This window comes from Tetrahymena thermophila (genome assembly GCF_000189635.1).
Source record: "Tetrahymena thermophila SB210 genomic scaffold scf_8254736, whole genome shotgun sequence".
Classification (NCBI taxonomy): domain Eukaryota; phylum Ciliophora; class Oligohymenophorea; order Hymenostomatida; family Tetrahymenidae; genus Tetrahymena; species Tetrahymena thermophila.
This window is the reverse complement of record NW_002476500.1, coordinates 1-72089: the sequence shown is the minus strand read 5'-3', so window position 1 is coordinate 72089 and position 72089 is coordinate 1. Positions and strand designations below refer to the sequence as shown.

General features: G+C 20.8%; 13 protein-coding genes across 13 annotated transcripts in view; 4 read left to right on the top strand and 9 right to left on the bottom strand. All coding sequences in view use genetic code 6, as the record gives it.

The window, feature by feature from the left end:
- The window catches only part of TTHERM_00734060 (transmembrane protein, putative), a gene marked incomplete at both ends in the record, with an annotated part of 5531 nt that extends 2595 nt beyond the window's left edge, over nucleotides 1-2936 (top strand). Inside the window, 4 exons of the mRNA XM_001011554.2 lie at nucleotides 1-795; nucleotides 1033-2108; nucleotides 2182-2748; nucleotides 2860-2936. The exon at nucleotides 1-795 is cut by the window's left edge and continues 1694 nt beyond it. Coding sequence (XP_001011554.2) covers nucleotides 1-795; nucleotides 1033-2108; nucleotides 2182-2748; nucleotides 2860-2936 — 2515 coding nt within the window. The remainder of the gene's footprint in view (nucleotides 796-1032; nucleotides 2109-2181; nucleotides 2749-2859) is intronic.
- A 1144-nt stretch (nucleotides 2937-4080) lies between these two features.
- On the top strand, nucleotides 4081-6780 carry TTHERM_00734050 (MHCK/EF2 kinase domain protein; the record flags this gene model as incomplete). Its single annotated transcript, XM_001011553.1, has 1 exon — nucleotides 4081-6780. One exon carries the CDS (start codon nucleotides 4081-4083, stop codon nucleotides 6778-6780), a length of 2700 nt encoding a protein of 899 aa, XP_001011553.1.
- A 6171-nt stretch (nucleotides 6781-12951) lies between these two features.
- On the bottom strand, nucleotides 12952-13597 carry TTHERM_00734040 (hypothetical protein; the record flags this gene model as incomplete). The annotated part of the gene is made up of 2 exons (XM_001011552.3): nucleotides 13325-13597; nucleotides 12952-13260 (listed from the first exon to the last, which is right to left on the bottom strand). The coding sequence occupies exons 1-2, from the start codon at nucleotides 13379-13381 to the stop codon at nucleotides 12952-12954; spliced, it is 366 nt and encodes a 121-aa protein (XP_001011552.2). The 5' UTR covers nucleotides 13382-13597.
- A 966-nt stretch (nucleotides 13598-14563) lies between these two features.
- Nucleotides 14564-14917, top strand: TTHERM_00734030 (hypothetical protein; the record flags this gene model as incomplete). The annotated part of the gene is made up of 1 exon (XM_001011551.2): nucleotides 14564-14917. The coding sequence occupies one exon, from the start codon at nucleotides 14564-14566 to the stop codon at nucleotides 14915-14917; it is 354 nt and encodes a 117-aa protein (XP_001011551.2).
- Nucleotides 14918-18545: 3628 nt separating this feature from the next.
- TTHERM_00734010 (immobilization antigen) lies at nucleotides 18546-19259 on the bottom strand (the record flags this gene model as incomplete). The annotated part of the gene is made up of 1 exon (XM_001011549.1): nucleotides 18546-19259. One exon carries the CDS (start codon nucleotides 19257-19259, stop codon nucleotides 18546-18548), a length of 714 nt encoding a protein of 237 aa, XP_001011549.1.
- A 7170-nt stretch (nucleotides 19260-26429) lies between these two features.
- TTHERM_00734000 (immobilization antigen) lies at nucleotides 26430-27245 on the bottom strand (the record flags this gene model as incomplete). Its single annotated transcript, XM_001011548.1, has 1 exon — nucleotides 26430-27245. One exon carries the CDS (start codon nucleotides 27243-27245, stop codon nucleotides 26430-26432), a length of 816 nt encoding a protein of 271 aa, XP_001011548.1.
- Nucleotides 27246-30906: 3661 nt separating this feature from the next.
- Nucleotides 30907-31140, top strand: TTHERM_00733990 (hypothetical protein; the record flags this gene model as incomplete). The annotated part of the gene is made up of 1 exon (XM_001011547.1): nucleotides 30907-31140. The coding sequence occupies one exon, from the start codon at nucleotides 30907-30909 to the stop codon at nucleotides 31138-31140; it is 234 nt and encodes a 77-aa protein (XP_001011547.1).
- A 1321-nt stretch (nucleotides 31141-32461) lies between these two features.
- On the bottom strand, nucleotides 32462-32995 carry TTHERM_00733980 (transmembrane protein, putative; the record flags this gene model as incomplete). The annotated part of the gene is made up of 1 exon (XM_001011546.1): nucleotides 32462-32995. The coding sequence occupies one exon, from the start codon at nucleotides 32993-32995 to the stop codon at nucleotides 32462-32464; it is 534 nt and encodes a 177-aa protein (XP_001011546.1).
- Nucleotides 32996-36808: 3813 nt separating this feature from the next.
- On the bottom strand, nucleotides 36809-37339 carry TTHERM_00733970 (transmembrane protein, putative; the record flags this gene model as incomplete). The annotated part of the gene is made up of 1 exon (XM_001011545.1): nucleotides 36809-37339. The coding sequence occupies one exon, from the start codon at nucleotides 37337-37339 to the stop codon at nucleotides 36809-36811; it is 531 nt and encodes a 176-aa protein (XP_001011545.1).
- A 4687-nt stretch (nucleotides 37340-42026) lies between these two features.
- TTHERM_00733950 (cell surface immobilization antigen) lies at nucleotides 42027-42515 on the bottom strand (the record flags this gene model as incomplete). Its single annotated transcript, XM_001011543.3, has 1 exon — nucleotides 42027-42515. The coding sequence occupies one exon, from the start codon at nucleotides 42513-42515 to the stop codon at nucleotides 42027-42029; it is 489 nt and encodes a 162-aa protein (XP_001011543.1).
- Nucleotides 42516-60260: 17745 nt separating this feature from the next.
- Nucleotides 60261-61879, bottom strand: TTHERM_00733930 (hypothetical protein; the record flags this gene model as incomplete). Its single annotated transcript, XM_001011541.1, has 2 exons — nucleotides 60261-60363; nucleotides 61500-61879. The coding sequence occupies 2 exons, from the start codon at nucleotides 61877-61879 to the stop codon at nucleotides 60261-60263; spliced, it is 483 nt and encodes a 160-aa protein (XP_001011541.1).
- Nucleotides 61880-62221: 342 nt separating this feature from the next.
- On the bottom strand, nucleotides 62222-63487 carry TTHERM_00733920 (hypothetical protein; the record flags this gene model as incomplete). The annotated part of the gene is made up of 1 exon (XM_001011540.1): nucleotides 62222-63487. The coding sequence occupies one exon, from the start codon at nucleotides 63485-63487 to the stop codon at nucleotides 62222-62224; it is 1266 nt and encodes a 421-aa protein (XP_001011540.1).
- A 4780-nt stretch (nucleotides 63488-68267) lies between these two features.
- TTHERM_000733919 (hypothetical protein) lies at nucleotides 68268-69893 on the bottom strand (the record flags this gene model as incomplete). The annotated part of the gene is made up of 6 exons (XM_012796380.1): nucleotides 68268-68361; nucleotides 68574-68663; nucleotides 69087-69176; nucleotides 69359-69448; nucleotides 69644-69733; nucleotides 69886-69893. The coding sequence occupies 6 exons, from the start codon at nucleotides 69891-69893 to the stop codon at nucleotides 68268-68270; spliced, it is 462 nt and encodes a 153-aa protein (XP_012651834.1).
- Nucleotides 69894-72089: the final 2196 nt, after the last annotated feature.

Here is a 72089-nt window from a genome sequence, read left to right as displayed (position 1 = left end):
AAAGTAGAGTAGCTAAATAGCCAAAAATATATCTGATTAATTTTAGCAGTAAAATTAAATCTAAGTCAAAGATAGCAATTAGAATTCTACAAATATACTTATCTCAAATTAAGATTAATTAAATTTGCTACATTCTCTAAAATAAAATGTAATTGAAGTAGAGCAAAATAAATAATAAGACTATCAAAATTTGAAATAAAATTTAAGTAAATAAGTTAACGATTCTCCTGAAAGTAAAAATAACGAAGAAGTAATTTATTAAGAGATGAGTATAACATAAAAAAAAATAGAAGTTTCTACACCAGATTTTTTTGAATAAAATCTAAAAGTTGATAAATTGCACCAAGAAGAAATATCAAATAATTATAATCAATAACATTTATTCGATGATAGCAAGCTACCTGAATAAATTTTTAACATCTCTGCAGCTCAAGACACTAACAAAAATGGATAACAATATGAAAATTTAAATAGCTAGGATATTCTTTTCAATTCTAATTTAAAGTCAACACTATTTAAAGATAACTTAGATTCAAGGGAAAAGGATTTTTAGATTTAGAACTCAAAAGAGCAATCTCATAACTAATTACTATCTACAAAGAGCGCATTTTAACTTACAGCATTTAAAAGAAAATAAAAAACTTTAGCTTAAAATCAAACTATGTAAGGGGAAAAGGAGAAAGATAAGTCAACGATAAAAGAAAGCAAGGTTCCAATAACCCAAGAAGAGAGTCAGAAAAGATAAAACAAAGATTTGCAGTCGGTTTCATCTTCAACAAAATCTGTGCAAACACAGTAAATAATACAAATGATAGATTTAAATACTATTTAATTTATTTTTTTTCAGCTTTTTACAAAATCAAATTATTTAAATTGTATTACTATTCCTGAAATTAAAATATCATCAACTGTATAGGTACAGAAAATTCAAGTTTTAACAAATTTTTGAAAACTTTTAATTAAAAATAATTGAAATTTTAACTTTTTAATATTATAATTTCAAAAAAATTGATAAATAAAATATAAAAAAAGGTATTTATTTGAGATGATTCATGCTAAAAAATAAATGAGTTATCTAAAAATAATAAATGCTATTGGGATAATTTCAGTTTTAGTAACACTTTCTTTGACCTTTTCTGGTTTCTTTACTTTTCTCACAAGCTTGATTTCTTAAAGGGAGAATTTTAAATACATAAACTGGATTTATTTGATCAATATTTAGATGAGCTATGCATTATCAGAGCACTACATTTATGAGCTAAACTAAAATGGACTACTAAAAACTCCTTCATCTTCCTTTTAAGCATTTAATTAGCTTCTTAAGACTTAATATTAATCAAGAATTAATTTAACAAAAGATTTTATAGCTGTATAGTATAACACTACTTCTACTGATATTTAGGTATTTAAAATCATTTAAAGTAAATTAATTTCTTAAAATATTTATTACAACAAATAACGTTACGATCAATATAACCTATCTTTTACGTATTCATTACTTTTACAGAGTGCTGGAATTTACTATTTAGCTTCTAATTAAGATCCAACTAGACTATTTGAGTAATAAAATGAGCAAAATTATCCTAATTTGAATAATTAAGTTCAGTCTGTCATATAATCGCTAAATAGTTAATATTAAAATTAATTTGATTCTATCTAAAATCAAAGTCTTATCCAATTATACGTTGTCCTATTGGTTACTTTTATATTTTTATGTAGCATAATTCCAAGCTACATATTTGCCAAGCTTCGATAACAAAAAATATTGGAGTTATTCGCAACCTTTGATCCATAATCTCTCAAAGAAATCTTAGGGCAATTAACTTATCAACTATCATTTTATCAAGGATTTGATAAAAACTAGACTATTGGATCAAGATCAAACTATTCAAATATGAATCAAACTCATATATCCAGATAAGCATAAGCTTAAGTGATTATAGAAAAAAAACTAAATATTAGTAGAACTTCTTCTTTATAATACTCAATTAAATTCCTTGCAATAGGATTAATTACTATCTTCTGTCTTATTATGATCTATCCTGTTGTTAACTACATAATCATAAAAATCTTCATCGATAACTCAACAACTATCTACGATTTCAACAGTAATTTATAAATTAATTTATATGTTTAATTTTAATTTATATTTAATTTTAATTTTATAAAATAAATTTTAAGACACTGTCTGCTTGTCGTACTTTACAATTGTTAATTCGCTTAGAGCCAGGTAAGGTCTGGCTACTGCTTTCTTATTACCTCAGAGTTAATCTATTGCAATATCAAGCTTTTAAGGACTGTTTGAAGATGTTACTACGTATATAGATTCATTACCTAATTTAATTAATTAGAATATTGGAAAAGTAGAATCAACTTCAATTTACAACAAATAAATTTTTATAGATTATTTAATTGGTGTTTATTCTGGAAATGCGTGTGATACTATGTAAAATTATACTCAATACTAAAACGGAGATTTTCTTTATGATCAGTGCAATAGCGTGGCTAAAGGTTCTCTCAAATAAGGATTGCTTAATGGGATCATTTTCTATATAAATCTCTACAAAGATTTTACTTCCTTTATATATAGTTATAATGCAGCTGCCTTTTAACAAAATTTTAATAATTTTAATTCTAATACTCCTGCTATGAAATAATTTCAGTTTAAAATAGAATTATCTAAGGCCCATGAGTATCTCTTAAATTTTTTTTAAGACCAAAATTTATAGCTATATAACTACTATTAAAGTATTTCTATAATCCTTTTCATCTTTTAGGTGACTTTTGTGGCATTGATCTTCTCTGTTAGCTGGTTTTATTACATAAGAGTAATTAATAATTTAATTTTTTCAACAAAAGAACTTCTTGACATTTTTCCTTAGTAAGTTTTGATTTAAAACACCTACATAATGTCATATCTTAGATAGAATGAGTGAAATAAAATGCTTTGGAAAAGAAATTACATGAATATAAAATTTTAGTATAATTAATTAATTGTTTATTCGTTTTTATTATTTGTCATTTACAAATGCTTCAACTTAAAAAACAAATAAGTAATATTTAGGAATTTACAATTAAGTTATACCTTTTAATTAGCATCCTTCTATATTCAAGCCATAAATATGTCTTGATTTTACAACAGAACCAAATTTAATTCATGTAAATTTTGAAAGTTGCCATACAAACATTTTTAAAAGCTAAAAATTTTTGGAAAAATATTACAACTTGAATTAATAACAATAATTAAAGCAAAATACACTTTTATTTTAGGGTATAGTAAGTTTGATTGATTGATGGGTGGATAAATGGAAGGATAGATAGGCAGGCGATAGATAGATAGGATTTAAAATATTTTAAAAAAATTCAGATTTTAAATTTTTTTAAATGATTACTTTAATCGAAAAAATATTTTATTTTTGTAAATTAATTTTTTATAATTTTAAAGTATGTTTAAATTTACTATTTTTTAGTATGATTTATAACATTTTATAATTATTTAATAATTTTTTAAATTATTTATTATTATTTTAAATGAATGAAATAATTTAATTAAACTTAAAATATTTTTATTTGAACATATTTAAAAAAAATATAAAATTAAAATGATCCTATTTTATTGTTATCTGAAAGCTAAAATCAAAAAGTATTTATATAATAAAAAAATTAAATTTGAATATATAAGTTAGTAGAACTAACTTTTTTTAGACATTTAATTAGTTTTGAATAAAATTTAATAGTTTAAAATTATTATTATTTCAAAAATAAAGATATTCATTTCGATCCACTTTATTTATTGAATTATCTTTATGATGGTAAATATTAAGATTAACAAAAGTAGGTAGTTAATAAAGAGACATTTAAAAAAAAATAAATCAATATGTGGATTTATTTAAATTTATAATTTTATTTAATCTTTATAGACACAATAAATTTGAGTAGAAACAACAAAATATAGATATATAGACACATTAGATATCGTATTGTTTGCTTTATATTCTAAGAAACAGAACCAAATATTTTTTGATAAATAATTAAAAAACATTATAAAAATTCTATCTTTACTTTAATCTTGAAAATAAAATGAGCGGTAGATCTAAATCTTCAAGGCTGTATTGCCATTATTTTTAAACTACTAAATCATGCAAGAAAGAAGAAAGATGTGAATTTTTACATGACTAAACCATCGATTTTTGCCCTAACGAATCAAGATGTCCCATTAAGGTTGTCCACTAAGAAGTGCCTAAAAGACCTTAAACTGAACAAAAGAAGGAGAGAAAGTCTAGAAAATAAAACAAAGAAGAATCTAAAGACGACTCTGTCGTTGATGGAAGTTAAAAAGTTGAGGTTCCTAAAATAAGCAAGCCTATTGCTTTTTCTACTTCTATGGTTGGCTGGGGTGAAGCTGAAATTTTTAGAGAGGTTAAACCAATCACTGTAGTTGAAAAGAAAGTAGAATCTTAACCAAAAAAAACTTTTAGAGACAAGGCTGAAAGAAATACAAATAATAAAAGCAATAACAAGGACAAGAATTTTGATGAAACAAAAGGAAAGAGAAGAGAAGAAGAGAAATCAGAAATCAATAATAATTCAGATATATCACAAAATAATTAAAAAAGTAGATCAACAAATCCTAAAAAGAGAGAAATTAAGAACGAATAGTAAGAAGAGATTGAAGAAACTAAATAAGATTATGTCAAATAAACACCAAAAACTGTAGTTATTAAGAAGGAATTACCTGCCCAAGTCAAGTAATTTATAGATTAATACTACTCAAAGAATGAAGAAGCTAGAAATTTCATTACTAACTTCCATTTCTTGAAAGATGACATGACTTATTTCCTTCCAATCTTTTAAAGTTTGTTCCCAAAAATGGAACTCGATTTAATGTTTATTGTTGATTGTACTGGTTCTATGAGTTCTTGGATTGACGCAGTCAAGCTTGAAATTACAGGCATTGTTGCAGCTATTAAGAACTAACACCATGGCAGTTAAATCAGGGTTAGCTTTGTTGGTTATCGTGATTATGGAGATTCTGAGCGTTACAGCATCTTTAACTTTTCTGAAGATTTGGAGAAGTTCTAAGATTTTATTTCAAAAGTCCAAGCTTGTGGAGGTAATGACGCAGCTGAAGATGTAGCAGGTGGATTCAAACAAGCTAATTCCCAAAATTGGAAATCATAAGCTAAATACGCTGTCCTTCTTGCTGATGCTCCTGCTCATGGTATCTAATATCATGGAGATAAAGCTGATTTCTATGATAGATATCCCAAAGGAGATCCAGATGGCATCGACTTGAAAAAAGAGTTCTAAAATTTAATTAAAAAAGGAGTCAAATTGTATGCTGTCGAGATTATGAATTCTACTAAAATGATGTACGACATTTTCTAACAATATAACAAAGAAGTTAATGGATAATAATTAGACATTACTAAATTAGGAAATAGCACATAAGGATTTGGTCAATTCATTTCTTAGACCGCTTCTTAAACATTATCTTAATCCTACACAAAGGAAAGCAAAGATGACCCTGAAGGAGCTTTCTTCAAAGCTATGAAAATATGCGAAGGAATGTAAACAGCTTAGAGCGTGAATTTCTTTGAAAGGTATAACTTCAGGACTAACACTAACGAAGAAGTAGGACAAGACTAAGCAAGACATAACAAAAATATAAAAGAAGTTACTTTTACTGTCTCTCCTTCCAAGATTTTTAATATTCCAAATAGCGTTCAATCTATGAAAGCTATTTGTCACACCTATTTCATTGTTCAAGATAAAGGTGTCCCAATTAACTGGAGAAAACCTCTTGTCTAGAACTCCTCAATCAAGACCAGTATCAGAATCAACACAACTCCTTTTGCTGAAGGTGCTATGAGATACGCCTTCTTCGCTGAAGACACTCTTTTGAAGTAGAACTTGGTTGCTAAGTTAAACAAAAAGTAGAACTTAAACAACCCAGAATAGGACAAGGAAGACATGATCAAGGATTTAGAAAGCTAGTTCCTTTGTTAGCACATTGTTAACTGCTTTAACGATCGCGTTTCTGAGCATGTTCAAACAACTGCTAACCTAAAGAACTTTGTCCACTGTTTCATTTACGAATTACAAAACCCAGGAAGTAACTACAAATATTATTCTGCTGAAAACTATATTTAAGGAGAATATGTAAAGTTCAATAACAACGCTGGCTGGACAAACCTCAGATTCGATGAACCAGGTCTTCTTTCTCAAGCTTTATCACATTTCTCTTATCAATTAACAGAAGGCTATCTCATGATTGTAGACTTACAAGGAGTAGGTGGTCTTTTGACTGACCCTTAAATTCATTGTCTTGACCAACACCGTTTTGGTGCTGGAAATCTTGGATATTAGGGTATGTTTAAATTCTTCTTATCTCACTAGTGCAACAAATATTGTCAAAACTTGAACTTAGTACATCCCAACATTAGTTAAATTCCTAAGAACTTAAAATTCTTTGATAATGTTTTGACTAAACCCTCAGACCCTAAAAAGTAGGTCTATTGCATGTGTGATCTGTGCAAAGTTCCATTCTAAACAACAGCAGGATTTTTGTACAACAAGAGAGAGCAGTGTTTTGAAAAGTACTGTCCTTCATGCGATTAAAAGAGACAAGCTACTTTAAAATCAGCACAATGCACTTCTTGCAATACAGTTTTCAAATCTTCAACATACTGGTTCTTAATGAAAAGAACAGATTTCCCTGAATTATGTGGACCATGTAGAAAACTAAGAAGAGAGAGAATGAGGGCTGAATTAAAATGATCAATTTCAGCCAAATGAACAACCTGGTATCAAAATAAACAATCAAACAAATAATAAAATAAAATAATTTAAAAAACAAACATACTCAATCCATAAATAAATAAATATTTAATAAAACTAACTTTAAATAAAAAATGTTTCGCACATTTATAAATGAAAATAAATTAATAATTTAATCTTAAATTTTTCATATTATTAATTGTTTGCTTAATTCCATTCTATTCTCAAAAAATAATTAATTTGATTTTTTTAATTCATATATGATTACGTTTTTAGTAATATTAAATAAAACAATTTTAGATTTTAAATATTTTTATAAATTATGATGATCTCAAAAATATAAATAATTCAAATTCATATTTCAAAAGCAAAGTTAAAGAAAATCATATTTCAAAAACGTTTCCCCCTCCTTGAAAATCGATAAATAAGCATATAAGTTAGGTTTCTTTTAATATATATATGGATTTCAATCCTATAATTCTGCCTTTTTATTGGATATGCTAATTCAATTATAGTCAGGATCAATTTTGTCAATTAAAAAATTTGGACTATAAAAAATTTGGACTATAAAACATTGGGAGATATTGTATATTTTTGCATTTTTGTATTTTGGACAATTAAAAAATTAGGACTATTGAAATTTTAGGTATTTTAGATTTTACAAATAAAAACGTGTAAAAGTGAAAAAATGGTGGACTTTATTTCTGACGTCGTGTTGCCAATATCCTTTATATCATACATTAATATGCTAATTTTATTGATTTTTCTTAAATTGACTTCTACTTTATTTTACTCTCTTATGATTATTTTATTTCATTATGAAGGATTTTATACATATTATCTTAGGTGGATTCAAGGAAGGATACTATACCAGGGTATTTTTTATCTGGATTTGGGTTAATTTGTATTTTTTTCTTTTATATTTTGTTTTTATAGGCTTATTTTTTATTATTACTATCATTGTAGTAATATTTAATTTTAAAGATTTGATTGTGCTTCTACTGCCATTTCTAGTGAACTTTAAGCTGTAGGTTATGTGAATGATTGTCAGGAATTTTATTTTGATCTCATAATTCTTTGAATCCTTGGAATTTATTTTACGTATTTTGAGGTCTATCGACTATTGTGATAGGATTTATAGGATAACTCTCCCTAATCATACACATATACTCATGAACTCAAAAATGTTATGTTTACATCTATCACTAAAATTTAAATATCAACTCCGGTGTATTTTTAGTATTTAGAAATATAAGTTTATGTTCAAAAAGTTAGGGTATCAATGTTGTAATTAATTATTAAATTATTTACAATTCTGAGCATTTCTTATATCATAGATTTTTGAATAAAATTAAGTTTATCTTCATATTAAATTAAACTCTATATTTTTTTGATAAAAAATTATAATTTAAAAACATTAAAAATCATAATTTTAAGAAATGGACGAATTTAGGCAGTTATTTTCCTTAAAAATGAAAAATAAAGATTGCTAGTAAAAAATTAGATTTAATAAAAAAGATTAGATCTATTGAGTTTAGCCTTTGGGCATTAAAGAGAAAGTATAATTATGAAAGCTTAATTAGAAGAATCTAGTGGATCTTTCGGATAAGTGAGCGAGGGAAGTCTTTCTAAAGAGCAAAGGATATAGGCGCTTTAAGATCAATCAAAGCAAAAAATGAAAAAAACCCTAAAAAAAAAAATTAAAACTATTTTAGAGTGAATCCATTCATACTTAATCCATTGAAAATAAATGGAAACATTTGAAAGATAAATTAAAACTAGCAATAGGAAAAAAGATAAAACTGCTTGTCTGAAATATAATATAAGAATGTCTTTTTTACTTATCTTTTAAAACTGATTTACAAAACAATTCATTAAAATGATTTTAAATTTATACGAATAAGTTCTGCAAATAGTAAATTTGATGTATTTACTTTTAAATTTTATATAAGCATGATATTTATTAAATATCTCTCTTTAAAATGTTTAATGTGTGATTAATATGAAAAGCATTGTTTTTTTTAAAAAAAGTTTTATTTTTCAAAATTAAAAAAAATATTTAATTATTTACTAAATATACAAAGAGTACATATATAATGAATTAAGTCCACAAGTGTATATTTAACTACTTTGGAGCAAGATTAGATATTTGTATTTTAGCTATGGATGTAAAAAGAAAGTTTTTGAGTCCATGTGTTTGATTAGGGAGAGTTATCCGATTTATATAATATATTTAGTAGAATTAACTTATTATTTTCACTAAAAAGTTATTGTAATTTGTTTGATTTTTTATCATTATGTTTCCTTATATATTTTTGTTTTTATGTTTAAGATCTAAGTATTGGCTTGGTTATACATTAAATGGAGGTAAGTAACTATTTATTTATTCAAATATTTCTTGAAGACCTACTTGGTCTATGTTTTATATTATTTAGGTCAACATGCAATTACATGATATATATAATCTATTAAAATTATGTACCACTAACACACCCACTAAACATTTTTAATGACACTACCTCCCTAACAAATAAATCACTGAGCAAATCTAATCTTTAATTAAAAAAATATGTAATAGAAGGAATCCTATTATTTATTATATATTAGATTTTGAAGTGGAAATAAAATGAGTATAAAACAAAAATACAAAATATAGTAGAAATTTTTTATAAAATTGAGAATTAGCGCTTATCAGAGGGTAGTTAGTTAGTTAGTTAGTTAGTACATACACTTTTCATATAAAATTAAAATCATTCAGTATTACTTTAAATAAATAAAATTAATCATTTAACTTGACATCAAAAATTATTTATGATCAATCAATTACCAAATAGTGAAAAATCTTATTATTAATTTAAAAATTCCAACTTATCAGTTTAGAAAAATTAGTAAATTTTTTGATTAAGGACACAAATAGTAAATAATTAAATATGAGTGAAATAAATGAAATGTAAATGCAAAAAAGATATAACAATATTTTTGAATAGAGCCAGCAAGGGTTAACTATTAATTTTAATAGACATTAATTATTATTTTTACATTAAAATAATTTTGTTAGCTCGTATAAAATTGCCCAAAAACACATAAAGTTATTGGGAGATTTTGTGAATATTATTTAAAAATTAGTAACGTTTAGTTTTGATATATTTAATTAATATTAATTTTCTTCAAAATTTACAATCGAACAATCCCATCTATTGAATTTTTACTTACTTAGTTAATTAATTAATTAATCAATCAATCTGGATATAGAAAAGATAAAGACTCAAAAAATTAGCGTTCATACTCTAAAGCATCACCAATTATCCTCTTTTTTCCTCTCAAATAAGATAGATTACAACTTTTTAAATAACAAACAAAATTTACACATTAAACAAATTGTCAATATGAATTCATATTATTATCAATTAATGTAGATTTACTTAAATATCAAGTACAAATTTACATTGAAATTGCATTGAAATAATATTTTAATGCTTTTTGATTATGCTATATAAAATCTACTAAGTAAGTTATTGAATATTTTAAATTCACATCTCAATAAAATTTAATAAACCATTTCGATTAATTATGTAAATTTTCATTGATTTATTTATTCATACACCTTTATAAATTATTTGTGTTATTAATTTCTAAAACGAAATAAACCCATAAAGATAGCTAACTTTCATTATAATTTTATTAATATTTTGTTATAATATTTATAGATAAATCTAACTTTTAGACTTGTCATTATTAAAGTTTAAGAAGTTTACAAATTTATATTCTAATAAGGCTACCATTATATATAATGTATATTTTAATCCATGAAAATGTTAATTCTTTGAATTTAAAAGAAAGTTATGTACTATTGAGATAATTTACATCAATTATTACTATTTTTTCTTGTTTTGATTAGATTTTTTAAGTAGTTATGCATTCAATAAGTAAACTTTTATTTTTAAATGAGTGAAATAAAACAAAAAAGATATATTTCAATTAAAGTTATTATCTAATTAATTTAAATAAATAAATAATATAAATGACGATATATATTATAGATTACCTACTTGAATAATAAATATCGTTTTTAAAATGTTTGACACATTTATAATTAACACAATCAATCTATCTATGTAGATATTAAAATAAGATAGCTATATATATTTTATTGCGAAATGATTTTTATCTGTTTTAGCATCTATATAAATTGTTAACTTGAATTTTACACGTTTATTTTACCAAAAAATTATTTTAAATAAAAAAAGTACTCGTTAAACATATTTATTATTAAGCAGCAAAGTAAAAAATCAAATAGATAGATAGATAGATAGATAGATAGATAGATAGATAGATAGATAGATAGATAGATAGATGAATAGATGAATAGATCATAATTTACCACCTATCTACTTAAAAAATTATTGATAGTTTTATTGTTATTTTTTAAGACTTGCTTGCAGATCAATAAAGTAATGACTGTCAATTTTTAATTTGGAATATTAAATAAACAAAGAAAGCAAAAACGTTTTATTTATAAGTGCGTGCCAAAAAAATATTAGTTAGTAGAAGATATCAGAAACATCAGTAAGCTTGTGGGTATTTATGATGAAATAACTAACTTTTAGTAGCATATTTTCAATTTGGTCAACCATTATACTATATTAAATTTGTAGAGAGAGAGAGAGATTGGATAAATTCCTGTATTATATTATGTGTGCGTATGATATAAGATTGATATTAATACTAAACTATGTTGAATTACAAGCAACATCTGCTCCAGATAGCAATTTTAAGTTGCTAAAACAAAAAATCTTAATAAATTTAAAATGCTCTTTTTATTGATGAATTAAAATATTCAACCTGTTAGTAGAACTTAATTTTTGATTGAAATATATTTATTTTATTTCATTATTTTAGTTGATATCTATTATTAATAAAACTATATTCAGATTAAGACAATATTATCAATAGTCCTCTATTTAATAAATAAAAAATTTTTATTATAATTATGATATGCTTGTACATACATGCATATAAATATTATTATGATTGATTTCGAACTATTTTTGAACAACTAACACATATTTTAAATCACATTATGATTCAAAAGGGTTCATCAAATTTTTTAAATTATGAAAATTTATTTATTATATAAATTTGAATGTAAAATATTGTTGAGTTTCAACAACAAACAAACTGAATAAATAGATGGAGTTTTGCTAATACAGAAATAAAAATATTAATTTTTATGAGTTTTAACTAATTTTACTTATTAATTTTAATAATTGTTTTGATCATTTATATCAAATTTTAACAAATTTTTGTTAGAAATTAATTAACATCTTTTCTATGATAATTCTAAATTATATATAATAAAGATTATTAATATTTTTAAAACTCATAATTTCAATAAAATTAAAAACCTTTTCTATTAATGAACTTATTAAATTAAAGGTAAATAAATACATTGGATACTTTAAATTAAAATACTGTATCATGTTAAATGTTAGATACATTTATCTCAAATATATATTTTAAAAAAAACACATAAATTTATTAGTATTTTTTTAATTTACTTAAAATCAAAGACTTATTGAATATCTCAATAGATTAAATCTACATAAACTAATAATGGATTAATGGTCATTTGATTCTTGGTAAAAGCATTAAACACAATAATTTATAATACGGTTTTGTTATTAATTTGAGAAAATTCATTTAGGATATTTTTTAAATATGTTAAGTTATTATAATTTTTTAATTATAAATAACTTTCATATTAATATGAATTAGTTATGTTAAAATTTAGCAGGTATGGTAAATCAAAAGATGGTTTAACTAAATTTAAATGTTTTAAAATACTATGTTCAGTTACTTTAGACTCTTCATAGTAAAATATACTGTAATCATAACTCACTGAAATCAAATTATTCTTTTCTTATTCAAAAAATTGATTTAGATCTTCGACTGAAGTATCATTTTGAATTTTCAAAACTTTATTTGAAAGTTTTTTTAAACCTCTAAATAGATATTGATCTTAATTGCATTCAATTTCTTTATAAGACTGTAATACATCATAGTGTAAAATTTCTAAGTTAGGCATTTCACGAATTGACTATTAAATTTTAAAAATACCATTTTCTGTCATCTTTTTACATACTTTACCATATGTAGGAAATATCTCAATCTTCAGGATATGTAAATTCTTTAATTTACTAAAGCCTTTTGACAAAAAAACAGCTCCGTTATCTGCAAAATAGGGTGAATCAATTATTATTTCTAATCTATATGTGTTAACTAGTTTACCTATGAAATTACCAATAGAGCTAGCTTATCCATCATCTGTAAAATCACCTTATATCTTCCAAACCAAATATCTGATATCTTTGGAAACTTTTGTTAAATTAATTGTAAAATCCAATAATTCTTTATCTCCATAGAATTTAGTTTGGAGATCGAGAAGTACTTTTCGATTATTTAAATTTTTGAACTCTAAAGCTAGTTATTGCATGCAAGTAGTAAATTAGTTAGAATTATTTAATTTAACATTAATTTAATTTACATTTTATATTATTTTACTCTTCACAGGAGAGTTTTTTTAAGTATTTGCTCCTTTCATTTTGTAATTGTATTCTTTAATTTATTTATTTATTTTTATTAAAAAATGAATAAATTTTTTCCTTTTTTAATAAGCTTTTTTCCAAAGTCTGATTAATTCTTATTTAATTAATTAATTTTCTATATAAATTGATCTATCTATTCCTTTAGTATTTTTCTATGTAGCTATTGTATTTTTTAAAGCTATTTCATTTTTAATAATATTATTTCTAATAAAAATTGTCTTTTTATAATATTAGGTAGGAGGATAATCAAATTTACATTTTAATCTTTGAAATAATTATTCTATTTTAAAAATTTTTTAATTATTAAAGAAATGTAAAATAATTTATATTCAGACTGTTATTCGCTTCTCGTTAGAATTAATTTATTTAATTGAATTTAATATAATTTATTATATTAAAAATTGTTCTATTTGATTAATTAATAAATTATTTATGTTTTTAAATTAAATTTTGTAGAAAAACTAATTAGTATTTAAATTAATAAGTATGGTTAAATATTTAATTAATTTCTACTAAAAATTATGCAATTTATTTTTTTAAAGGACACTCACCCTCTCCATCTTCAATTCATTTTAAAATTGATGAAAAATAATACATGTCAAAAAAAATTTTTCCTCTTGTTAAAGATCTCCTTTCTAACCATTAAATTTTTTGTATATTTCTATTATAATTAGTTGATCGATCAAAATATTATATACTTATATTAATTAACAATTTGTTGAGATAAGAAGAAATACTTATATAAAAGATAAAAAAGATTCTAAAAAACTTAATAATTCTCATTCATCATTAATAACTCCTCTTTTATTTTAAGTCATAGAAGTATAAATTTTAGGATTCAAATTTTTAAGTCATTTGATGCTACAAAAAGAATGGTTCACAGCATTATAAAGATCTTCTTCAGCGATTTTATATTTGGAGTATAGTTCGTCACTACTTTCACTTTTTATAAAAGCCCAACATTTCTCTATTGGATTCAGATCTGTTCCTTTACTTATCCATTCAAAATTTCAATTTTATTTTTTTTCAACTATGATCTAATATTCTCTGAGGCATGATATGTTGCTAGGTCTTATTTAAAATTAAAACTGTTTTACCTTATCAAAATTAATTTCTGAAAAAGCAGTATCTAACAAATCGATATAGCTTTCAAATTTAGTCTACCTTGAGTTAATTAAATGCTTTTGACCATCATATCAGATCATTATCCTGACATGAACAATAACTATTAGGATTTTTTTCTAATCTCTTACAATTAGTCGTACATAACTTGTCACTGGAAGTACTCCCTATAAATTTATTTCGTGAACGAAAGTCTCTAATTCTATAGGTGCATGGTTGAAAACCCGATATATCCTAGAAGACTTAGAAACAAACTTAAAAGATCCATCAGTTATGTTGGTACATACTCAATGATGCTTAAACTTAATCCCTGCCCAGAAGATAAAGAAAATGGATATGGAAAAGAAATGGCCTAAAATCTAGAAGAACTTGAAAAGATTGCTCAAGAACTTGATAGATCAATATAATGATTTATAATTTTGTTATTATTAAGTATAAATTGAATAAAAATAAATTAATTAATGAATATATTTATATTTCTCTTTTGTCATTGCATAGCTATTAGTCTTGTGTTTAAACTGAATCTATCTAAGAAAGAAAGAAAAAGCATAAATTTATTCAAATTATTAGTATTAAAAATTATACAAAAATTTTCAAATAAATTCTTAGATTTCAAAAATTTTGTTTGCATATTTGAGTTTTTAATTAAATAGAAGATCTTTGAAATTATTTTGATTGGCTTAGATGGTTACATTTTAATATATGAACTTAAATAACTAAATAATTTTGTGAAATAAATTAATTTAAATTCAATATTAATATTAATAATACCTGCCTAGTTTTCCTTAAAATATAAAAAATAAATAAACTTACCCTATCATTTTAGTAAATTTTTTATTCATAATTATTTTTTAAAATATTTTGGAGTAAAAATAGATTTATTATAAAATAATCTTACGCTAGAATTTAACCATGATTAAGAATAAAAATTAAAAGAAACTTCATATTGCTTGTTATTCTAATTTAAATTAATTTATTTTAGAAAATATAAGAAAATTAATAAATTTGATATCTGAAAAAGAAATGAATTCAATTTGATATGTATTTTTGAAACCTAAAAATGAAATACAAAGAAAACTTTAGGATTTTCAAGAAAGTTTTAACTTTTGTTTAATAATTTAAAAAAACAAGTTATAACAAAGAAATGAATGTTAATATTGAATTCATTTTAATTAATTTTTTTTACCATAATTTAACTTAAAAAATTAATGAATGTAAATAAATAGATTTTATCTTTTTTTTATAACTTTCATAAAGCTATTTCTTATTTCATTAAAATGATAAAATTTGACAGTTAATAGGCTTTTTAAAAAACCAAGCATAAATGAATTTCTTTATATTTTTTAACACAAATAAAATCATTGATAGAGATGAGTTATTGACTAATTTAATATATTTGTATAATTATATCTTTCTCATTTTATGGTACTATGAAACTTGCATACAAAATTTTTAAGAAATGTCTTTAAATTAGTGGTTTAAAAACTCGTACCAAATATTTATTTTTTTTAACCTATTCAAAGTAAGTTATAACTTCTTAATTTTAATAAACGACTTTCTATCCTATTAAATAGTAAGCATGCACATCTTTCTTAAAAATATACGAATATTGAAAAAAAAATAAAACATTTTGTCTGTTTACTTGAAGTAATTAATTTTATAAGTAAATTACTAAAAACAATTAACAATTATTTCTAAAGAAGCAAATAAGACAAAAAGTAAGTAGAATATAAAAATACATGTGCAGAAATTGATCAATTTTTATATCTTAAATATATTATTTAATCAAAATATTGATGAATTTTGATAGCATTAAATCAACTTTGAAACTAGGTGTAAAGCAAGCAAACAAAATATAGAGTTATGTAAAAGTGAGAAAAATATAAATTTAGATTAATTCAAATGCTAATTAATTTTTTATAATCAAAGCAATATCAAAGGTTACGTGATTAAAAAAGGTAAATAAATACATTAATTATAAGTAAAAGGTTTACAAACATTTTTAAATGTAAAAAAATAAAATGTATTTTAATTAGAGGAAAATAATTTATCATTTTTTTTAATATTAAAAATCATAAATATTATTTTTAAAAAATCAATTTTTTTTGAAAATTCAAATGTGATTGTAAACAGCGCTTATAAGATGAGAGGGAGTATGTACCATTTTCAACTAAAATTGAAATCTTCAAATGTTGCTCCTCTAGAAAGTAAATAAGCTAATAACTCTGTTATAAAAAGAGATTTATAACAAAATACTAAACAAATCTAATTGTTAATTTGATAAATATGCAATAAAAAAATTAAAAAGAAATAATCCATTTTTAATTAATTAGTAAATAATAAGGTTTACACTTTCTTCAAAATTTAACTTACCTAATAATTAAATAAATAATTTCATCTGCTCAATTTTGACTTCTAGTAATTTAATTAAGGTGGATAGAAAAAAGATACTCAAAAAATTAGCATTTATAATCATAATTAATTAATTATCCTCTCTTTGAGAAGATAACTTACACTTTTTAATAATAAACAAAAGTATAGTTTTGATATATTTAATTAACATTTTCCTCTTGGAAGGAGAGAAGAAACTCAAAAAATTAACATTCATAATCAAAATAATCATTAATTATCCAATTTTTTGAGAAGATAACTTACATTTTTTTTAATAATAAAAAAAATAATTTAATAACTAATTAACTGTTAATTTTAATAATTGTGAATTACTTACTATTTTTACATTTAAATAATTTTATTAGCTTGTGTAAAATAAATACACATTAAAAGAGATAAATAAGTTATTTGGAGGATTTGGTTATTGATCAATTAATAGTAAGGTTTAATTTTGGTAATTTAATTAATATTTTCTTCAAAATGTATAGTTAGCAAATAACTCCATCTGTTGAATTTTGACTTCTAGTAAACTTAATTAATGTAGATAACAATCATATTCAAAATTTCTTCTTATTATTTAATTTTCTTAAAGTACCTCTTAGCTCTCCTTAGGGCTCTTCCCTGTTTATCTGTGTCTCTCTACTATCTTTCTAGAGAAAGACAATAAAACTCTCTCTTGGACTTTTATATAATAAAAAGATCAACTTTATCAATTATTTCTTTAAATTTCTTTTGAAATTATATTTTTAATTATTTTTCATATGAAATACAGGATAACTATCATATTATAACAAGAATCTAACAGCCACTCAAAAATAAGATAATAAATATGACATTGAAGTTATAAAAATAAGAAAAAATAATTTTCTTTGTGTACTTAAGAAGCTAATTCTTTCATTTAAAAATTGAATATAACTTATCCCATCCTCTACCACCTCTACAATTTTTTTCTAAGGTAGATCTCAAATTTACTCGAAATTATTTGCTCATCAATAATTTAACATTATGAAGAAAATTATAGTTTAAGTAAAATATTGAAAATATAGCAAAAAAAATTATTACTGCAAATTTGTCATTAACTTTGATTGACCTTAAGGATTCTTCCATGATTAATTTTAAGGTTTTATTTATCTTTTTTTATCTATTTAATATCATTATATTTTTGTTATGTGAGGAGGGAAATTACTAATTAATATTTTTAAAATAAAAATAGTTTAAATTTTTGTATTGTAAACACATTCAAAATTAAAATTAGAAAGCAAAAAAATTTTAACCTCCATTAATGAAAACAATTAAAATTTCGATAAAATATAAACAATTAATATATTTTCACATTTTTTACAAAATATTGAAAAATTAATTAAATCAATATTCTTTTAAGACTTATAGTAAAGCTAAATCTTTTTAATTTATTATGTATTTTTATAATAAATTGATTAATATAAATCAATATCTGATAATCCAATTCATGATATGTCAATACCAGGAACAGCTATATTCATTAAAATTTTAATTTAATGAAATAAAAAATATTTTTTTAAAAAAATCTTTGTCGAATAATTTGCATAAAAACATGTAAGATGAAATCATACTTAATAAAAAATAGACATTACTTATTACTATTTTTCAAAGTTTAAATCTTTAGTTTCAAATAATGAAAACGAATGATAATAAAGCAGTAAAAGTACTAAGAATTACAGCATTTGAAGCAGTTTAAGCATTTGAACCATTAGAAGCATTTGAAGCAGTAGAAGAAGAATTAGAAGTGGTAGTAGGAATACAGGTTGAAGTTGATCCTGGAGTTTGAATGGGAGTTCCTTAACCAGATTTGCATGTACAAGAAGTAACAGTACTACTTAAGGCATTTGCACCAGAGTCATAGCAAGTACAAAAACCAGGGGTAGACTAAAGAATTCCTTGTACACCAGAATATGGAGGGCATTGGACGCAAGTGGGGACTAAAGAATTATTAATAGGACCAGCTAAGTAATAATATCCATCCATGCAAGCATTACAGACACTTTCATTAGAGCTAGAAGTTGGTGTTTATTCTTTAGGGGTTGTAAATCCACTACATTTAGTACAAATAGCAGCAGTTTTATCAGTAGCAGCTTCTTAGACATAATAACCATCTTTACATATATTGCAATCTTAAACATTGATACTATTTACAGTAAAATGGGAGAAAGAATTACCAGGACAAGATTAGCAATATTTAAGTGGATCACCATAGAAACCTTAAGGGCAAAAGCATTTAGTATTATCTCCTGGATCTATGATAGCACCTTAACCGCATGTGACCGTTGCATGAGAGAATCCAGTTAAAGCTAATAGGGTGGCAAGTACTAAGAATTTGCTCATTTTTTTAAATTATTTTTTTTATTTATTTTATTTATATTATTTATTTTATTTTTAATTATTATGATTTATTTTAGTTGGGCTTTGAATTTAAAATGACACAATCAATATCTAAAATTCCTTTTTATATTGGAATTAAATATCATATAAGTGAAAATGAATGTAAATTAAAGCAAGAAAAAAATTAATTAAAATAAAAATTTATCCCCAACTTTCAAAAATTTTGTAAAAGATCTTTGAAATTAATTTGATTGGTTTAAATGGTTATATTTTAATATATGAACTTAAATAACTGAATTATAATTTTGTAAAGCAAATTAATTTAAAGTCAATATTAATATTAATATTACCGGTCTAGTTTTCCTTAAAATATAAAAATAAACTTACCCTATCATTCTAGTACATTTTTATTCTTAGTTAAATTCTATTATTTAAAATATTTTGGAGTAAAAATAGGATTAAATATAATATTTTCTTACGCTATATTATTTAACAGTGATAAATAATAAAAAGAAATTAATATAAATTAGAATAACAAGCAATATTAATTTTCTTTTAATTTTTAGAAAAAATAAGAAAGTTATTAATTTTATCTCTGAAAAAGAAATGAATTCAATTTGATAGGTATTTTTGAAACCTAATAATGAAATTCAAAGATAACTTTAGGATTTTCAAGAAAGTTTTAACTTTTTATATTAAAAATTTAAAAAAAAATAGCCATTACAAAGAAATGAATGTGAAAATTTAATTCATTTTAATAGTATGTTTTACCAAAATTTAACAAGCTTAAATGAATTTCTTTATATTTTTTCATACGAATAAAATCATTGATAGTAGAGGAGTTATTGACTGGTTTAATATATTTGCATAGTTATTTATATCATTCTCATTTTATGGTACTATTAAACTTGCATACAAAATTTTTAAGAAATGTCTTTAAATTAGTGGTTTAAAAACTAGTACCAAATATCTAATTTTTTTAACCTAATCAAAGTAAGTCAATCATAACTCCTAAATTTTAATAAACGACTTTATATCGTATTAAATATTAAGCATGCATATCTTTCTTAAAAATGTGCGAATGTTGAAAAAATAATAAAACACTTTGTCTATTTACTTTAAGTAAATAATTTTATAAGTAAATTGCGAAAAAACTATTAGCGATTATTTCTAAAGAAGCAAATAAGACAAAAAGTAAGTAGAATATAAAAATACATATGCAGAAATAGATCAAATTTATATCTTAAATTTATTATTTAATCAATATATTTGTGAGTTTTGATAGCTTTAAATCAACTTTGAAACTAGTGTAAAGCAATCAAACAAAATATGAAGTTATGTAAAAGTAAGACAAAAATAGCTTTAGATTAATTCAAATGCTAATTAATTGTTTATAAACAAAGTAATATCAAAGTTTAAATTATTAAAAAAGGTAAATAAATACATTAATTGTAAGTAAAAGGTTTTCAAAAATTTTTAAATGTAAAAAAATAAAATGTATTTTAATTTAAGGAAAATAATTTATCATTTTTTTTTAATATTAAAAATCATAAATATTATTTTAAAAAGAAATCAATTTTTTTGAAAGTTCATATGTGTTTGTAAACAGCGCTTATTAGATGAGAGGGAGTATGTAACATTTTTAAACTATAATTGAAATCTTCAAATGTTTCTCCTCTAAAAAGTAAATAACTAATAACTCTGTTATAAAAAGAGATTTATAACAAAATACTAAACAAATCTAATTGTTAATTTGATAAATATGCAATAAAAAAAATTCAAAAGAAGTAATCCATTTTTTATTAATTAGCAAATAATAAGGTTTACACTTGCTTCAAAAATTAACTTACCAAATAATTAATTTCATCTGCTGAATTTTGACTTCTAGTAATTTAATTAAGGTGGATAGAAAAAAGAAACTCAAAAAATTAGCATTCATAATCAAAATCATAATTAATTAATTATCCTCTCTTTGAGAAGTTAACTTACACTTTTTAATAATAAACAAAAGTTTATTTTTGATATTTTTAATTAACATTTTTTTCTTTAATAGGTAAAAGGTACTCAAAAAATTAACATTCATAATCAATATCATCATTAATTATCCAATTTTATGAAAAGATAACTTACACTTTTTTTAAAAATAAAAAAATTAACTTACTAGCTAATCAACTGTTTACTTTACATTATTTTTACATTAAAATAATTTTATTGGCTTGTGTAAATTACACCTAAAATACATAGTTATTTGGAGGGTTTGAAATTAATCATTAAATAATAAGGATTAATTTTGAAAATTTAATTAACATTATCTTCTAAATTTTACTAATCAAATAACTTTATCTGTTGAATTTTGACTTCTAGTAACTTAATTAATGTATATAACATTCATATTCAAAATCATCATAAATTATCATATTTTTTGAGAAGATAACTTACACTTTTTTAATAATAAACAAAATTAATAAACTGCACTGATGTTTATGATAAATTTCCAAAGAGTGAAAAATATTATTATTAATTTAAAGAATATCCAACTTATTAGATTAGAAAAACTAGTAAAATTGTTTGATTTAGGAGATTAAACATAAAAAAATGTGATAGAAATAAATGAATTTTTTAAATATATGCATGAAAAGATATAGCTATATTTTTTAAAAGGAGCTAATGTTATTAATTTTAATATTTATGAATTATTATTTTTACTTCAAAATAATTTTTTTAGCTTGTATAAATAAAATACTCCTTAAAATGTTTTGAGTAATTTGGAGGATTTGGAAATTAATCAGCAAATAATAAGGTTTAGTTTGATATATTTAATTAACATTTTCTTTAAATTTTAGCGTATTAAATAATTCAATCAGCTAAATTTTGAATTTTAGTAATTTAATTAAGGTGGATATAAAAAAAATACTCAAAAAATTAGCATTCATAATCAAAATCATAATTAATTAATTATCCTCTCTTTGAGAAGTTAACTTATACTTTTTAATAATAAACAAAATTTACACATTAAAATTTATGATGAATTTCCAAAGAATTATTAATTTAAGAAATATCAAACTTATTAGCTTAGAAAAATTAGTCAATTTATTTTTTGATTTTAGGAGATTAAATGTAAATAAATTTGATTGAAATAAATGAATTAGTAAGTAAATGTATATGTGAAAAGAAATAATAATATTTTTTAAATAGATCTAATAAGAGTTAGTTATAAATTTTAATAGTTTTGATGTAAATATACGCCTTTAAATAAGTAGAGTTATTTAGAGATTTTAGGAGTTAATAAGCAAATAATAATGTTTAATTTTGATATATTTAATTAATATTTTCTTCAAATTTTTACTATCCAAGTAATTCTTTCTATCTGTTGTATTTTGACTTCTAGTAATTTAATTAATGTAGATAAAATAGATACTCAAAAAATTAGCATTCTTAATCAAAGTCATAATTAATTAATTATCCTCTTTTTGAGAAGATAACTTACACTTTTTGATAAACAAAATATAAACACGAACATTTATCTTATTTGAAAATTTAGTAAATCCTTAGATTTAGGAGATTAAACATACATAAGTAGGATTGAAATAAATAAATTAGTTAGTTAGTTAGTTTATGTGTGAAAGATAAAAAAGTATTTTTAAAATAGCTACTAAGGGTTAGCTATTAATTTTAATAGCTATGAATTATTATTTTTACATTAAAATAATTTTTTTAGCTAGTGCAAAATACAACTAAAAATAAATACATAGAATTATTTGAGAAATTAAAAAAAAAATAAAACAATTTACACATAAAATAAATTTTCAAATCCATGAATTTATTTATATTCTTATTTAGTTTTTTGATATTCATAGGAATCAAATTTAATACCTACCTTTTTCAAATAAATGTATTTTAGAAGTACCTTCCAAAAAAATGGCAACAAATACCATAAGCAAACTTTTTAAAGGGAATTTCAATAAAATTATCTTCCTCTTAGATTCCAGCCAATCCCTAATATACTTCTATATAGTAGAAAATAATATTTATTAGTGAATAATACATTGTCGATGAACCTATTTATTTTGCTAATAATCGAGAAATCGTTGATTAATGAACTCCAAAATGATAGATCAGTTGTTTTCTTTTAATCATCATAACATTTCCTGAAGCCTATTACTCTCCCTCATTTTTTCACTGATTTATAACTTCTCTTGTTACTTTACACTCTCTTTGCATTTAATTATCACAATTTCTACTTTTTGATATCTACTAAAAATCAATCAAATGAATAAAATAAAATTTATTATTATATTATACATAAAATAACAAGCCAAAATATTTAAACATTTTTTTCTATACATGCTACTTTCTAGTCCTAGCTATAGACTATACAGTGAGGTGAATTGTTTGGAAGGTCTATATTTATGAATGTATGATTATATAATACATCAAAAGATTTATCAGAATTAATTAAAAGCTTTTTTATTAGTAAAAAGAAAATTTTAAATTTGAGTTAAATATCTTGTTTAAAAAAATAAAGTTTATTTAATAAAAATTTATTTTAAAATATTTTTGCTTAATTTGATTGAATAAGTAATTTATTTTATTATTCTAATGAATTAAAAAAATTAAAATATAGCACTTTTCTTTTTGTTGGAAACGAGCCATGCCATACCAAAACTGTTATGATATTTAGGCTTTCAAAAATTTTGTAAAAGATCTTTGAAATTAATTTGATTGGTTTAAATGGTTATATTTTAATATATGAACTTAAATAACTAAATAATAATTTTGTGAAGCAAATTAATTTAAATTCAATATTAATATTATCCGTCTAGTTTTCCTTAATATATAAAAATAAACTTACCCTATCATTCTATTACATCTTTTATTCATAGTTAAATTCTATTTTTAAAAATATTTTGGAGTAAAAATAGGATTAAATATAATATTTTCTTTCTCTAGAATTTAACCATGATTAAGAATAAAAAATTAAAAGTAATTCATTTTGCTTGTTTATTCTAATTTAAATTAATTTCTTTTAGAAAATAAGAAAATTTATAACTTTGATTTATTTTATATCTGAAAAAACAAATGAATTCAATTTGATATGTATTTTTGAAACCTAAAAATGAAATTCAAACAAAACTTTAGGATTTTCAAGAAAGTTGTAACTTTTTATATTAAAAATTTAAAAAAAAAAATAGCTATTACAAAGAAATGAATGTCAAAATTGAATTCATTTTAATAGTATGTTTTACCATAATTTAACAAGCTTAAATGAATTTCTTTATATTTTTTCACACAAATAAAATCATTGATAGTAGATGAGTTATTAACTAGTTTAATATATTTACATAGTTATTTATATCATTCTCATTTTATGGTACTATTAAATTTGCATACAAAATTTTTAAGAAATGTCTTTAAATTAGTGGTTTAAAAACTTGTACCAAATATCATATCTTTCTTAAAAATGTGCGAATATTGAAAAAATAATAAAACACTTTGTCTATTTACTTTAAGTAAATAATTTTATAAGTAAATTACGAAAAAACTATTAGCGATTATTTCTAAAGAAGCAAATAAGACAAAAAGTAAATATATGCAGAAATAGATCAAATTTATATCTTAAATATATTATTTAATGAATATATTGGTGAATTTTGATAGCTTTAAATCAACTTTGAAACTAGTGTAAAGCAATCAAACAAAATATGAAATTATGTAAAAGGGAGACAAAAATAACTTTAGATTAATTCAAATGCTAATTAATTGTTTATAAACAAAGCAATATCAAAGGTTACGTGATTAAAAAAGGTAAATAAATACATTAATTGTAAGTAAAAGGTTTACAAACATTTTTAAATGTAAAAAAATAAATTGTATTTTAATTAAAGGAAAATAATTTATAATTATTTTTTTTAATATTAAAAATCATATGTGTTTGTAAACAGCGCTGATTAGATGAGAAGGAGTATGTAACATTTTTAAACTAAAATTGAAATCTTCGAATGTTGCACCTCTAGAAAGTAAATAAGCTAATAACTCTGTTATAAAAAGAGATTTATAACAAAATACTAAACAAATCTAATTGTTAATTTGATAAATATGCAATAAAAAAAATTAAAAAGAAGTAATCCATTTTTTATTAATTAGTAAATAATAAGGTTTACACTTTCTTCAAAAATTAACTTACCAAATAAATAATTCCATCTGCTGAATTTTGACTTCTAGTAATTTAATTAATTAAGGTGGAGAGAAAAAAGATACTCAAAAAATTAGCATTCATAATCAAAATCATAATTAATGAATTAATTATCCTCTCTTTGAGAAGATAACTTCCACTTTCTTTTTAATAATAAACAAAATTTTAGTTTTGATATATTTAATTAACATTTTCCTCTTGGAAAGAGAGAAGAAACTCAAAAAATTAACATTTATAATCAAAATAATCATTTATTAATTATCCAATTCTTTGAGAAGATAACTTACATTTTTTTAATAATAAAAAAAATAATTTAATAACTAATTAATTGTTAATTTTAACAATAGTGAATTACTGTTTTTAACATTAAAATAATTTTCTTAGCTTGTGTAAAATTAAATACACATTAAAATACATACATAAGTTATTTGGAGGATTTGGAAATTAATCATTAAATAATAAGGTTTAATTTTGGTAATTTAATTAATATTTTGGTAGGTAGTTGTTATCTGGGTCTACATACAATTTATAATAGAAAAATGGACATGTAAACACATTCAAAATTAAAATTAGAAAGCAAAAAAATGTTTAACCTCCATTAATGAAAACAATTAAAATTTCGATAAAATATAAACAATTAATATATATTCACATTTTTTACAAAATATATATTGAAAAATTAATTAAATCAATATTCCTTTAAGACTTATAGTAAAGCTAAATCTTTTTAATTTATTATTTATTTTTATAATAAATTGATTGATATAAATCAATATCTGATAATCCAATTCATGATATGTCAATACCAGGAAAAGCAAAATTCATTAAAATTTAAATTTAAAGATATAAAAAATATTTAAAAAAAAAAATATTTGTCTCCAATTCTCAAATAATTTGTATAAAAACATGTAAGATGTAAACATACTTAATAAAATATTGACATTACTTATTAGTATTTTTCAAATTTTAAATCTTTATTTTCAAATAATGAAAACGAATGATAATAAAGCAGCAAAAGTACTAAGAATTAAAACATTTGAAGCAGTTTAAGTATTTGAACCATTAGAAGCATTTGAACTATTAGAAGCATTTGAACCATTAGAAGCATTTGAACCATTAGAAGTATTTGAACCATTAGAAGCATTTGAACCATTAGAAGCATTTGAAGCAGAAGAAGAAGAATTAGAAGTGGTAGTAGGAATACAGGTTGAAGGTTGTCCAAAAGTTTGAACGGGAGTTCCTTAACCAGATTTGCATGTACAAGAAGTAACAGTACTACTTAAGGCATTTGCACCAGAGTCATAGCAAGTACAAAAATCAGGGGTAGACTACAATTAATACCTTGTATTAGAATATTGAGGGCAATAGACGCAAGTGGGGACTAAAGAATTTTTAGAAGGAGGAGAGGCATAGTAATAATTAATCATGCAAGCATTACAGGCACTTTCATTAGGGCTAGCAATTGTTGTCTGATCTTTAGGGGTTGAATTTCCACTACATTTAGTACAAGTAGCAGGAGCATTATCAGTAGCTGCAAATGAGACATAATAACCTTAATCACACATATTGCAAGCTGAAACATTGAGATTAGGTCCAGTATTATCAAAAATAAGGGAAAAACTATTATCAGGACATCGATTGCATTGTGATATTCCATCAGTGCCCCAGGTACCAGGAGGGCATACACATTTAGTATTATCCTTTGGACTTATCTAAGCAGAAGGATGGCATGGGGCCGTTGCATGAGTGAATCCAGTTAAAGCTAATAGGGTAGCAAGTACTAAGAATTTGTTCATTTTTTAAAATTATTTATTTATTTATTTTATTTTTAATAATTATGATTTATTTTAGTTGGGCTTGGAATTTAAAATGACACAATCAATATATGTAAAATACCTTTTTATATTGGAAGTAAATAACATATAAGTGAAAATGAATATTAAAGCAAGAAGAAACTAATTAAAATAAAAATTTGTCCCCAAATATTTGAGTTTTTAATTAAATAGAAGATCTTTGAAATTAATTTGATTGGTTTAAATGGTTATATTTTAATATATTAACTTAAATAACTGAATAATTGTTTTGTGAAGCAGATTAATTTAAATTCAAAATTAATATTACCCGTCTAGTTTTCCTTAAAATATAAAAATAAACTTACCCTATCATTCAAGTACATTTTTTATTTATAGTTAAATTCTATTTTTTAAAATATTTTGGAGTAAAAATAGGATTAAATATAATATTTTCTTACGCTAGAATTTAACCATGATTAAGAATAAAAAATTAAAAGTAATTCATTTTGCTTGTTTATTCTAATTTAAATTAATTTCTTTTAGAAAATAAGAAAATTAATAACTTTGATTTATTTTATCTCTGAAAAAGAAATGAATTCAATTTGATAGGTATTTTTGAAACCTAAAAATGAAATTCAAAGAAAACTTTAGGATCTTCAAGAAATTTTTAACTTTTTATATTAAAAATTTAATAAAAAAAATAGCTATTACAAAGAAATGAATCTGAAAATTGAATTCATTTTAATAGTATTTTTTACCATAATTTAACAAGTTAAAATGAATTTCTTTATATTTTTTCACACGAATAAAATCATTGATAGTAGATGAGTTATTGACTGGTTTAATATATTTGCATATTTATTTATATCATTCTCATTTTATGGTACTTTTAAATTTGCATACAAAATTTTTAAGAAATGTCTTTAAATTAGTGGTTTACAAACTCGTACCAAATATCTAATTTTTTTAACCTATTCAAAGTAAGTTATAACTCCTAACTTTTAATAAACGACTTTATATCGTATTAAATAGTAAGAATGCATATCTTTCTTAAAAATGTGCGAATATAGAAAAAATAATAAAACACTTTGTCTATTTACTTTAAGTAAATAATTTTATAACTAAATTGCTAAAAAACTATTAGCGATTATTTCTGAAGAAGCAAATAAGACAAAAAGTAAGTAGAATATAAAAATACATATGCAGAAATAGATCAAATCTATATCTTAAATATATAATTTAATGAATATATTGGTGAATTTTGATAGCTTTAAATCAACTTTGAAACTAGTGTAAACCAAGCAAACAAAATATAGAGTTATGTAAAAGGGAGATAAAAATAGCTTTAGATTAATTCAAATGCTAATTAATTGTTTATAAACAAAACAATATCAAATGTTACATGATTAAAAAAGGTAAATAAATACATTAATTGTAAGTAAAAGGTTTACAAATATTTTTAAATGTAAAAAAATAAAATAATTAAAGGAAAATAATTTATCATTTTTTTTTATATTAAAAATCATAAATATTATTTTAAAAAGAAATCAATTTTTTTGAAAAATCATTGTGTTTATAAATAGCGCCTATTAGATGAGAGGGAGTATGTACCATTTTTAAACTAAAATTGAAATCTTCAAATGTTGCTCCTCTAGAAAGTAAATAAGCTAATAACTCTGTTATAAAAAGAGATACCAAACAAATCTAATTGTTAATTTGATAAATATGCAATAAAAAAAATTCAAAAGAATTAATCCATTTTTTATTAATTAGCAAATAATAAGGTTTACACTTTCTTTAAAAATTAACTTACCAAATAAATAATTTCATCTACTGAATTTTGACTTTTAGTAATTTAAATAAGGTGGATAGAAAAAAGAAACTCAAATAATTAGCATTCATAATCAAAATCATAATTAATTAATTAATTATTCTCTCTTTGAGAAGTTAACTTACACTTTTTAATAATAAACAAAAGTTTATTTTTGATATTTTTAATTAACATTTTTTTCTTTAGTAGGTAAAAGGTACTTAAAAAATTAACATTGATAATCAATATCATCATTAATTATCCAATTTTATGAAAAGATAACTTACACTTTTTTTAAAAATAAAAAAATTAACTTAATAGCTAATTAACTGTTAATTTTATATTATTTTTACATTAAAATAATTTTATTGGCTTGTGTAAATTACATCTAAAATACATAGTTTTTTGGAGGGTTTGAAATTAATCATTAAATAATAAGGATTAATTTTGAAAATTTAATTAATATTTTCTTCTAAATTTTTCTAATCAAATAACTTTATCTGTTGAATTTTGACTTCTATTAACTTAATTAATGTAGATAACATTCATATTCAAAATCATCATTCATTATCTTATTTTTTGAGAAGATAACTTACACTTTTTTAATAATAAACAAAATTAATTAAATACACTGATGTTTATGATAAATTTCCAAAGAGTGAAAAACATTATTATTAATTAAAAGAATATCCAACTTATTAGATTAGAAAAACTAGTAAAATTTTTTGATTTAGGAGATTAAACGTAAAAAAATGTGATAGAAATAAATGAATTCTTTTAAATGTATGTATGTATGAAAAGATATAAATATATTTTTTAAAAGGAGCGAATGTTATTAATTTTAATAGTTATGAATTATTATTTTTATATCTAAATAATTTTATTAGCTTGTATAAATAAAATATGCCTTAAAATGTATAGATTAATTTGGAGGATTTGGAAATTAATCAGCAAATAATAAGGTTTAATTTCAATTATTTAATTAACATTTTCTTTAAATTTTAGTGTATTAAATTATTCAATCAGCTAAATTTTGACTTCTAGTAATTTTTAAAAAAAATACTAAAAAAATTAGCATTCATAATCAAAATCATTATTAATTAATTATCCTCATTTTGATATATTTAATTAATATTTTCTTCTAATTTTTACTATCCAAGTAATTCTTTTTATCTGTTCTATTTTGACTTCTAGTAATTTAATTAATTTAGATAAAATAGATACTCAAAAAATTAGCATTCTTAATCAAAGTCACAATAAATTAATTATCCTCTTTTTGAGAAGATAACTTACACTTTTTTGATGATAAATAAAATATAAACACGAACATTTATCTTATTAGAAAATTTAGTAAATCCTTAGATTTAGGAGATTAAACATACATAAGTAGGATTGAAATAAATAAATTAGTTATTTAGTTTATTTGTGATAGATAAAAAAAGATTTTAAAATAGAGCTACTAAAGGTTAGCTATTAATTTTAATAGCTATGAATTATTATTTTTACATTAAATTAAATTTTTTAGTTAGTGCAAAATACACATAAAAATATATAGAATTATTTGAGAAATTAAAAAAAATTAAAACATTTTTCACATAAAATAAATTTTCAAATCCATGAATTTATTTATATTCTTATTTAGTTTTTTGATATTCATAGGAATCAAATTTAATACCTACCTTTTTCAAATAAATGTATTTTAGAATTACCTTCTAAAAAAATGGCAACATATACCATAAGTAAACTTTTTAAAGGGAATTTCAATAAAATTATCTTCTTCTTAAATTCCAGCCAGGCCCTAATATACTTCTATATAGTAGAAAATAATATTTATTAGTAAATAATACATTGTCGATGAACCTATTTATTTTGCTAATAAGTGAGAAATCGTTAATTAATGAACTCCAAAATGATATATCAGCTGTTTTCTTTTAGTCATCAGGACATTTTCAGAAGCCTATTACTCTCCCTCCACTTTTCACTGATTTATAACTTCTTATTGCTCAAATTCTTGTTACTTTACACTCTGTTTCCATTTAATTATCACAAATTCTACTTTTTGATATCTACTAAAAATCAATCAAATGAATAAAATAAAATTTATTATTATATTATACATAAAATAATATGCCAAAAAATAAAACCTATATATTTAAACATTTTTTCTATACATGCTACTTTCTAGTCCTAGCTATAGAAAGACTATACAGTGAAGTGAATAATTTGGAAGGTCTATATTTATGAATGTATGATTATATAATGCATCAAAAGATTTATCAGAATTAATTAAAAGCTTTTTTACAAGTAAAAAGAAAATTTTAATCACAAATCTTAAATCCAATCTAAACTAATGTGAGATATGTTTTTTAGCATATATGATATATATTTTAAAGTTTTTTTCAGACCTACAATAAAAAATATGAATGAAGAAGAAAAGTATCAGATAAGTGTTAATAAGATTAATATTCTCCATCTTTTTGATATAGTAAACTACTTACTGAGGAAGAACTATGAGCTGAGAAGACTCAATCCGCTGAATAAACACATCAGTAATATTTTTTTATACTGAATTAGTCATCAAAAATTTATTTTATTTTGCATTCATAATTTATTTTTTTGTTTCTTAGTGATCAAATTATTTTTAACTGACTGCTCAAAATTTAATAAAATCAAATAAAAAATGACATAAATAGTTTATCAGGTTATTGTAATCTATTAGAATATTTATATGCCTGTTTATCTTTCTACCATTTTAATTCTTTACAATTATAAATTTAATTTAACAATCAAAAATCAAATATGGAAGGAAGGAAGATAAAAAGTTGAAACATATTTATCACTTTTTAATATTATACAAAAAATAATATATTATTTTTGATTATTAAAACTCATTCTTTGACCCCATATTTAATTTATCATTATTATTAAATATAACCAATAATTAAATATAAATAAGAATTATAAATAAAAGAAAAGTCAGGTAAAAAGAAACATATTTATTTGAAGTTTCTCAATAAATATATTTGAATTGTAATTATTATTATTTTTTTTTTTCATATTCTCTAAAATTAAATTTATATATGCCTACTATTTTCTTCCTTCCTTCTTCTCTTTGATTTATTCATTATTTAATAAGGATATTTATTAAAAAGCCTGAATGATGGAAGGGAAAATTAAAAATAAATACATAATATAATATCCTAATTTTAAAAATTGTTAATAGAAATTTATTTTAATTTTTAAAATAATAAACTTAATATTATATCTTATATTTAATGAAAATGATTGATTAATACTCTTCTTATCAACTCTTAAATCCTCTCCATAAAAACATAAAAATGTAATAAATTACAGGCAATAAAAAAATTGATTATTTTAATAGAGTATTTTTTTTAATTGTCCATTTTTTTCAAAAAAGGAAAACTAAAGATAATAAAGCTGCAAAAATGCTAAGAATAACAGAGTTTGCAACACATGTTGAAGGACTTCCTGCAGTTGTAGTGGGAGTACCCTTATATCCACTTTTGCAAGTGCAAGTAATAACTGATGAGCTTAAGGGGGCAGCATTAGGATCATAACAAGTACAAAAGCCAAGAGCTGTCATAGCTGAAGAAGTGTTAGAGTTAGCAGGACACTATTAACATTAAACAGCAGTTCCGGGACTAGCAGCATTAGCAACAGCAGTAACATAGAAACCACTAATGCATTAATTGCAAGCTCCTACATTAATACTAGGACCGGTGTTAGTTGTACCAGAAGTAGTTGTAGTGTTATTAGGGCATAATTAGCATGTTTAACCTTATGAAGCATCAGTACCATAAAATCCATGTTAGCAATAACAGTTGGTACCGTCTGGAGAAATTGCGTTGGTACCACAAGTTATAGTAGCAGTGCAAAATCCAGCTAAGCCTAAGAAAATAGCAAGTAATAATAATTTATTCATTTTTTTAATAATTGTTTATAATATTTTTTTATTAATTATAATGAAATATTAAATTTGGTTGTCCGTCCTAGAGTTTTTAAACTGAATTTTAGCAAATAGACTGATTCTTTTTACTCATTAAAATTGGATGTTAAAGAGTTAGTTAATTATTCAGTTTTCAAAATTTAATTAAAACTGATTATTTTTCAAAATAAATACTTAACCTGAAAGGAAAATATAAATTAATTTAACTTAATAAATTCTGGTATAATGAATTTAATAAATTATGGTAATAAATATTTGTATGCCAATATAAATAATCTTAATATAGAGGTTGTTATTTCTTATTTATAAAAAGCATTCTTCAGTATATATATATAATTTGAATACTCTTTTCTCAGATGCTGCCTAAAAAATTTTAATCTTTTATCCTTTTGCTCATTTTCTTAAATTCAAGCATTATATAATAAAGATACGGCTTGCGTCAGCTAGTGTTTTTAGAACTATATAACAATACTACTAAAAAGTATAAAAATGTTACGAATAGTCTGGCTTTGCATATTTTAGTTAATTTCAAGCTTAACTACATTATAATTTGGGTTTCTCAAGTAATAATTATTTTTCTTAATTAAGATTAGCTCACTTTTGATTTATATGTAAGCTTGAAAAGAAAAAATTTTATAATTTTATACTGTTTTTGACAATCCATATAGTCCTATAAATATAATTTATAAAAAAAAATACACCATAAATAGACTTTAATATCTATTATAAATAGATATTATACCTAACTAAATGTGAGTTTGTTATATTTCTTATGAAAAAATATTTATAAGCTTTTTTTATATTTTTTAAGGGATAGAGAAATCAAAATCACACAAATTTATAAAAATAAAATACAAAAAAGATTACAATTTATTAAATAAATTAGTTTTATCTTAATAAGATAAAATATATTTTAAGACGACGAATTTGCTTAAAATATTTTTTAGTTATTTTTCTCTTCAGAAAGAAGTAGGGAATAGATCCTTCAAAAATAATTCAAATATCTAACATTTTATCTAATAAGCAAATTAGCTCATAATTTAGAAGATCAACTAATTTAACAATTTCTAAATTCTGAGTAAATCTTATCTATTAATTAAAAAATACATTCATGAGTTTACAAGTAATATAAAAATTAACAACTTTTTTTTAAGAAGTTCGAGGCAAAATTATTTTTGAAATGAAAGTGTAAAAATAATAAATAAATAAACATTTTTAATATTCAATCAAAGAAATATTAAACATTTTTTTTTTTGAATATTTAAAAATTATTATTTATTTTTATAACAATTTTGTATTTTATTTCAAATATGAAAAGTAATAAATGGCTGATAAAGGTCAGTTTTAATTTTCATATATTAAAAAAGTTGGTTATAAGATTTTTCGCATATAGATTATCTGTTCTATTTAAATATAAATTATATAATTTACTTGTATTAAAGCTATTAACCACATTTTCATCCACAGATTTTCTGTGTAGTAAATCAAATATTAGATTTTAACACAAAAATATAAATTAAGCTTTTTAAGAAGAGTTTTGCAAGTAAATAGAAAATTTCTAAAATCTAATACTTAATTAAATATTTATTTTTTCAGCTTTTAAGAATTTAGTTTTTTAGTAAAATCAAGAAAAAAAGTTTAAAATGTAAAAATATGATAATTATATGAGTGACTTTAGTAAAAAAAAAGTTTTTTTAGATTAAAGATAGAAAGATTTCTTCAAACAATATATAAATTAAAATGATTTTGTAAATTGTTGACCAATTAGTTAGCATAGATACTAAAAATTTTTAGACTGTTAAAAACCAATAGTGAGTGCTTAAGAAGGGAAATTTGATTTAGATATATGTTGTATTAATTTTTAATTAACTTATTCACAAATACAAATCATCATTATTAAATTCTCAAGTAACTTAATAAGATAAAAACAATATTATTATCCCTTTTATACTTCTATTTTAATTGTAACAAAAATTAGTCACTATGTGTTAATCAATCTAAATTAGCTTTAGAAACTATTGAAAGTATTAAATATTTCAAATTCAACAGATATTATTTAAAACTAAATATTTTTATTTATACTCTTTCCATAATTTATAAATTAAAAAATTTAGTTACCTGTACATATTACTAACTAATTAAATTATCCATTTTTAAAATAAAAGGGTACTCTTTTAATTAATTATGAAACCTTTCTTTACTTTTTAAAATATATTTTTTGTATATATACTTGTATCTTTTCAAATATGTAACAAAGATATTTTAATATTAATTTTTGGTATTTATTATATCCTCATATTAAATAATATAATCTAATTTGTCTTCATTTGAAGAAAACAGTAGAAAATAAAAAAGATATTTTCTATTTTTATTGATCAATTAATTAATTAAATAATATTTTATTTCTTCAAATTTCTGGTATTTAAGTTATTTGTATGATATAATAGATATTGGCAACAGGACGCGACTTAATTGAAAAAAATAATTATTTGTTAAATTTTATGTGTAAATTTAAAAAGAACTTTTATATTTTAAATTTTATATTTGTCGTTTGTATTTTGAATCTATTGCATAAAAATCAACAATATTATGGATAATTTAAAAATTAGTATATAATATGGTTTTGTTTGTTGCATATATTTATTCTTAATCAAGATATTTTTTTATTAATATTCATATATTTTCTTTTATTGTTTCAACCTGTTTCTAACTAACTAACTAACTAACTAACTAACTAACTAACTAACTAAGTAAAAATTCTATTATATATAAATAAATATACATAGTAAATCTCCAAAATAAATAGAATTTAGATTTAAAGATTTATGCACAAATTTAAGATAAAAACAAGTACATTTTAAATATTATTTGAAATGATAAAAAATTATTGTATTTTAAAGATATTTTGTGTAATATTTATTGTACTGAATTAGTCATCACAAATTTTCTTTTGATTTCTTCATTTCTTTTTTTGTTTCTTAGTGACTCAAATTATTTTTAACTGACTGCTCAAAATTTAATAAAATCTAATAAAAAATAAGAATGATAGCTTATTTGGTTATTGTATTTTATTAGCATATTTATATGTCAATTATCTTTCTACCATTTTTATTCTTTAAAATTATAAATTTAATTTAATAACCAGAAATGAAATATTGAAGGAAGGAAGATAAAAAGTTGAAACATATTTATCACTTTTAAATAAAATACAAAAAACAATTTTTCTTTTTGATTATTAAAACTCATTCATTGATTCCATATTTAATTTATTAATAATAGAGTCAATAGTTAAAAATTAATAAGATTTGTAAATAAAAGAAAAGGTAGGTAAAAACAAACATATTTATTTGAAGTTTCTCAATACATATTTTAATGTAATTTTTTTTTCATATTCTCAAAAATTAAGTTAAAATATGTTTACTATTTTTCTTCCTTCTTCTCTTTGATTTATTCAATATTTACCAGGAAAGTTTATTAAAAAGCCTGAATGATGGAAAAGGAAAAATTAGAAAATAAATACATAATATCCTAATGTTAAAGATTGTTAATATAATTTATGTGGAATTGAATTTCAAAAAATAAAAAAATAAAATAGTAAAATTATTTAATATTTTAATTTTAAAAAATAATAATCTTAATATTATATCATATATTTAATGGAAATTATTTATTAAAACTCTTCTTATCAATTCTCAAATCATCTGAATAAAAACATAAAAATTAAATTAATTACAGGCAATAAAAAAATTGATTATTTTAATAGAGTATTTTTTTAAATGTCCATTTTTTTCAAAAAAGGAAAACTAAAGATAATAAAGCAGCAAAAATGCTAAGAATAACAGAGTTTGCAACACATGTTGAAGCACTTCCTGCAGTTGTAGTGGGAGTACCCTTATATCCACTTTTGCAAGCGCAAGTAGTAACTGATGAGCTTAAGGGGGCAGCATTAGGATCATAACAAGTACAAAAACCAACAGTTGACATAGCTGAAGAAGTTGTAGAGTTAGCAGGACACTATTAACATTAAACAGCAGTTCCGGAACTAGCAGTATTAGCAACAGCAGTAACATAGTAACCATTAACACATTAATTGCAAGCTCCAATATTAATACCAGGACCGGTGTTAGCTGAACCAGAAGTAGATGTAGAGTTATCAGGGCATCTTTAGCATGTTTAACCTTTTGAAGCATCAGTACCATAATATCCATGAGCACAATAACAGGTGATATTGTCTTGAGTAGAAGCACCGGTAGCACAATCTAAAGCAGTGCAATATCCAACTATACCTAAGAAAATTGTAAGTAATAATAATTTATTCATTTTTTTAATAATGATTTCTAATATTTTTTTATTAATAATTATAAAATATTAAATTTGGTTGTCCCTCCGTCCTAGAGTTTTTAAACAAAATTTTAACAGATAGACTGATTATTTTTACTCTTTGAAGTTTGATGTAAAGGAGATAGTTAGTTAGTTAGTTAGTTATTAAGTTTTCAAAATTTAATAAAAGCTTATTGTTTTTCAAAGTAAATACGTAACCTTAAAGGTTAATATAAATTAATTTAACTTAATAAATTCTGGTAGAAAGAATTAAATAAATTGTATGGCAATAAATATTTCTATGCCAAGATAAATAATCTTAAGATAATTGTTTTCTTTGTGCTACAAAATTTTAATCTTTTCTCCTTTTGCTCATTTGCTAAGCTATGAATGATATTTTCCTTTTAAAATTTGAAACCCTTATCATGCATATATTATTTTACAAATGGCAGGTTTTGAAACTTAAATATGATAATTTTTATTTAAATTCTATTAAATTGTAGAAAGAAATTCCTATCTTTTTATCTTTATTATTTTTTAAATACATTCTGTAATATTTATTGTATTTGTTAAATTAATACTACCACAATTTTAGAAGTTATTATTGACATTTCCCAATTCAAGCATTTTAAAATAAAGATATGGCTTGGTTCAACTAGAGTTTTTAGAATTAAATAACAATACTACTATATATAAATAAAAAGTACAAATAACAAAATAATACTAATAATCTGATTTTTCATAGCTTTAGGTGATTTCAAGGTACTGTAATTTTGGTTTTTTCATTGTTAATTAAGATTGATTAACTTTTTAATTATATTTAAGCTTGAAAAGAAAAAAATGTATAATTTTATACTGTTTTTGACAATCCGTATAATCCTGTAAATATATTTTTTTTTATAAAAAATATCATAAATAGACTTTAAAATCTATTATAAATATATATTATACGTAACTAAATGTGAGTTTGTTGTATTTCTGTATGAAAAAATATTAATAAGCTTTTTTAATACTTTTGAAGGAAAAGATAGAGGAATCCAAATCGCAATATTTATAACAGTAAAATACAAAAAATACTACAATTTATTAATAAATTGGTTTTCTTTAAATAAATAAAATGTATTTTAAGGCAGAGAATTTACTTAAAACATTTTTTAGTCATTTTTCTATTCATAATGAAGTAGAGAATAGATCATTCAAAAATAATTCAAATTATCTAATACTTTCTGATTAGCAAATTAGCTCATAAGTAGAAGATCAAATAATTTATCAATTTCTAAATTCTGAGTAAATCTTATCTATTCATTAAAAAATGCATTCATGAGTTTACAAATAATAAAAATTACAAATTTTGATAAATTAGTTCAGGCAACAAATATTTAAGAAATGAATGTGTAAAATTTGAGTAAATCTCATCTATTAATTAAAAATAAATTTATGAGTTTTAAGTAATATAACAAATTTACAACTATTTTTAAAGAAGTTCGAGGCAAAAATTATTTATGAAATGAATGTGTAATAAATGATTAATAAATAGATAGATAAACATTTTTAATATTCAATCAAAGAAATATTAAATATTTTTTAATATTTATAAATTATTATTTATTTTTATTTAAAATCATTTTTTATTTTATTTCTAACATTAAAAGTAATAAATAAATAAATAAATAAATGATAAAGGTCAGTATTAATTTTCATAAACCTAAAAAATTGGATATAAGATTTTTCGCATAAAGATTATCTGTTTTTTTAATGATCAATTTGTATTAAAGCTATTAGCCACTCTTTTTTTCCACAAATTTTCTGTGTAGTTAATCAAATATTAGATTTATACGCAAAAATATAAATTAAGCATTTTAAGAGGAGTTTATTAAGAAAATAGAAATTTTCTAAAAAGAAAAACTTGATCTAATTAATACTTTATTAAATATATATTTTTTCTGCTTTTAAAAATATAATTTTTTGGTTTTTTAAAATCAAGAAAAAGGTTTAAATTATAGAGCTCAGATATTTATATGTTGTTTTTAGCAAAAAAAGGAATTTTTTTAGATTAAAGATAGATAGATTTCTTGAAACAGTATAAAAATTAAAATGGTTTTGTATTTTATTGGTTAATCAGTTATCAAAGATACTAATATTTTAAGACCTTTAAAAATCAATTGTGCTTAAAAAGGAAAATTAGATTTTGATATTGCTGTATTCATTTCTAATTAACTTATCCACAAATATAAATTGTCATTATTATATTATCAAGTAACTTAATCAACTAAAAACAAGATAATTATCCCCTCCCTTTATACTTCTATTTTGATTGTAACAAAAATTAGTCACTTATATTTTTATCTCATATTCACTGATAATTAACTATTCCTTTTATTTTAAATTTTTGTATTTTTAAATAGTCACTATGCTAAATTTTAAGTCTTCAACAATGATTAAGCTATGGAAGATATATTATTCAAATTTAATGCACTTACAAGAAAGGAAGTGAAAAAAATAATTATATTTTTTAATAGTAAAATATGTATTTATTCAGATAAATAATTTGATTTTTTTCTTCAAAGTTATGAATTCAGCTTCAGAAACTATTTACAAATTCATCATTATATTTTACTTAAATATATTTGTTAATCAATCTAAATTAGCTTTAGAAGCTACTGAAAGTATAAAATATAAAAAATTCAACATATGTTATTTAGAACTAAATATTTTTATTTATACTTTTCACATAATTTACTAAATTTAAAAATGTAGTTACCCGTGTATATTAGTAACTAATTAAATTATTCAATTCTTAAAATAATAGGTTATTATTACTCTTTTAATATTATAACACCTTTGTTTACTTTTTAAAATATATTTTTTGAATTTATACTTGTATGTTTTCAAATATGTAACAAAGATATTTTAATATTAATTTTTGATATTTATTTATACCCAAATTAAATAATGTAATCTTAGTTTTTTTCATTCGTAGAAAACAGTAGTAAATAAAAAAGATATTTTCTATTTTAATAATCAATTAATTAATATTAGATTTCTTCAAATTTCTGTATTTTAGTTATTTAGATGATATAATAGATATTCGCAATGCAAAGCGTGACAAATTATTTGTCCAATTTTATGTATTATTTCGTGCAAAAGCCAGATCAAGCTTTTTTAATTTTTAAAAAATGGCTGGGTTTGCTGACCCAACCCTATATATATATATATAAATAAAAAGCATAATTAACAAAATATTACAAATAATCTGATTTTTCATTTTAGTTGATTTTAAGCTTAACTACTGTAATTTTTGTTTTACCAAATAATAGTTATTATTCTTAGATAAGATTAGTTCACTTTTTAGATATATGTAAGCTTGAAAAGAAAAAAAGTTCTAATTTTAAACTGTTTTTGACAATCCGTATAATCCTATAAATATAATTTAAAAAAAAAAAATATCATAAATAAACTTTAAAATCTATTATAAATAGATATTATACCTAACTAAATGAGAGTTTGTTATATTTCTTTATGAAAAAATATTTATTAGCTTTTTTAATATTTTTGAAGGGATAGATAGAGGAATCAAATTCGCATAAATTTATAAAATAAAATACAAAAAAGACTAGATATTATTAAATAAAGTGGTTTTCACTTAAAAAATTAAAAATATTTTAAGACAGCCAATTTACTTATAATAATTTTTAGTTATTTTTCTATTCAAAATGAAGTGTGGAATACATTTTTCAAATTATCTAAGACTTTATCTGATAAGTAAAAATTCGATCATAACTAGAAGATCAAATAATTTATCAATTTGCAAATTCTGAGGAAATCTTATCTATTAATTAATTAAAAATACATTCATGAGTTTACAAGTGATATAAAAAATTTACAACTTTTTTTTAAGAAGTTGGAGGCAAAAAATATTTATGAAATGAATGTATAATGAATGAGTGATTAATAAATAAATAAGTATTTTAAATATTCAATCAAAGAAATATTTATTTTTTTTGTTGTTGAATATTTTTAAATTATTATTTATTTTTATTTAAAATAATTTTGTATTTTATTTCAAACATAAAAAATAATAAATGGATGATAAAGGTCAGTATTAATTTATCATATAAAGATGATCTATTGCATTTAAATATAAATATTTAATTTATTTGTATTAAAGCTATTAACTACTCTCTTTTTCATCAGATTTACTGTGTACTTAATAAAATATTAGATTTTATACATAAAAATATAAATTAAGCTTTTTAAGAAGAGTCTACCACTAAATATATATTTCTGGCTTGTGAGCGAGATAATTAGTGAATTATTCATAATATATAAATTTAACTTTTTCTATAAAATAAAAAAGTCTCTAAAATAAAAAAAGTGATTAAAATGCATTAAAAAAAATTTTAATAAAAGGTATGTATGTGAAATAATAAATATTAAATAATATTTTTTGATAAATAATTAAAAATGAAAAGAATATGTTTATGAGAAAAGAAAAGCAAAAAAGAATTTAAAAGAAAAGAAATTTTATTTTAATTAACTGAATGTATTATAATACTTTTCAATCAAATCAGCATACATATATAATATAAAGGTTAAGTAAGAACTTTACTATATTGAGCTAACAATCAAATAAGTATTATAATAAATCTGTTTTTTTTTGAATGAATTTAATTCAGACATATAAAAATCAGAAAAGGAATGAAATTAAAAATAAAACTGAGCTCAAAATTATAATTGACGAAAAAGCTGTTGCTTGGCAACCAGATTTATCAGACTTAGCATATTAGGCGCTAGTTCCATTACAGGCAAGGCAATCGGCATTAGTCCATTAATTAGCAGTTCTAGTACTACCACAAGTTGCACTTGCAGCAACACAACCAGTTAATGCAGTATTAGCAAAGACGGCTTGAACTGAGCCATTAGCAGTTCCAGGACAAGATTTACAGAAGAGATCAGAAGCACCAGTAAGACCTGATGAAGTACTTGCAGGACATGAATTAATGGCACAATTTCCACTACTACCATTTACCCAGTTCAAACCAGTAGGAGCAGTTGGAACAGCTGGGCAAACTCCAGAATTTGCGCATGACGAACTAGTGCAAGCAACATCAGCACCTTGTGTAGCGAATATTTAGCTTACTAAAAGTGAGGCAATAAATAACTTTAAAATAGTCATTTTACTTAAAATTTTGTTTTTATTGTTTTCTTTTTAATTAATTAATTATTATGAAAAGAGGTTGTTTGATTTAGGTATTTATAAAGAAAGATACAGACAATAAAATTTCTTAATTTAATTTTTTTCTTCTAAAATATAATAAAGTCTATGAAGGTATGTATGTATATATGTATGATATTTAATTAATTTATTTGAAGAAAACAAGTTAAAATGAGCATTCTAAATTATAAATTATGAATGGATATAAATCAGGGGTTGACTAATTTATATAAAATTTTATAACATAAGTAGTAAGTAGTATTGTAGTACACTTTTATTTAGTAAGTAAAAGCATGCTATTTCATTAATAAAAATAAAAAGTAAGTTTATAAATAACATTTTTTAAAAGAAAATAAAAAGGATTTTTTATAGTCATGTTTACCTTAAATAACAAAAATTTCATAAGCTTCTTAAGCCAGAAAAGCGAGTTGGTTGAATAAATTCGTTATTAGCTATAAAAACTAAATAAATGAGCTAATAATTTTTGATTTTGATACCTTACCCTATCAAATTTAAAAAATATCTTTCATCATCTATTATATTATTTTTGTAATTAACTATAAAGTCTATTAATTTAAGTGTGAAATAGATCAAAATTTACAAAGTCTAGATTAACTAAGAATCACTCATTTAATAAGCTCACTCCTTATGATCAGCTAGCTAACTATATTTTCTTTTATTAATTGTAATTTAATTTTCAAATGTTGAGTAATTTATTTATTAAATCATACTCTTACCTGATTAAAAATATTTTAATAGTAAAAGCAATCCTAAAAAATGAATAAAATGATACATAAAAATAGAATATTCTTGAAGAGATTAATAAATTTTCCATCTAGATCACATAAAACATTTTAATTATATAGTATGAATTTATTCAAATTAATAATATTAAAAATTTCCAAAAATTTAAAATAAATTCTCAGATTTTCTAAAACTTTGTTTACATATTTTAATTTTTAAAAAAATATAAGATCTTTGAAATGAGTTTGATAGGGTTAGATTGTTATAGTTGAATATTTGAATGTAAAAAATTGATGAATAATTCTGTGAAACAAATTAATTTAAATTCAATATTAATATAAATATTACCCGTTGAATTTAATTTAAGTTTTATGGTTGATATTCAAGATTCAAAAATAAAAAAACTTACCCTATAACTCAAAGTCATATTTTATTCATATTTATATTCTATTTTGTAAAATATTTTAGTATTATTACATAGGAATATAAGTATTCTTATATAAATATAACAGTTATAAAACATATAAAACGTAAAAAAGAATTCATCTTGTTTGTTTTTTCTTATTTAAAATAACATCCTTTAGATAAAATAAGATAATTTATAACTGTGATTTATTTTATCTCTGAAAAAGAAAAGAGTTCAATTTGATATGTATTTTTGAAACCAAAAAATGAAATTCAGAGAAAACTTTAGGATTTTCATCAATAAATTTTATCTTTTTATATTAAAAGTTTAAAGATATTTGGTTATCACAAAGAAATGAATTTTAAAATTGTTCATTACAGTTATTGTTTTTCCCATAATTTTAATTAAATATGAATGAGTGTAAATTAATAGATTCATAAATTATTATTATTTACATTTTTTCATTTTGTTTACAACTATTCGTTTTTATAAATTATTTTTTATTCAATTAAAACAATAATATTTGAAATACTCACTTAGTTGATATGTTTGTTAAGTAACCAAGCATTCTACAAAATAAATAATAAAAACTATTTTTTTTTAATTTTTTAACACAAGTAAATTCATGAAAATTAGATGAGATGCCTTATTGACTCTTTTCTTATATTTGCATATTTATATGTTTCTGATTATTAGATTTTGATTATTCAACTTAGATATTTATTTTTTAAGAAAAGCATTTAAAAAGGGATTTTTCAAAACTCGTATAAAAGATATAATTTTCTTGATGCTAATTAACTATTCAAAATCAGTTATAATTTCTTATTTTAATATATGGATTTTGATCCCATTAAATGATAAGCATATCTTTCTAAAAATATGATATGTTTGTTGGAAAAATCATAAAATATTTTGCTTAAGTAAACAATTTTTTAAGTAAATTACTAAAAAGCAATTACATCAAAAGAAGCAAATAAGATAAAAAATAGAATTTGTATATATGTACAGAAATTGATGGATTTGCATAAACTTTAATTTATTTTTTAATCTATATATAAATGAATTTTGGTAACTCTAAATCAACATTGAAACTACTGTAAATCAAAATATTTAATTTTGTAAAAGTAAAACAAAAACAACTTTAGATTAATTCAAGGGTTTATTAAATATTTATAAACAAAGCAATATCAAAGATTTTGTGATTAAAAAAAAGCTAATATATTAATTGAAAGTAAAAACTTTAGGCAAAATTTAAAGTGTAAAAAAACTAAATGTATTAAAAATCATGCAATAGAAAATAATTTTATTTTTATTTCAAAAGTCGTAAAAATATTTTAAAAAGTATTCAAATTTTTGAAAATTTTTATCTATTTGTAAACCAAATTTTTAAATTAAAATTGAAATCATCTAATGTTTGTTACTCCTCAAGAAAGTAATTGAGCTAATAACTCTGTTATTAAAAGATATTTATTACAGAATACTTAACTTACTAACTAACTAATCTAATTTTTAATTTAAAAAATCTACAGTAAAATGAATAGAGTTTTTTGGAGACTTTCCAAATTTTATACATCAAATAATAAGATTTAGTATTTAATTTAAATTTTCTTCAAAGTTACAGTAAAATAGCTTTACATTAATTCAAGCGAATATTAAATATTTATAAACAAAGCAATACCAAAGGTTTTGCGATGAAAAAAAACCATTATAATAATTGAAAGTAAAACCTTTAAGCAGATTTTAAAGTTTAAAAAAATAAAATACAAACAAAATTGCAACAGAAAATTATTTTTTTTTAACTAATAATCATAAATTTTTTTTTTAAGTATTCGATTTTTTGAAAACTTTTATGTTTTTGTTTGTTTGTTTGTTTGTTTGTTTGTAAACAACGTTTATTAAAAGTGAGGAAGCATGCAAATTTTTCGATTATAATTGAAATCATCTAATGTTACTGCTCAAGAAAGTAATTGAGCTTATAACTCTGCTATAAAAAGATATTTATTACAGAATACTTAACTAACTAACTAATCTAATTTTTAATTTAAAAAATCTGCTTTTAAATGAATAGAGTTTTTTGGAGACTTTCCAAATTTTATAAAACAAATAATAAGATTTAGTATTTAATTAAAATTTTCTTCATAGTTACAATAAAATAGCTTTACATTAATTCAAGCGAATATTAAATATTTATAAACAAAGCAATACCAAAGGTTTTGCGATGAAAAAAACCCCACCAATATATAAATTGAAAGTAAATATTTTGGGCAGATTTTCAAGCTTAAAAAAATAAAATACAAACAAAAATGCAACAAAAAATAATATTTTTTTAAATTAAATTAAAAATCATAAAAATTATTTTATAAAGTTTTCAATTTTTTGAAAATTATTATGTGTTTGTTTGTAAAACAGTGTTTATTAAAGGGGAAGAAGCAAGCAAAATTTTGAATTAAAATTGAAATAATCGAATATTAATCCTCAAGAAAGTAATTGAGCTAATAACTCTGTTATATTCGGAAAGTCTCCAAATTATTTAAATGAAAAATTAGTTTAGTATAGTTTTCTAGCAGATTTTAAACAGATTTTAAAGCATAAAAATAAAATGTATTTAAAACAAAAATGCAAAAGAAAATAATTTTGTTTTTATATTAAAAATCATAAAAATTACTTTAAAAAGTATCCAATTCAATTTTTGAAAACTTTTGTGTTTTTGTTTTGTTTGTAAAAATCTTTTATTAAAACAGAGAAGCATACAAATTTTTCAATTAAAAATTGAAATCATCAAATGTTACTCATCAAAAAATAATTAAGCTAACAACTCTGTTATAAAAAGACAGAATACTATCTAAACTAATCTAATTTTTAATAAAAAAATATGCATTAATATGAATTGAGTTGTTTGGAGACTTTCTGAATTTATTAAAACAAATAATAAGGTTTAGTTTTGATATATTTAATTAAAATTTCTTCAAAGTAACAATAAAACAATTCCTTTGACTTCTATTTAGTTACTTAATTAATTAATGTGGAAAAAGAAAAATTTACTCAAATAATTAGCTTACATACTCAAAACATCATTAATTAATCATTTATCCTCTTTTTTCTTCTCTAATAATATAGCTTACAACTTTTTATATAATAAACAAAATCTATACATTAAACATATAAATTTCCAAATATGAATTCAAATTCTTATAAATTAAAGTAGATTTACTACAGTATAAAGTACACATTTATCAAATAAATTGAAGTAATTTTTTAATGCTTTCTGATTATGCTAAATAAAATATATCTACTAAAATTATTTTAAAATTCATAATTATTCAATAAAATTAAAAAACAATTACCAATAGTAAAGTAAATTTTAGTTGATTTATTCTTGCACCCTTATAATAAATAATATTGTATGTATATATATAATTCTGTAAATATACTATTAAAAAAAGTAATACCATACATACATTAACTTAAGAATCACTTATAAATAGATATTATACATAACTAAAAATCCTAAATAAATAGAAAGGATAAAAGAATCAATACCACATACATTGACATATTAAAATAAAATCAAAAAAAGGCTACAAATTTTTAAATAAATTAGTTTTCTCTCAACAAAATAATAAAATATATGATTAGACAGCGAATCTTTTAAAATATTTTTTAGTCATTTTTCTATTCAGAGCGAAATAAGAAATAGATCTTTCAAATTTAATTAAAATGATGAAATACCTTATCTAATAAATAAATTAGCTCATAGTTACAAGATCAAATAATTTATTGATTACTAAATTTTGGTTGGATAAATATTATCAATTGATTATTAAATATATTCATGAATTTACAGATTATTAAAAATTTACAGCTTTTTATTAAGAAGTTAAATACAAAAAATGTTTATGAAATGAATGATTAAAAATAGATAGATATTTTTAAAATTCAATCAAAGAACTAACTAACTAACTAACTAACTAACTAACTAACTAACTAACTAACTAACTAACTAACTAACTAACTAACTAACTAACTTTATTATCTTTTCAAAAATTATGGATGGATTATTATTTATTTTTAAGATGGTAGGTAGGTAGGTAATATATTAATTTTCATAAATCTAAAAAAGTATTTTTAAGATTTCCGCATCAAATTATTTGTTGAGTTTTAATGTAATTATTAATTTTTTGAATGTAAGTTTTTAACCACCTCAATTAGTTCAAGCTACTGTAAATAAAAGAAAGTTCAATTAGAAAGAAAAATCATAGTAAATTCATTCATAAAAAATATATAATTTTCTGCCTTCAAGAATACAAAATTTTTATTTTGAAAATAAAGACACAAAATCTTAAAAAAATATGAAATAAGTAGAAATATATATATGAATGTGTGTTTTTAGCAAGAAAGTAGTTTTTTTAGATTTACAGAGAGTAAAATATCTTGAGAAGTTTATAAATTAAAATAGATTGATTTGTAATGTAAATACTTAGCCAATTAATAATTCAGCAAAGATAATACAATTTGTAGACTTTAAAAATTAATATTCCATAATAAGGAAAATTCAATTTGATATTGGTGAATTAATTAATTTCTAATAAGCTCATTCACAAATATAAATTTATAAATCAGATAATCACATAAAAATAAGAAGACAATTATGGATTTATTTTGAGTTTTTGTATTTTTATTATTTACTAAGTGGTCAGCAATTATCATTTTATGATAGATAAATTATTCAAATTTAAAGCTTTTTTAGAAAGGAAATGAAAAAATAATTATTTTTTTAAATTGTAAAACATGCATTTATTCATATAAATAATTTGAATTTTTATTCAAGGTTATATTAGAATTCAACTTCAGAATTCAGTTGTAAATTAATCAATCGTATTTTAATTTAATCTTATTTGTTAGTCAATCTAAATTAGTTTTAAGAATAATAGAAAGTATCAAATATAATAATTTCAACAGAAATTATTTAGAAGAAAATATTTTTTATTTATACTCTTTCAATGATTTTCAAATTTTGAAAATTTGGTTATATATGCTTATTTCTTTGAAAGCTAATTAAGCAAAATATTCATTTTTTTAAATTATAAGTTAGTCTTTTATCTAATAAAAATGAATGATAATCTAAAATCAAATATCAAATAGTTTAGACAGACTTTCCCATTAATTTTTAAAAATATTAACTTTTATCCTACCTCTATTAATTATCCATATTTTATTTTTTCTTTAAAATATCTTTTTTCTGTATACGCTTGTGTATTTTCAAATATTTTACAAACATACTTTACTTATAAATTTTAGGTATTTGTTTACTGAGTTGAAAAAAAATTAAGGTATTCTCATATTAAATTTTGTAGACTTAGCTATTTTCATTTGGAGAAAAGAAAAAAGATATTTTCTATTTCGAATAATTAATTAATTGAAATCTACAAATTAGTGGTATTTATTTTAATATAATTTTGAAATGCTTATATAAAGAAAGTTAGTAAGCAAGCAAGAGCATTTAGATATTTCTGAGTTATTTTCTTTAAGTGATAATTGTTCTAAATAATCAAATAGTCATCTAAATAATCTTTTCAAAATTATTAGATTTTTCAAATTTCTAAATAATAACAAATAAATGAGATGAGATGTTTATTAGCAAATAAAATATTTTTAAAGAAAAATTAATTAAAATTCTTATTAATCAAGTATACGTGCCTTTTCATTTTGTATAACAATATAAATGGTTAAAATAATAGATCATTTAGATTTACATAAAAAATAGGTTTCTTGTTATTATATTCATATTTTATAGAATCAGTAGAAATTCAGATTACAAATTTTTACCTTAAATTAAAACAAACAAAAAAATGTATCAAAAATAGTTAGTTAGTTAGTTAGTTAATTAGTTAGCTATAAAATGCTTTTTCAAAATTATAAAATTTATTTTAGATAAAATAAATAATAAATAAATAAATATCTCAAAAACTACTAAGTATTAATAAAGAGTAATTTGCTCTCTAAAAAAAATAAATTGCTTTGACTTATGACATTTTTTATTTCTCACAAGTCATTGCTATTCTTTATCTAATTCTGAATAAAAAAAGTATGAAGCATATTAATAAATAAAGCTTTCATATTAAAATGTATTTATTGTTAATTATATATACCTTTTGATTTATTATTCTTTTATAAGTATTTATTTATTTATTTATATTAATTACTTTATTTTTTCTTAAATTCAAGCATTTTAAAAATAAAGATTAGCTTGGGTCAGCTAGAGCTTTTATATTTATATAAAAATATTACTAAATATATATATTTGTATAAAAAAGAACAAAACTTCTCAAAATTGGATTTTTCATATCTTTCGTTGATTTCAAGCAAGCAAGCAAATAAACAAGCTTAGCTGCACTGTAACTCTTATTTGTAATAATTAATTATTTTTTCTGAATTAAGATTGTAGATTTTTTAGATGTTTTTAAGCTTTGAAAGAAAAAATTTAATTATTTTATTTGAGTTTTTGATAATGTGGGTATTTCTGTAAATATACTATTAAAAAAGTAATATCATGCATATATTAAACTAGACAATCACTAGTAATAGATATTATACATAACGAAACATCCTAAATAAATGTAGTATTGTTATTTCTTTACTAAAAATATATGAAGATATTTTTTTAACATTTAGAAGAGACAAAAGAATCAAAACCACACACTTATTAGAATAAAATACAAAAAAAGACTACAAATTTTTAACTAAATTAGTTTTCTTTCAACAAAATAATAAAATATATTATAAGACAGCATTTCAAAAAGATGTTTAGTTATTTTTCAACTCATAACGAAATAAGAAATTGACCTTTCAAATTTAATTTAATGATCAAATACTTTTTTATCTACTTAAATTAGCTCATAATTACAAGATCAAATAATTTATTGATTACTAAATTCTGGCTGGGTAAATAGTTTCAATTGATTTTAAAATATATTCATGAATTTACAGATTATAAAAAATTTGCAGCTTTTTATCTATGAATGAATGTGTAATAATGAATAATTAAAATAGACATTTATTTTCAAAATTCAAATCAAAGATGTTTAATATTTTTTTGAAAATTTATGGATTATTATTTAATTTTATTTAAAATAATTTTATAAATTTGTTCGTTTTTAAAAAAATATGAAAAGTAAGTAAGTAAGATGGTAGGTAATGTATAAATTTTCATAAATCTAAAAGAGTGTTATTACTGTAAATGCTCATTAATTAAGGCATTCCCTAAGTATCTTTTTTGCCTCAAAAAAAGGGCCAAAAAAAAAAATTAAAGAAAAAAATGCCTTAATTAAAATATGCCTTCATTAATGAGCACTTACAGTATATAAGATTTCTTGCATTAATTATTTGTTGAATTTCTACGTCAATTATTAATTTTATTGTATATAAATTTTTTACCCACCTCAAATAGTTCAAGTTACTATAAACAAAATTAGGTTTAATTACGAAGAAAAATCATATAAAATTCATCCATAAAATTTATATTTTTTCTGTCTTCAAGTATAAAATATTTTGATTTTGAAAATCCAGAAAAAAAGTTTTGAACATATACAAAATACAAAGAAATATATGTATGTGTGTTTTGACCAAAAAAGTTGTTTTTTAGATTACAGATAGTATAACAGTTTGAAGGAGTTTATAAATTAAAATAGATTGATTTGTAATGTAAATACTTTGTCAATTATTCAGCAAAGATAATAAAATTTTGTAGACTTTAAAAATTAATATTTCTAAAAGGGAAAATTCAATTTTGATATTGACGAATTAATTAATTTCTAATAAGCTCATTCACAAATATAAATTTTCAAATCAGATAATCACGTTAAGAATAATAGAAAGTATCAAATAGAATAATTTCAACAGAACTAAATATTATTTATTTATACTCTTTCAATGATTAACAAATTTAAAAAATTTGGTTTTACATGCTTATTGGTTTGAAAGTTAATTAGGCAAAATATCCATTTTTTAAAATTATAAGTTCATCTTTTATCTAATTATTATAGATGGGAATTGTATGTTTCGATTTCATCAAAATGAATGAATGACAATAGTTTAGATTTTACCATGAATTTTAATCTATCTTTTCTTTTATCTATAAAATATCTTTTTTGTGTATACGCTTGTCTACTTTCAAATATGTTAGAAAGATACTTTACTTATAAATTTTTGGTATTTATTTACTGAGTTGAAAAAATAGAGTGAGGTATTCTCATATTACAATTTGTAGACTTAATAATTTTTAATAGGAGAAAATAAAAAAGATATTTTCTGTTTTGAATGATTAATTAATTAAAATCTACAAATTAGTGGTATTTATTTTAATTTAGTTTTGAAATACTTATATACAGAAAGTTAGTAAGTAAGCAAGTGCATTTCGAGATTTCTGAATTATCTTCTTTAAGCGAGAATTGATCTAAAGAATTGTTTTGTCGTCTAAAGTCTAAAGAGTCTTTTCAAAATTGTTATATTTTTCAAATTTCTAAATAATAGCAAATAAATGAAATGAGATATTTCAATTGCAAATAAAATGTTTTTAAATAAGGATTTATTAAAGTTCTTATTAATCAAGTATATGTATCTCTTCTTTTTGTATAACAATATAAATGATTAATATAATTGATCATTTAACTTTATATAAAAAATAAGTTCTTATTATTATATTCATATTTTATAGAACCATTAGAAATTCTTATTACAAATTTTTACCTTAAATTCAAGCAAACAAAAATGTATGAAAAATATTTAGTTAGTTAGTTAGTTAGTTAGTTAGTTAGTTAGTTAGTTAGTTATAAAATGCTTATTCAAGATTATAATAGTTATTTTAGATATAATAATAAATATATAATTCTGAATAAAAAATGTATGAAATCTATAAATAAACAAAGCTTTCATATCAAAATGTATTTTTTGTTAATTATATTTGCCTTTTGATTTATTATTCCCTTATAAGTATTTATTTATATTAATTACTAACTACCCTAAAAATGTTTTGTTGCTTTTTACATCCAAACGTTTTTAGAATGCTTTATACTTTTTTCAAAAAAAGTGGCACAACTAAATATATGAATCTATTAATATGAAATATTAATTTTCATAAATTTCTTTATTTGGAAGATACTTAGGTTTACCATCAAGAACCTTTTAATAAATTACAGATTATTATTCATAAAAATTTATTTATATAAACCTTGAATTTATTATTGACTATCATATTTATTGCATTTTCAGCAGAAATTTTAATGCTTAAAGAAAAAGTGGATTACTAACTAACTATTCATTACTTAGCTCATTTTTTAAAATATTATTGGTTTAATAATAAAAGTGATGATTTGATATTCGTTTATAAAAAAATATATAAGAACAAAGAAAGACAATCAAAAATACTCTAAATCCTCCATAATTAAGCAAATTTTATTAAAACCTTATTTTCTGAAGAAAAAAAATTTGAAAACATAGAAGCAATAAAATTTTTGAGAAACCCATAATTTTTGATTAATTGATAATATATAGTGTATTTTTTATTAAAAAATGAATGGATATTATGTATTTTTGAAGACTTTCCACATAAATTTTTTCTTGATAACCAACTTATTTTCGATTCAAATTTAAAGCTAATCGATAAAATCGATCTCAGAGAATAAGAATATAGTAGAGAAAATTTTTGAAGCTAACTAACTAACTATATTTTTCATTTGTGTATTGATTTTATAAATTTAATATTTTCTTAAATTCAAGCATTTTAAAAATAAAGCTTGACTTGGGTAAGCTAGAACTTTTATAATTATATAACAATACTTCTAAATATATATATTTGTATAAAAATTCCTATCAATTAGATTTTTCACAACTTTGGTTGATTTCAAGCAAGCTTAGCTGCATCGTAATTCTTATTGGTAATAATTCATTGTTACTTCTTAATTAAGATTGTAGACTTTTTAGATGTTTGTAAGCTTTGAAAGAAAAAATTTAATTTTGAGTTTTTGATAATGTGTATGTATAATTCTGTAAATATACTATTAAAAAATTAATATCATATTTTACATACATTAACTTTACAAAACACCTAAATACATGTGATTTTTGTTATTCTTTTCGAAAAATAAAAAAAGATATTTTTTTAATATTTAGAAGGGACAATAGAATCAAAACCACACACATATTAATATAAATACAAAAAAAAAACTACAAATTTTTAAATAAATTAGTTTTCTCTCAACTTAACTATAAAATATATTTTATGAGCAAACTTTCTTAAAAATTTTATCTTTATTTTTCTATAAGTAATGAAATAGGAAATAGACCTTTCAAATTTAATTAAAAAGATGAAATACTTTTTTATCTAATAAGTAAATTAGCTGATAGTTACAAGATCAAATAATTTATTGATAATTAAATTCTGGGTAAATATTTTCAATTGATTATCAAAATAAATTCATGAATTTGTAGATTATAAAAAATTTGCAGCTTTTTATTAAGAAATTAAATACAAAAAACATTTATGAAATGAATGTTTTATGAGTCATTAAATAATAGATAGACATTTATTTTCAAAATTTCAATCAAAGAAGTTTAATATTTTTTTGAAAATGTATATATGGATGGATGGATTATTATTTATTTTTATTTAAAATAATTTTGTACATTTGTTTGTTTGTTTTTTAAAAATATGAAAAGTAAGTAAGTAAGATGGTAGGTAATTTATTAATTTTCATAAATCTAAAAGATAGTTTTTATATAAGATTTCTTGCATCAAATTATTTGTTGATATCTAATGTCAATTATTAATTTTATTATATAAAAGTTATTAACCACATGAAGTAGCCAAAGCTACTATAAACAACAGTAACCTTAATTAGAAAGAGAAATCATAGAAAATTCATCCATAAAATTTATATTTTTTATGCCTTCAAGTATAAAATATTTTGAAAATCAAGAAACAAAGTCTTGAACATACAAAAATATATAATACAAAGAAATATATGTTGTATGTATGTTTCCAAAAAATTTTTTTTTTAGATTACAGATACTAAAAAATTTTGAAGGAGTTTTTATATTAAAATAGATTTGTTATGTAAATACTTGGTCAATTATTTAGCAAAGATAATAAATATTTGTAGACTTTAAAAATCAATTTTTCATAAAAAGGAAAATTCAATTTTGGTATTGGCGAATTAATTTCTAATTAGCTAATTCACAAAAATAAATTTTCAAATCAGATAATCACTTAAAAAAAAGTAGAAAGTTATGGATTTATTTTGAGTTTTTGTATTTTTAATATTCACCAAGTGGTCAAAAATAATTATTTTATCATAGATAAATTGTTGAAATTTAAAAATTTTCTAGATAGGAAATGAAATGATAATTAATTTTTTAAATACTAAAACACCTATTTATTCAGATTAACAATTTAAATTTTTTCTTCAAAGCTATATTAGAATTCAACTTCAGAATTCTGTTGTAAATTTATAAAAGCTTATTTTAATTTAATCTGTATTTGTTTGTCATTCTAAATTAGCTTTAAGAATAATTGAAAGTATCAAATACAATAATTTCAACAGTAATTATTTAGAACTTAATATTTTTTATTATAGTCTTGAAATGATTTAGAAATTTTAAAAATTTGGTTATACGTGCTCTTTTGTTTGAAAGCGAATAAAGCAAAATATCCATTTTTTAAAATTATTGGTTAGTCTTTTATCTAATTATTATAGATGGGAAAAATATGTTTCGATTTCATAAAAATGAATGATAATCTAAAATCGAATATCAAATAGTTTAGATTTTACTATTAATTTTTTAAAAATATAAACTTTCGATCCCATCTGTATTAATTATCCATCTTTTCTTTGCTTTAAAATATCTATTTTGTGTATGCGCTTGTGTATTTTTCAAATATGTTACAAAGATACTTTACTTATAAATTTTTGGTATTTGATTACAGAGTTGAAAAAAATTCAGGTATTATCATATTAAATTTTGTAGACTTAGCTATTTTCATTAGGATAAAACAAAAAAGATATTTTCTATTTTGAATGATTAATTAATTGAATAATATTTGAAGTCTACAAAATTAGTGGTATTTTTCTTATTAATATAATTTTGAAATGCTTGTATAAAGAAAGTTAGTAGTAAGCAAGCAAATGAATTTAGAGATTTCTGAATTATTTTAGTTAAGTGATAATTGTTCTTAAAAATCAATTAGTTGATTAATAGTCTTTTAAATTATTAGATTTTTCAAATTTCTAAATAATAACAAATAAATGAAGTGAAATGAGATGTTTAATTGCAAATAAAATGTTTTTTAATAAAGATTAATTAAAATTCTTATTAATCAAGTATATTTATGGGCCTTTTCATTTTGTATAACGATATAAATGATTAATAATTGATCATTTAATGATGAAAATTTTTTTAAAGTTTTCATATGGTTTTCTTAAATTCAAGCATTTTAAAAATAAAGTTTGTTTGGCTTGGGTCAGCTAGAGCTTTTATAATTATATAATACTACTAAATATATATATTAACAAAGAATAAGATATTCCTAAAAATTTGATTTTTCATAGCTTTAGTTGATTTCAAGCAAGTAAGCTTAGCTGCATTGTAATCCTATCGGTATTAATTAATTATTATTTCTTAATTAAGATTGTACACTTTTTAGAAATATTGTAAGCTTTGAAAGAAAAAATTTAATTATTTTATTAGAGTGTTTGATAATGTGTATGTACATATAATTCTGTAAATATACTATTAAAAAAATAATATCATATCTGCATACATTAACTTGACAATCACTAATTATAGATATTATACATAACAAAAAATCCTAAATAGATCTGATTTTTGTTATTTCTTTATGAAAAATATTTTAGAGATTTTTTTAATATTTAGAAGGGAGAAAAGAATCAAAACCAAACACACACATATTATAATAAAATAAAATACAAAAAAAGACTATAAATTTTTAAATAAATTAGTTTTCTCTCAACAAAATAATAAAATATATTATAAGACAGCAGACTTTCTAAAAAATTTTTAAATTATTTTTCTACTTGTAACGAAATAGAAAATAGTCCTTTCAAATTTAATTAAAATGATGCAATACTTTTTTATCTAATAAATAAATTAGCTCATGGTTACAAGATCAAAAATTTATTGATTACTAAATTCTGGGTAAATATTTTTAATTGATTTTAAAAATATATTCATGAATTTACAGATTATAAAAAAATTGTAGCTTTTTTTTAATATTTTTTTGAAAATGAATGGATCGATTATTATTTATTTTATTTAAAATAATTTTGTACATTTGTTTGTTTGTTTTTTAAAAATATGAAAAGTAAGTAAGTAAGATGGAAGGTAATGTATTAATTTTCATAAATCTAAAAGATAGTTTTTATATAAGATTTCTTGCATCAAATTATTTGTTGATATCAAATGTCAATTATTAATTTTATTGTATAAAAGTTATTAACCACATGAAGTAGCCAAAGCTACTATAAAGAACAGTAACCTTAATTAGAAAGAAAAATCATAAAAAATTCATTCATAAAATTTATATTTTTTATATTTGTAGACTTTAAAAATTAATATTTCTTAAAAAGGAAAATACAATTTTGGTAATGACGAATTAATTAATTTCTAATAAGCTCATTCACAAATATAATTTTTCAAATCAGATAATCACTTAATAACAAGTAGAAAATTATGAATTTATTTTTAGTTTTTGTATTTTTAATTTTCGCTAATTGGTCAAAAATCATTATTTTATCATAGATAAATTGTTGAAATTTAAAACATTTCTAAAAAGGTAATGAAAAAAATATTATTTTTTTAAATACTAAAACACTTATTTATTCAGATAAACAATTTGAATTTTTTCTTCAAAATCATATTAGAATTCAACTTCAGAATTCTGATGCAAATTAATAAATCGTATTTTAATTAAATCTGTATTTAATTGTCAATCTAAATTAGCTTTTAGGATAATTGAAAGTATCAAATACAACAAACTAAATATTTTTTATTGTATTCTTTCAATGATTTACAAATTTTAAAAATTTAGTTATATGTGGTCATTTGTTTGAAAGCTAATTAATCAAAATATCTATATATTTTTTAAAATTATAAGTTAGTCTTTTAACTAATTATAATAGATGGGAATCATATGCTTCAATTTTATCAAAATGAGTGATAATCTAAAATCGAATATCAAATAGTTTAGACTTTACCATTAATTTTTAAAATATTAATTACCCACTTTTCTTTTCTCTTTAAAATATCTATTTTGCGTATGCGCTTGTAAATTTTCAAATATGTTACAGAGATACTTTACTTATAAATTATTTGTATTTGATTACTGAGTTGAAAAAAAATTCAGGTATTCTCGTATTAAATTTTGTAGACTTAACTATTTTCATTAGGATAAAACAAAAAAGATATTTTCTATTTTGAATGATTAATTAATTGAATAATACTAGAAGTCTACCAATTAGTGGTATTTTACTTATTAATATAATTTTGAAATGCTTGTATAAAGAAAGTTAGTTAGTAAGCTAGCATTAGATATTTCTAAATTATTTTTTTTAAGCAGTCTTTTCAAAATTATTAGATTTTTCAAATTTCTAAATAATGCCAAATAAATTAAATGAGATGTTTCAATCGCAAATAAAATGTTTTTTAACAAATATTAATTAAAATTTTTATTAATCAAGTATATGTATGTGCCTTTTCATTTTGTATAACAATATAAATTATTAATATAATTTATCATTTAGCTTTACATAAAAAATAGGTTTCTTGTCATTATATTCAGATTTTAAATCAATACAAATTTTGATTACAAATTTTTACCTTAAATTAAAACAAACAAAAATGTATAAAAAATTGTTAGTTAGTTAGTTAGTTAGTTAGTTAGTTAGTTAGTTAGTTAGTTAGTTAGTTAGTTAGTTAGTAAGTTAGTTAATAAGTTGTAAAATGCTCATTCAAGATTATAAAATTTATTTTAGATAAAATAATAATAAATAAATATCTAATCCTGAATAAAAAAAGTATGAAATTTATAAATAAATAAATAAGGTTCTCATATCAAAATGTATTTACTGTTAATTATATTTAGCTTTTAATTTATTATTCTCTTATAAGTATATATATATTTATTTATATTAATTACTAACTTCCCTAAAAATTTTTGTTGCTTTTTTCATCCAAACAGTTCTAAAATGCTTTATATATTTTTTCAAAAATACTGTGTTACTAAATCATTATATGAATCTATTAATATGAGATATTACTTTTCATAAATTTCTTTATTTGGAAGAAGCTAAGGTTTAAATTAAATAACCTTTTAATAAATAATAGATTATTATTTAATTCATGATAAATTTATTTGTTTATGCCTTGAATTTATTATTGACTATCATATTTATTACATTTTCAGCAGAGGCTTTTATGCTTAAAAAAAAAAGTAGATTACTAACTATTCATTACTTAACTCATTTTTTAAAATATATATTGGTTTAATTAATTAACGTGATGCTTTAATATCAGTGATTAAAATTAAAAAAAAAATTTTTCCTAAAAGTCGATTCAGCGGAATTTCAATACCTGGATTAGCAATATTTAATAATTTTAAAAAAATGAATTTTTTTATTAAATAAAAAAATAAAAATTAATTATCATTTAAAATGAAAATTTAATCTAAAGTTAAATACTGAAAAATGAATAATTTAAAATCTTTTTATTTTTATTTTAATTAATTAATTAATTAATTAGCACTAAATTTACTTAAATAAATGCATAATTAGTTTTTTAAACTTGCATTTATATAATAAAACACTCAATTTATTTTGCTATTAGAAGTTATTTTTAAACAAAATAAATTAAGGCTAAAAAAGATTTTGCTTTATATTTAAAATTTTTTTGAGATATTAATTAATTTTCGAGACATTTATTTTTTCTTGATTTTATGATTTTGATATAAAGTTTGACTTCAAAGTAAGTTTTATTTATTAAAAAATAGATTTTACCAAAGAGCGACCCAAGTTTATTGCTCCTTATGGATCAATTTAGTTATAACTTTTTAATAGTTTAATTATGACTTAAGAAATTTTACAACAAGAAAAAATTTTAAATTATAAATCAAGGAAAAAATAAAAATTTCACTAAACTTTAATAAATCATTTTAAATTTATTATTTTATGTTTCAGTAAAATAAAAGAAAGAAATATAATAAAATAAATATATATTTTATGAAAGGTCCAGGGTCAGATTTGAAACAAAAGTGAAATCTGTTAAAGCAGAAAATAAGTCTTTTTTCCTCTAAAGATCAATTTAATTAAAGCTTTTAATTTATAATAAAATTATTATTTTTATTTATTAACAAATATGATAAGAAAATGGCTAAAATAAACATCAAAATTGATTTTAAAATAAATTAACTGTTCAAAAGAAAAAATTTTTTTTAAATTTAAGCAATATAATAAAAAACATTTTTCTTTCTAATTAATATTTTTAAAAGCTCAAAATATTTACCTAAAATTGAGATCCAAGCTCTAAAGTTTATAACAGCAAGCCAAACTATAGCACAAATCTTATGCTCCTTATGCCCCAATTTTGTTATTTCTATTAAAATATTTTTTTTAGCTTATGTAAAATAATTATATTAAAATTAAAGTTTGAAAAAAGAAAGTAATTAAAAAAAATAAAAATAATTTTTTTTCAATAATAATTATAAATAAAAAAGAAAAAAAGTTTAATTTTGCCTTATGCAAAGAGTCAGTGTAAGATACTAGAGCATTTTGCCAAAGAAGTACCTAAACTTTATATTCCATAATCACCAACATAATTAGAGCTATCATTTTTAAAAAAATTTTATAATATTAAAGAAAAATAGAAAATAAAAAAATGATTGAAACCTATTATTAATTTGCCAAATAATTTAAATTTAAATTAATTAAAGCATTTTTAATTATCTTTTTGAAGAATTTACTTAAAGATATTTAATAAAATTTATTTTTACTCAAGTAAAAGTGTCAAATTTTAGAGATTTGTACATATTTATAAGCTAGAACCTAATATTGAAGCCTCAACTGGATAAATTTATTTGTAACTTTAAATATCAAAAAAAAGAATATAATTATTTTATTAAAGTAAAAATGATAAGTGGAAATTTTTTGCTAAAAATAAAAAATAATAATGAAAAAAAGAAATAAAAATAATATTTCTTTTAAATAATAAAGAATTACCTAAGATTTATTTAAACTAAAGTATGAGATTCAAGAGATGAGTTTAAAAACTTTTTTATGAAAAATAAAAATTAAGAAAAGTTATAATAAAAAAGTAAATAGTTTACTTCTTGCAAGTTATTAAACTAAATATACTATTATAACATTTTTTTTATTTTCAGATCTATTTTAAATTTATTTATTATTCTTAATTGATTTGCAAAAATAATATTTCTACGAAAAATATATTAAGAAATTTTTAATATTTTAGAAGTGATAAAAGAATTAAAAAAACATAGACCTTTTAAAATAAAAATAATTTTTTGGAAATTTTTCCTCTTTATTAGACATTTTCTATATATTCAAATCATACTTATTAAAAATTTTCTGTGATAATAATAAATTTATATATTGATGAAGTTAGAATAAAATAAAATAAGTTCAAAATAAATAACTAAATAAATTAAAAAGTAAATTTACTTTTTGAGGATTGATAAATTGGATATCATTTTGAAAAACAAGATATTTTATTACATCATGACATAATTATTATTATTCAAATTGTATATATTTTGGGCTTAACATGATTGATTGATAGACAGTAACTAGTTGCCGTTAGGATGGTAGGTAATTTAATTTTGAATAATATATTGATTTTGATTTTAGTTAGGCATTAGCTATTGCGACAGCTGTAGATTATTGATCATAGCAATTTAAAAGCTTTAGGAATTCTATCTATTTGAAGACTAAAATAGTTAACCATTAGCATTCATAGGAAATTAGAGACCTTAAGAAGAAATTCCATTAAATTTTTTTCTCTTGTGAATTTATCTTAAAAGATTCATAAAAGGTAGTACAAATTAATAGTTTTAGCCATTTGGCTAATTTCCTTAGTTAAAACTGTTAAAGTTCATTTTTAGACGCTTCCCAAAATTTTATTTTTTAAAAATTAAGCAAGATTATTTAGAACATATGCTTAAATTAAAAAAGGTTTAAACTAGAGTCATTATGAAATATTGAAAAAAAAAAATTTTAATGAACAATTTAAGAATGAAATGAAAGAATATGATTTGCAGAAAAATAAAAACAAAAAAGAAATAAAATGAAAATAAATTTTATAAATAATTGACTGCACAATAATACTTTTAAATTAAATCATCATACATAATACAAAGGTTAAAGTAGATCTAACAATCAAATAAGTATTATTTAAATTCTGTTTTTTAATTGAATTAGTTTATTTCAAATATAAAAAATCAGAAAAGGAATGTAACTAAAAATAAAACTGAGCTTAAAATTATCATTGAGTTTGATGAAGATTAAGCAGAAGAAGGAGCTGTTGATTAGCAACCAGATTTATCAGATTTAGCATACTAATTAGTTGTACCATTGCAAGCCAAGCAATCTGCATTTGTCCATGTGTTAATATTTCTACTATTTCCACAAGTTCCAGTGGAAGCAACACAAGCATTTCCTGCAGTGTTAGCAAAGACAGCTTATATATTGCCGCTAGGAGTACCAGGACAAGATTGACAGTAGAGATCAGTAACACCTGTAATTGAAGTTCCAGATTTAGGACAAGTATTAATTGCGCATTTTCCAGCACCTGAACCAGTCACCCAACTTAAAGTAAGAGTGCTAGTAGGAGGGGTTGGGCAATTTGCAGGACTAACGCATCCAGTACCAGTGCAACTAACATCAGCACCAGGAATAGGATTTGCTTAGCAACCAGATTTATCAGCCTTTGCATATTGAGCAGTATTACCATTACAAGCAAGGCAATCTGCATCAGTCCATGTATTAGCAGCTCTAGAATTACCACATGTTGCAGTTGAAGCCACACAAGTATTTCCTGCAATGTTAGCAAAGACAGCTTGGTTACTGCCGTTAGGAGTACCAGGACAAGATTGACAGTAGAGATCAGTAGCACCAGTAATTGAAGTGCCAGATGGAGGACAAGCATTAATTGCACATTTTCCAGCACCTGAACCAGTCACCCAACTCAAAGGAAGAGAGCTAGTAGGAGGGGTTGGGCAATTTGCAGGACTAGCACATCCAGTACCAGTGCAACTAACATCAGTACCAGGAAGAGGAATAGTTGCTTAGCAACCAGAATTATAAGCATTTGCATATTGAGCAGTATTACCATTACATATAAGGCAATCTGCATCAGTCCATGTATTAGCAGGTCTAGAATTACCACAGGTTGCACTTGAAGCCACACAAGCATTTCCTGCAGTGTTAGCAAAGACAGCTTGGTTACTGCCGTTAGGAGTACCAGGACAAGATTGACAATAAATATCAGAAGTACCAGTAATTGAAGTTCCAGATAGAGGACAAGACTTAATAGCGCATCTTCCAGCACCTAAACCATTCCCCCAACTCAAAGCAGGAGTGCTGGTAGGAGGGGTTGGGCAATTACCCGGAGTAGTGCATTAAGTATCACTGCAGAGAACATCAGCACCTACAGCAAATATTTAGCTTACTAAAAGCGAAACTATTAGTAACTTTAAAATAGTCATTTTACTTAAATTTTTTTATATTAATTTCTTTTTTAATTCATTAATTAATTATTTATTATGAATAGAGGTTGTTTGGTTTAGGTATTTATAAAGATGGATAGATCAATAGAATAAAATTTCTTAATTTAATTATTTTCTTCTGATTAAGTACTTTAATTAATTTGAATAAAAAACGTCAATAATAATGAGCCTTCTAAACAATTCTAAATAATAAATAGTTATAAACAAGGGGCTGAATAATTTATATTTTAAAATTTTAAGAAAAATTTTACAAATTTAGTAGAAATGTATTCTTTTAGGAAGTGAAAGCAAGCTAATCCATTAGTAAAATTAAAAAGATGGCGTTTATAAATAGCATTTTTTTAAAGGAAAATAAAGAGGATTTTTGACAATAATATTTATTAAATAAAAAAATATCTTAAGCTTATTAAGTCAGATAAGCGAGCTGAAATTAGGTAGTAACTTAAAAAGCTCAATAAATGAGATAGCATTTATTAATTTTTATACCTTACCCTATTAAATTAAAAAAATATCTTTTTGCAACTATTAATTTATTTTACTATTTAATTATTGCTATAATAATAAATTTATTTTTTCATTTTACTCAAAATTCATGTCTTTTTTATATGCACTATGTATATAAATAAAAAACAAAAAATAACAAAATATTACTAATAAATTTATTTTTCAAAGGTTTAGTTAATTTCAAGCTTAACTACACTGTTATTTTTGTTTTTTTAAGTAACAATTATTAATTAATATTAGTTTACTTTTTGGATATGTGTAAGATTAAAAAGAAAAAATTTATACTTTTGTTTGAGTTTTTGACAAATGAGTATAATTCTATTAGTATAGTTTTAAAAAAAAGTAACATCATAAATTGACTTGATAATTACTGATAAATAGATTTTATATATAACTAAAAATGCTAAATAAATGTGAGCTTGTTATATTTCTTTATGAAAAAAATATTTATTAACATTTTTGATATTTTTGAAAGGATAGAGGAATAAAAATCGCATATATTTATGCAAATAAAATTCAAAAAAGACAACATATTTTTAAATAAATTGATTTTCTCTTAACAAAATAATATACATTTTAAGACAACAAATTTACTTAATATATTTTTTAGTTATTTTTCTATTCAGAATGAATTAGGGAATAGATCTTTAAAAATATCTAACATAACTACAAGATCAAATAATTTATCAATTTCTGAATTCTGATAATTAATTCAAAAGTATATTCATGAGTTTACAAATAACATAACAAATTTATAACTTTGAATAAAGTAGTTTGAGTGAAAAAAATATTTATTAAATGATAGTGTAATGATAAATAATTATTTAACATTTTCAAAGTTAAATCAAATAAACATTAACTATTATTTTTTTAAAATTTATAAATATTTATTTATAAATTTAAAATAATTTTGTATGCTATTCCCAAATCAAAAGTAAGTCATAAAAAAATAGATGGTAGATGAAAATATTAATTTTCATAAATCTAAAAAATTCTTTGTAAGATTTTCACATAAAATTTCATGTATTTCAATATAAATTATATGTTTAATATGTATTAATGCTATTGACCACTCTTTTTATCTACAGATTTTTTGTGTCCTTAATTAAATATTAGATTTTATAAACAAAAATATATAAATAAATTAGGCTTTTTAAGAAGAATATTCTTTAAAAAAAACTAGAATCTCTTAATATTATATTTAAATTTTTTAGAAAACATATTCTTACTTTAAATTAAAAAAAAGGTATGTAAATATAGTAGATTTTGAGTTAGTTTTAAAATACCCATAATTTAGTTTTCATATCAAAATATGTTTGCTATTAATTTTATTAATCTTTTGATCTATTTTTAGTTTGTATTTATTTACACTAATTAATTACTAACTACCCTACAATTTTTTGTTGATTTTTTCATCCAAAAAGTTTTAAAACGCTTTTTTCTTTTTTCAAAAAATGTTGACTTAACTAAAATATATGAGTCTATTAATATGAAATATTATTTTTCATGAACCATTTATGATTAAAAAAAAGTACATTACTAACTATTCATTACTTAACTCATTATATATAAAGAAAAGTGTGCTCTGACACAATAAAAAATGGAGAAAAAAAATAGATGCTACAGTACTTAGGAAATAGTGAAATATTAAAATCCTGAAGATAAGATATTTGTTGATTTTTAATATTTACAGTATATAAACAAATTAAAAAAATAGATATTATTTTACATCATTAAATAAATTACCTACTAATGGTATCTTAATTAAGATTAATTAAATGTTTAGATATGTGTAAGCTTTGCGTATAATTTTGTAAAAATAATTTTATCAAAAAATAATATCATAAATTGGCTTGAAAATCACTGGTCAATAGATATTATACATAACTGAAAAGGCTAAATAAATGTAAGCTTGTCATATTTCTTTATGAAAAAATATTTTTGAAGGGATAGAGCAATCAAAATCTCATAAATTTATACAAATGAAGTACAAAAAGAAAGACTAGATATTTTTAAACAAATTAGCTTTCTCTTAACCTCTTAACAAATTAAAATATATTTTAAGAGAACGAACTATTTAAAATATTTTTTAGTTATTTTTGTATTCAAAATGAAGTAGGGAATAGATAGATCTTTCAAATGAATTAAAATTATTTAACTTAACTAAAAGATCAAATAATTTATCAATTTCTAAATTCTGAGTAAATCTTATCTATTAATTAAAAAACGCATTCATGTATTTACTAGTCATATTTCTTTATGAAAAAATATTTCTGAAGGGATAGATCAATCAAAATCGCATATATTTATAAAGTACAAAAAGAAAGACTAGATACTTTTAAACAAATTAGCTTTCTCTTAACCTCTTAACAAATTAAAATATATTTTAAGAGAACTAACTATTTAAAATATTTTTTAGTTATTTTTGTATTCAAAATGAAGTAGGGATTAGATCTTTCAAATGAATTTAAATTATCTAACATAACTAAAAGATCAAATAATTTACCAATTTCTAAATTCTGAGTAAATCTTATCTATTAATTAAAAAATACATTCATGTATTTACTAGTCATATAAGAAATTAACAATTTCTAATAAAGTTCGAGGTAAAAAATATTTATGAAATGAATGTGTAATGATTAATAATTAAATAAACATTTTCAAAATTTGATCAAAGAAATATTAACTATTTTATATTTCAGACTTTTAAAAATTGATCGTGCTTCATAATAAAAGTCAATTTTGATGTAGTTGAATTAATTTCTAATTAGCTTATTCACAAATAAAAATCAGCATTATTAAATTCTCAAGTAAATTAATCAAATAAGAAAAAGATAATTATCCCCTTTATACTTCTATTTTGAATGTAGCAAAAATAGTCACTGATATTTTATATATTTACTGATAATCATTCACCTAATTAAAAATTTTTGCATTTAAGTAATAAAAAATGATATGCTTATTATACAGGAAATAAACAATAATTATTTTTTTGAATAGGAAAACATTTATTTTATTAGAATAATTATTTTAATTTTTCTTAAAAGTTAATTTTGAATTCTGCTTTAAAATTCAGTTGAAAATTCTTATTGTGGTTATTAGGGATCGACCGTATATACGGTAAAACTATATTATACAGCTGTACCGTATAAATTTCATGATACGGTATACGGCTGAATAATTAAAAAAAAATTCGGTATAGTTGTTTTTAAAAAAGTCTAAAAAGTAGCCCTCCAAGGAAAATACTTGGAAGGCGAAAAAATAGTAGGCAGAAAGGTTTTTACTGCTTACTGATCCTAAAAAGCCCCGATTGTAAATTCTCTTTTATGACTCAATCAATCCCTAGAAGAATTGATTTACTTTAGAAAGAGAAGGAAAATAATTAATAAAGTATTGAAAAAATTAGAAAAATGTATATTTTTTTCTATTTATATTATACCTTAATTTACATAGAATATATCTTAATCACTTATCATTATGTAATAAATTTTAAATTGGATATGGAGATAATAAAAAATTTATAAAATGGATAACTTTCAGGAAAATATTCTAGTTTTGTAAATCATTTTTTCCGATGATATATTATAAAATAATTACTTTTTCAATCGATCTATATAAAAAAAGTAATACCACATAAATATTTTATATACACATGATAAATTATAAAATAAAGTCAAACATATCTTCTTCCTATAACCTTCACTAAAATTAGAATTTAATATATACTAGAAGGTACATACATCTCTACTACATTACTATCGCCAACAGACTAATTCTATGATATAAAATAATTAATAATTAAAATAGAGACATAATTCTATGTTTAAATTCATTAATCTTACATATTAAAATCTATAATATCATACTTCAAAACTCATAATATAGGGTAATACTTTCATTAGTTTATAGTCAAAAAAGAAACAAATCAATCAAGCAATACTTTAAATCATATACTGAGGGAAATTAGATTATTAATTAATTAAAGCTTAGTTAAATCAAAATCATACTTAAAATTGTATTGAAATCATAATAAAATAACTTGACAAAATTTTCATGAGTAAAGAAATTATTAAAGGAGAAAATAAAATAAATAATGAAATTATTATTATTAAAATATATATTTGCTAATTGGAATAATCTATTATATAAATATCTGCATTATCTGTGTCAAGTATATAAAAATCTACATAATTTTTAAGAATTTAGTGATAGAATATAACATATATTGTGAAACATTCACATTATATAAAATTAATCATAACAATATTATTTTAATAACCAATCTTTTCAACTTAATGAGTTTTCTTCTTATATTTGTTGCTATACTTGCTCCATCAAATTCATTAAATCTATTGATAAATTAAATTATTTTTTAATTGTATTGAAGACAATATACAAACAATAAATAAAAATTTAAATAAATCACTGAGTTAAATTTTATTTAATTTAAATGTAAATAAACGCATGTAAACCTTAAATCTAAGGAATAAATTAAATTGTTATAAGTAGTTGCACTATGTTTTATTTATTAATACAATTAATAAAAATATATAAAATTTACCTGAGATCAAGTTATAATTTTGAAAGTTTACTGCAATTAAGCAAAGCAGAAATTAAACCTTATGCCCCCTATTCTCCAATTTTATTTGCACTATTTAATCATTTTAAAAAAATGAATTTTTGTATTTAATAAAAAAAATAAAAATTAATTATCATTTAAAATGAAAATTTAAGCTAAAGTTAAATACTGAAAAATTAATAATTGAAAAGCTTTTTATTTTTATTTTAATTAGCACTAAATTTACTTAAATAAATGCATAATTAGTTTTTTAAACTTGCATTTATATAATAAAACACTCAATTAATTTATTTTGCTATTAGTAGTTATTTTTAATTAAAATTAAGGCAAAAAAAGATTTTGCTTAATATTTAAAATTTTTTTGAGATATTAATTAATTTTCGAGACATTTATTTTTTCTTGATTTTATGATTTATTTTGATATAAAGTTAGACTTCAAAATAAGTTTTATTTATTAAAAAATAGTAATTAAGCAACAAAATAAAAAATTTTTACTTAATAAGCAGATTTAAGCCTTGGAGATTAACACATTTTACCAAAGAGCGACCCAAATTTATTACTCCTTATGGATCAATTTAGTTATTACTTTTTTATAGTTTTATTTTGACTTAAGAAATTAATTTTTTTACAACAAGAAAAAATTTTAAATTATAAATCAAGGAAACAATAAAAATTTCACTAAACTTTAATAAATCATTTTATATTTATTATTTTATGTTTCAGTAAAATAAAAGAAAGAAATATAATAAAATAAGTATTTATTTTACGAAAAGTCCAGGGTCAGATTTGAAACAAAAGTGAAATCTGTTAAAGCAGAAAATAAGTCTTTTTTCCACTAAAGATCAATTTAATTAAAGCTTTTAATTTATAATAAAATTATTATTTTTATTTATTAACAAATATGATAAGAAAATGGTTAAAACAATCATCAAAATTGATTTTAAAATAAATTAAATGTTAAAAAGAAAAAATTTTTGTTAAATTAAGGCTATCAATCATAATAATAAACATTTTTCTTTCTAACTAATATTATAAAAACTCTAAAATTTTACCTAAAATTGAGATCCAAGCTCTAAAGTTTATAACAGCAAGCCAAACCATAGCACAAATCTAATGCTCCTTATGCCCCAATTTTGTTATTTCTATTAAAATAAAGAAATAATTTTATTAAAATTAAAGTTTGAAAAAAGAAAGCAATTAAAAAAAATAAAAATAATTTTTATTCAATAATAATTAAAAATAAAAATGCAAAAAATATAATTTTGCCTTATGAAAAGAGTCAAGTGTAAGATACTAGAGCATTTTGCCAAAGAAGTACCTAAACTTTATATTCCATAATCACCAACATAGTTCGAGCTATCATTTATTTAGAATTTTTTTTATTTAAAAGAAAAATTATAAATATAAGTTGGTAGAAAATAAAAAAGTGATTGAAACCTCAAATAAACTATTATAAATTTGCCAAATAATTTAAATTTAGTTAATTAAAGCATTTTTTATTCTCTTTTTGAAGAACTTACTTCAAGATATTTAATAAAATTTATTTTTACTCAAGTAAAAGTGTCAAATTTTAGAGATTTTTACATTTTTATAAGCTAGAACCTAATATTGAAGCCTCGACTGGATAAATTTATTTGTAACTTTAAATTTAAAAAAAAAGAATATAATAATTTTATTAAAGTAAAATAATAAAAGGAAATTTTTAGCTAAAAATAAAAAAATAATAACTGAAAAATAGAAATAAAAATAATAAAGAATTACCTAAGATTAATTTAAACGAAAGTATGAGATTCAAGAGATGAGTTTAAAAACTTTTTTATGAAAAATAAAAATTAAGAAAAGTTATAATAAAAAAGTAAATAGTTTACTTCTTGCAAGTTATTAAACTAAATATACTATTATAACATTTTTTTTATTTTCAGATCTATTTTAAATTTATTTATTATTCTTAATTGATTTGAAAAAATAATATTTCCCCTATTATTTTTTAATTAATAAGTTTTTTTATAGGGGGGTTAATATATTTGAATATAAGTAATATGTTAATATGCGTTTTATGGTTAGGAAAAATTTAGAAATTCTTCTTTAGAAATTAATTAATTAATTGCCCCCCAAATCCTGTATTTATTTTTATTACCCCATTTACTTCACAAAATTTAGCTAAATTTAAAATTTTTGATGTAAAAAAATTATTTATTTTGGAAATTATTATAAATTAAATTATTAATTAATAAAAATTCTATTATAAAATATTAAAATCAGATAGATTTTTTAATAAATAACTAAAAAATGTATTTCATAATAAGTTGCATGCATACCACGAAATTTTTGTATTGCATCTTGTTTTTCTTAATTAATGCTTTAAATAAAATAAAAATTTTTTTTTAGTTTTTCATATTTTTCTAAAATAAAATATATATTTACTTTATATTAATTAATAACAATATTTCTTAACATAAATTTAATAATTTGTTTGGATAAATAACAAATTTAAGTTATTAATTTTATCAAAAATTAAATTATTTGTTCACTAATCTTTTAGTTTTATAGAGCTTTCCACTTATTTTCTTTACTTACTTTGCATCTACAATATTGTTATTGCTTTATGTTATTAATAAATTAAATATTAATATCAAATTATTTTTTTAATTTAAAATGAAAGTCAGAGATAGATAGATAATTTCAAAAGTACTAATGTTGGGAAAAGGTAATCATAAGAAAAAGTAATATAAATAATTTAATTTTTAATGAAAAAGTTGAATTTTCTTCATATATAAAAAAAATTGATTATATTTTACTAGAGGTAAAGAATCAAAACTAAAAGTTTATTGCAGCCTGATAAAATAGTGCCAAAACTTATAGCTCCCTAATTACGAATGCGATTACTCCTATTAATTTATTTATTTTTTACATTTTTTCATTAAGATATAAGCAAAAAAAAGATTAAAAATATAAATTTATTTTTTACTTCAGGTCTAGAAGCAAGTATTTAAGATTCTTACAACTTACTAAAGAAGACCCTAAAGATTAAATAGCATCATTATCAATTTAATTAAATCTATTATTTTATAGGAAATTTTATTCAAAAATAGATGAAATAATAAATAAAAATAATACAAAAAATTAATTTTAGTTAAATAGAAAGCTATTTTTTATTTATAAAATAATATTCTAATTTTTTTTGTTTGTTAAATGAAATGATTTTTTTTAAATTATTTATTAGCTAGAAAAACAAAAATTTAATTTTAAATAACAAACTTGTTTCTATTTTATTTGGTTTATTGCTTAATAAATTAGTTTTATCATTAAATTTATAGACACAAAATAATTTTGATAAATAAATGAAGTTTATCTAAACTAATAAAAGATTTATTGAAAAAATAAATAAATTAAATAATTTTTTTTGAATTTTTGATTGGCAGAAGATAATAAGAATTAAATCTTATTCAATTAAAATTGTAAAACAAATACCATAAAAAAAACAATTTATTTTACTAA